Genomic DNA, 60948 nt, shown 5'->3' with positions numbered 1-60948 from the left:
TACTATGGGGCTCATTTTCAAAGCACAGACTTACATAGTTCCATAGGTTACTGTGGAACTTTGTAAGTCTGAGGGGGTCTTTTACTAAGGCGTGGTAGCGTTTTTAGCGCACACTATTTAGGGTTCACTATAGTCATCCATATATTCCTATGGACGTCACTAACATTTAGCGCTCCCTAAATATTAGGATGTGCTAAAAACACTAGCGTGTCTTAGTAAATGAGGCCCTTTGAAATTATGCCTCCATATAACTTTGTAAGTCTAAGTGCTATGAAAATACACCTCTACGTAATCTTTGGATGCATGACTAGGAACACAAACATGCACTTACTTTTTCAATATCACAATTCCTCATGTACAACCACATAACAATCTTTTAGGGTAAATAGTGTTCACAATGAGCTCCTTTTATTTTCAACCAGATAGCAGAGATAAAAGTTTTCAGTTTTGGCAGTACAAGAACAAAATATAAGAAAAACAATGGACTGCATTAGGGGCTTATAGATCTGCATGAAACAAAATATTTATTATTTTTTATTTTGTCCTCGACCTTTAAGGCACTGCCTATCCATCTGGAACAGGTTTAGAGTTTTTACAGATGGGCCATGTATAGGCAGTCCCTTATTTCTAATAATCTTTGGCTATTGTTTCCAATAGCCTTGGCTATTGTTTTGGGTGAACTAAAATGGTGTTGAGCTGCCTACTGATTGGAAGCTCCGCCTACTGGCATCAGCTCATATAATGGACTATGGGTTCACTTCATCTCCTGTTCATTGAACCTCCTTGGGCTAGATAGCCTTTATACTGTCTCCTGTTTTCAATCTAACCTCCTTGTCCTGTCTCAATCTAACTTAGTTGGTTTCTCCTCAGCTACTGCGCCCTCCTTCTCCTGCAGCTTATTGGCTGGCTAAAGAATATCTGACCAATGTGTTAACAGCAGGGAGCAGAGAAAAGCAGCTGTCGGTGTAGGACAGAGAGACAGGCTTCCTGCCTTTGGTTGGTCTGTCATAGAGAGGAGGAGAAGTGCTGTGACAGGGGCCCAAGGGCAAAGAAAGGTATTGAGAGAGAGGTTCAGAGGGCCTATGAGGAGTTTGAGAGAGCTGCTGGGTGAAGAACTGCTAGAGGGGAGGCTAACTGTAAAAGAAGATACTGGCTAGAAGATATACTGCTTTGAGGGCCTGGGGAGTAACCAAAAGGAGGAAAAGAACTGAGAATTGGATGGAGAAGACTCAGAGTCCGATAGTGGTGCTGAGGGATGGGGAGGGTAGACATAGGCTCTGATTGCTAGAAAACAGTTTGTGAAGGGAAGAAAGGCTAAGAGAAGAGACTTGGGCTATGAAAGGGAGAATTGAGCTGAAATGAAAGCAAACTGGGAGAGTGATGCCATGAGATGTGATATAAAGAAGTGGGTGAGGGGTTGGCTGGAGAAAAAGAAGCAGAAAGATGAAGAGGAGTGTGACAGAGACTTTGCTGGATTAGTGAGGATGGGGATGGCAGGGGAGAGAAGCTGAGAAAAGAGAATCAGGTTGGAGGGAAGAAGCACTAACTAGTGAAGAGAGAGGAATGGAAGTGGCAGAAGGGGTGATACGCGGAAAAGAAAATCAAGAAAAAGTAGTGAAAGAGGATAGCCATAAATTTGAAAATTATCAGCTACTCCCCACAACTGATCAAGGCCAAGTATTACTGGGTGGCAGCTATGATACATGATTGGGCTGATTTGCATATAATGAAGGCAGTGTATGCATATACTGCCTCCATTATATGCGAATCTCTTTCACGCATATTTATTGTGGATATCCTGAAAACCTGACTGGCAAGGGGTACTCCAGGACCGGAGTTGGGAAACACTGTTCTAAAAGATCTAATGTGGACTCTGCAGGTGGGATGGCCATTGCCCTGTAATCTGTGAGTACCAAGAGAAGTACTGTAGTGCAGGGAATGGGGAAGCAGGGCCAGTCTCAGAAAACAGGGATGTGCCTGAGGTCAGGGAGAGCAGAGCAGGGAATTGATCCTACCCTGTGGGGGAGGGAGAGTCACAAATTGAAGATGAGTTAAACCTACCAATGAAAGCAAGTTTCACCTGTAGAGAGTGAGATATGGGAAGTACTGAAGGGATGGCTGAGCCAAACGTACATGGAATGGCAACTTCCTAGGGAGAAGTACATTGGAGCTTGCTGGGGATGGGGAAGCGGAAGGAAGTAGAAGACTGGGCCAAAGGGAAATGAGAAGCAGAGCAGGCTAAAAAGATGTAGGGAATTAGGCAGGCAGAGAGCTATTAATCTCTCTGTTCCCAAATATAGAAAATCAGATTATACCTGTGGAGGATGAGAAAAATTAAAAAGTGCAGGGGGAGTGGGGGGGGGGGGGGGAGAGGAGGAAGAAGAAATTAGGGGAAAGTTTAAAAAAAAGGTGAAAAAGAGAATGTGGTTGTAGATGGGTTGAGAAGAGAGAGGGACTAGTTGGGGCAAAAAGTGCCTTGGATGGCTTGAATGGTGGGGGGAGGATTGAAGGAGAAAGAGAGAGAGATTGAGAGTATGCACAAGATGGGAATGAGGAGAGACTCATAAGACTACTTCTACTACTACTATTTATCTTAGCTTTTGATTTGGCCACATGAATCTTCCCCATGTTCACATTACCTGCCCTGCTCTTGACACAGGCTGGTCACTCACTAGTAGATGTACCTTGTTTTTCCTTCCCCCCCCCCCCCCCCCCCTTTGCTGGTTGAGAGGAAATTTGTTGTGAGTCATGAGTTCATCACCCCCAGTCATTTTCAAAAGTTGGTTAGTGCAGTGGGCTGAGAACCTGGGGAACTGGGTTTGATTCCCACTGCAGCTGCTTGTGACCCTGGGCAAGTCACTTAAGGCCCCTTTTACTAAATGGCAGTAAGCCCAACGTGGGCTTACCACTCACTAAACAGGAAGTACCACCATGCTACCTCAGCAGCCCAGCAGTACTTCTCACCCCTAGTGCGCCATCATATCTGGTGGTTCAAAAATATGTGTATTTTTGTAGCACCGGAGTGTACCCGGCAGTAATTGGGCAGTGCTGTGCGATGCCCGGTTACTACCGGGTTAGGACAGGAGCCCTCAATGGGTGGCAGTAAGGGCTCCCCCCCCCCCCCCCCCCCGAAATGGCCACGCAGCAAGTGTTCTACTTGTCGCATGGCCATTTCCTGTAGGAAAGATAGACTTCCCTTTGACCTACTGCAGTAAAAGGGGGCCTCGGCACGTGCCAGTGCAGGCCCCCTTTTGCCGCAGCTTGGTAAAAGGGGCCCTTAACCCTCCATTGTCCCAGGTACAAACATAGATTGTGAGACCACTAGGGGCAGAAAAAGTACCTGCATATAATATATGTAAACCACTTTGATTGTACCATTTACCCTCCCGTAAAATATTTAGCAGAGTGGGGAAAGAATGTAGGGAAATGTTTTGATCCAAAAACTTGGGATATGACCTTCTCTGTTTTAAAAGTTTCCATCACTAGTAATCCGGTGCAGAATGGTTATAAGAGGTTGTACAATGGGTATCTCACTCCTGCACGTCTGGCCCATATGTTTTGGGAGTATCACCAGCATACGCTGGCGAAACTGGGGGGAATGCAGCACATTCTACCATATCTGGTGGACTTGTCCCCAGGCGCAAATATTTTGGAAATGGTTTTTGGCCTTGCTACTGATATTACAGGGATCTATTATCCAAAACAACTAGAGTACTCTGCAGGATATGGGATCTCCAGTGGTGCCAGCCAGAACAAGACAGTTAATAGCCCATATGGTCATTTGGTTCTAGCTGAGGCTTGGAAGCAGTCAGCTGTACTGAACAGGGCAATGGGAATAGATAAATTGTAATTTGTTTATTTAAGGTCAAAGTAAACAGCCCTCTGCTGAAATTGGCTGGGAGCTTTCAAAAAAGTGTGGGAACCCTTTCGGCAGTGGAGACATGCTGTATTAGGGGTGATAGAATAGTCATTGAATGTGTTTTTGGCAAGCTTGGTGTCGTCTCTGATTATATTTTTTCATTTTACATCTAATCTGTTTCGATTCTCTTGGAGGGGGTAAGGGGGGAGTTGCTCTTGTGTTGGAATTGTTGGAGATCTAAGATCTTAGTAGTTGTACTGAAGAGTTACAGTATATCATGTGTTATGTTTCCTATCTGATTATGTATATATACAAACTCAATAAAATATTTTACAAAAATCTTGCAGGAATAAGCAGAATCTGAAGCTTGACCTCAAGGCAATTGTTGCTGTTTGGTACCAGAAAAAAGGGCTTCTGCCATTAATCAGTCGGTCGCATATGGAAGAGGAAGGAACCAGCAGAAGCTTTATTCCATTTGCTAAGTAAGCTAAGTGTGTGATTATGTTTTTGTCTCTCTTGCGCTCTTCCTGACTGTAGTATGAACCGGAACTGTGACACTTGCAGACACGTGCTCCAGTATCACTGTTACCATCAATTTAATTGAATAACTCGGCGCTGAGAGCACAGAGTTGTGACGCTGGAATCCACAGAATTTCATGACTAGAAATATGCAAGGATCTAGAATTGGGGAATAGTTTTCATTTGAGTCCATTACATGGATCCATATCTCTAGCTGAAATCAAATCATGAAATTGCTGAAAATATATAGTAGCCCTCGGGGAAATTTCTGAAGCTCCAAGGATACTTTCTTAAGAGATATTTCAATCTTGTTTTTAAACGAGGACGTGTCCAAAAAGACATATGAAATGATTTGTAGTTTATAACATTTATTTTGCTCCTGGTTCAACATATTCCTAATTCTGCGGATGCTTTGATAAAGTAGCCAGAAAATTAATAACTAGGTGCCTTCATGAATGAGGGAAAAATTGTATTTAAGGAAGCAATGTAATAAAGAGTGCTATCAGTAACTCACATGTTCACACCACCTTTTTGCATACTAATTTTAGATTTAGTGTACTAAAAACTGTTCCAAAACTAGTATACTGATAACGTAAATAAGATGGGATAAAAGTTCAGTTTAACTATGTTTTTAATGCTGAATTTACCTACACAGTTGGAGGGAAAGAAATTTAAACTACATCTCTAACCACAGAAGTTGAATGTTCAGTGTCTAGAAATCTCTGTTCTGGGAATTTGAATTCAGGACTCAGGACATGAGAGATTCACACCCTGGACTCCCTAGGTCAGCGACCTTTCAGACCCCAGACTCTAGGGCCAAATATTCTGGTCCAAAGGTCTCCGATCATCTCTGAACTAGGATTCCTGGATCTGTCAATCTCTAGTCTTGGATTCTCTAAAACCAAGTTACTTACCCTTAGCAGGTGTTTTCTGTGGACAGAAAGATACAAGTTCGCACAGCATTGATGGTGTCACCAACTGATTCCACATGGGAGAGCTTCTCCAGATTAGTAACTACTTACTGTCAGATCCGGTTTTTTTTATTTATCATTTTACTTAATTACATTCACATTTATCACGTTAATGTAAGGAAAACAGAAATTAATATAAGGAAAAAGAAAAAACATTTTCTCTCAACAATATATACAATTGTCCACAATTGGGGGATCCAAGATCAGGAAAACAATCTCAAAGAAAATAAGAAAAACACCAAGTGGTTAATCTTACAAATTCATATTTTCTGAGGGAGGAAGGTTAATCAGTAATTGCAGCCAGTACGGTGGTAACTAAAGGAAATTGCTGCAGAGGGTTCTTCATCTGTTCTTTTAACTCCACAAACTCTTGTAATTTATTGGGTTCAACAAATAAGTAATAAGGAAATAAAACACTTACAAGGGAATCGCTCTAGGAAGGTCCCACCTAGGACAATGATTCTTGGCTTAAAAGCCAAGAGTTCACACCTCCTAGTCTGCGATTCCCTTGATATATCAGGAAATATATTTATCTTTGAACCCAAAAAACTATCCGCCATGTAGCGGAAATACAATTTCAAAACATTGTTCCTATCTAAATCAAAGGCAAAAGTCACTAGTAATATAACTCTATATATAGGGTATTTTAGGAAGATTTATCAGTCAGATCTGTTTTTACCAAGTAAAAGAAGAATATATAAATAAAAGCCCTTCCTCAGGATTTCAAATTAATTAATTTTGTGCGGGAAATAGTTGAGGCTGTTTCTTTAAGTTAGAGACAGAGGAGAAATCCAGGGCAGAAATACTGGTGGACATCTTCCAGTTCCCCCTCTCCAAGGAAACTTGACAGTGCCTGTTCACAGAATCCAAGGGCGTACAGATGAGAATATAGTTGATCCGCCCCCCCCCCCCACCACCTTTGTTGCGCCTATAAATAAGAAGATTGATTATGTATAGAGTGTAGAAGGCTCCTGAATTCAAGAAGCAAGAGCTTCCTTACCATTTCATAGTGGTCAAATTCACTCTTAACAGGGCCAAAAGTTCCAAGACTCACTCCTCAGTTGCTTCAGGGAGAGAAGCTCAGACATTGGAATCTTTTGAGAGGATATTTTTTTGCAGAATGTTGTGCTCATATTTTTTTTTTATTTAAAATTTTTTATTGTACAGTCAAAATAACAATCACAGGGAGACTTAGGGGCTCATTTTCAAAGCACTTAGACTTACAAAGTTCCATAGTAACCTATGGAACTTTGTAAGTCTAAGTGCTTTGAAAATACACCTCATAGTCTCTTGAACATTTTCAAAATCATCAACATACAAACTATGTCAACATCTATTTTTATATCCATTTTTCCCCCTCACCCTCCTCCCCCCCTCTCCTCCCTTCTCCCCTCTCTCTTTGCACCTTCCACAGTCCAACTTCCCTTCCCTACCCACCTATAAGCGGCTATATCTATTCCCCTTCATCTCCTCCCAGAATTTTCCCCAGCTGTATCCATTCTTCTGTTGTGCCCATTTTTTGCATAGTTTCATACAAGCTCTCTTACATACTTATGAAACATTGTGTGCAGTATTCAGGAGTTTGCAGACACTCTCCCACAAGAGAAGACCGAGCAGCTTCATTATTCACTGGTGGGCAAAGGAAAGGAGAGCATAAAACTTACAGTCCAAGTGACTTCTGATATTTTCAAAACAGCAGAGAACTTCTAATATGAGTATTGGTGCCAGGAGACTCACATGGTTCTGGGGCTTCATACCTAAGTTGTATTGCGTAGGAAAAGCTTGCTGATAGGCTATACCATGGAGAAAATCTCTTCAGAAATAGGGTTCAGGAGGCTGCTACCCCCATCAAGCAGCACAGTGACATCCTTAAGACCCTCTCCTGACCCATTTGTGACACGACCTTCTCTTCCAGGCGGTAGCAGAGTGGAGGATAAAGGAGGTTCTATTACTTGCAAAAGCATATGTATTCTCCTCCCTCTGTCCCCAGCATAGACAGGGTCTTCTCTCATCCCAGACAGCAGAGGCCCAGAAGACCCAATCAGCTCTGCAGCTACAGCCAGGATTGGATTTTTGACTGCCTCCAGGAGAACATAGCCAATATTTGAGTATGTGTACCAACCAACCTTCCAGTAGGAGGGAAACAATGCATTTTTGCAAATCACTGGGGTTCTAAAGATTGTCTAGCTAAGGTACCATCTGCATCTATTCGAAACACTACCAAATTGCCCACTGAGAGTATTGTGGTCAACCTGTCAGCATCAGGAATGATGTTTATTTGGATTTGCTATACTGCCTTTCTTTACATAATGCCAAAGGAGTTTACAAGTAAACTCATTGGAAAAGGAAAGGAACTCTAGATATCTTGACAGGAAAGCACAGGCAGTGATAGGGAAGAAAATCACATGCACACAAGAATAATCCTACAGGAAAGAGACCAGGGTGGCAGGTAAGTCCTGAAAGAGGAAATCAAAGTGGAACCGCAGGGTAAGAAAAAGGGATAACAGAGTGACTAACCCAGCAGACTGGCACCACATCCCCCTTAGGTGGGGTTGAATGCAAGTGTAAAGAGCCAGGTCTTCAAGGCAATTTTGAATTGCTTCAATGATTGTTCAGTGTGGATAGCTAAAGGTAATGAATTCAGCACTCAAAGTGGGTGAGTTCCAAGTTCTAGTAACTAGTCCACCTTATACTAATTTCTTCAACAGTAAGGTGGTTCTGCACACATTTAGAATTTAAAACAAACTTTATTAACTAGTCTCCCTACCCTTTTCCTCATAGTTTCTAAAACTTGAGCCACAGCATTGTGACACTTGTGAGGGGTTAAGCAGATCCAGGAACTGGAACTCCGGACCGGGGCACTGGAGAGGCAGCCGGGGGTGGGAACAATGGAGGGACTACCGATCCCAGCATCCTCGGGAAGGATCACCTGAACCCTCTAGAAAGGCTAACCAGCACTGCAATGCTTCTGATTCCCAGAGGAGGCCACTAGACTCCTTTAGAGAAGATGAACCAGACTACAACTCCCAGGGGGAAGGAGGAGGAGGCTTTTGAGCAGGCTTATAATAAAGATGGGAGCAGCTGGGGAGAGACAGACTTAGCCTATGGAATTAATGCCTAAGGAGGTGATTACCGAGGCCAAAGAGGTTGGTGAAGGAATGCAGGTAGAGGCCATGAATATTTCTGCCTTAGCCCGGGTGGGAAAGGGGTAATCTCAGGGCCTGTTAGCAACCTTAATGAACTGGTTAATTCAATTAATTGAGAGAAAAGCCCAGAGAAGTGTCTGAGTGGGTTCCCTGTGGAAGTAGCTTCCACCTGGCCCTGGGCTCAAACATGACCCTTGGGGAAGATACCAGGAGTTAGTGGATGGTATGAATGGGAGGGGGTCCCCTTTCCTCAGGTTGCTGTGAGGTGAGGGTTTGCAAGGGGGTGTGTGAAGTACGCAGCAGAACATTTTTGACTGAATTAACTTTGGGGAACTTTTGGGTGAAAGAATTTTGGAGCTTTTTGCTGAATGGACTTTGGAAACCTTTTTGCCGGGGAAAGTGCTGGAACTTTTGCCCAAGGATTAGTGGACTTGGTGAACTCGGGGAGGAAAGGATTTCGACTGTGGGATTCAGGGCTGGGTTAATACCTGTTGGAAAAGAGCTTGTTTTTTTGTTTTCCTTTTTTGTTGCTGAGTTGAAGCTATAAGAGTGCTGGAACTCTGTACTAAGGCCGGGGAGGCATGTAGCCACAGGGAACAGACTATTCCTAATGAAATACAGGAAATTTCCGACTGGTTTGATATTGTTTGAACTGCCAAGTATCCAGAGTTACCTAGTAAACCTGGTGTGGAGTTGGGCCCAGGTCTGGGAAAGATGAAGCACAGCCAAGCGGCGTGGGAAGTGTTTACAGCATACAGCATTAACAGCCTCTAGAAGGCACAGCAGGGCCTAGTTCAGTTACTAATTGGGTTTCTGCCAGATACTTGTGACCTGGATTGTCTACTGTTGGAAGCAGGATACCGAGCTAGATGGACCATTGGTCTGACCCAGTATGACTATTCTTATGTTCTTGGCTTTTTACTTGGAGCAGATTAAAGCCCTTAAAGTCTGCATAACATTTTGTTTCCTTTAAGAACATGAGAACATAAGAAAAGCCATACTGGGTCAGATCAATGTCCATCTAGCCAATATCTTGTTTCCAATAGTGGCCAAGCCAGGTCACAAATACCTGGCAGAAACCCAAACAGTGGCAACATTCCATGCTACCGAGCCTAGGGCAAGCAGTAGCTTCCCCATGTCTATCTCAATAGGTTATGGACTTTGCCTCCAGGAACTTTTCCAAACCTTTTTAAACCCAGATACGCGAACTGCTATTACCGCATCCACTGCAAAGAGTTCCAAAGCTTACCTATTCATTGAGTGAAAAAATATTTCCACCTATTTGTTTTAAATTATTTCCATGTAATTTCATTGAGTGTCCCCCTACTCATTCTACACCACTCAGGGTTTTGTAGATCTCAATCATGTCTCCCTTCATCCGTCTCTCTTCCAAGCTGAAGAGCCCTAACCTCTTTAGCCTTTCCATCCCCGTTATCATTTTGGTCACTCTTCTTTGAACCTTTACTAATTTCACTATCAGGCTCATTTTCGAAAGAGAAGGACGCCCATCTTTTGACACAAATCGGAAGATGGGCGTCCTTCTCCCAGGGTCGTCCAAATCGGTATAATGGAAAGCTGATTTTGGACATCCCCAACTGCTTTCCGTCGCAGGGATGGCCAAAGTTCAAGGGGGGTGTATTGGAGGCGTAGCGAAGGCGGGACTTGGGCATGCCTAACACATGGACGTCCTCGACCCGTAATGGAATAAAAAAGGGCGTCTCTGACGAGCACTTGGACGACTTTACCTGGTCCTGTTTTTCTTATGACCAAGGCACAAAAAGGTGGCCGAAATGACCAGATGACCACCGGAGAGAATCGGGGATGACCTCCCCTTACTCCCCCAGTGGTCACTAATCCCCTCCCACCCTCAAAAAAACATCTTTCAAAATATTTTTTTGCCAGCCTCTAAGCCAGCCTCAGATGTCATACTCAAGTCCATGACAGCAGTATGCAGGTCCCTGGAGCAGTTTTAGTGGGTGCAGTGCACTTCAGACAGGCGGATCCAGGCCCATCCCCCCCTACCTGTTACGTTTGTGGAGGAAACAGTGAGCCCTCCAAAACCCACTGTACCCACATCTAGGTGCCCCCTTCACTTATAAGGGCTATGGTAGTGGTGTACAGTAGTGGGTATTGGGGGAGGGGGGGTTGGGGGGCTCAGCAGACAAGGTAAGGGAGCTATATTCCTGGGAGCATTTTATGAAGTCCACTGCAGTGCCCCCTAGTGTGCCCAGTTGGTGTCCTGGCATGTGAGGGGAACCAGTGCACTACAAATGCTGGCTCCTCCCACGACCAAAGGGCTTGCATTTGGTCATTTCTGAGATGGGCGTCCTTGGTTTCCATTATCGCCAAAAATCAGAAACGACTAAGTCTAGGGACGACCGTCTCTAAGGACAACCAAAATTTCAAGATTTGGGCTGTTCCCGACCGTATTATCGAAACGAAAGATGGACGTCCATCTTGTTTCGATAATACGGGTTTCCCCACCCCTCCATCGGGACGTTTTGCGAGGACGTCCTGAACAAAACTTGGGCATCCCTTTTGATTATGCCCCTCCACATCTTTTGTGAGATACAGTGACCAGAACTGAACGCAGTACTCAAGGTGAGGTTGCACCACGGAGTGACACAAAGGCATTATAGTATTTTTGGTCTTATTTACCATCCCTTTCCTAATAATTTCTAGCATCTTGTTTGCTTTTTTGGCCACCGCTGCACACAGAGTAGATTTCAGTGTATTATCTACGACAACACCTAGATCTTTTTCTTGAGTTCTGACCCCCAAGGTGGATCCTAGCATCAAGTAACTATGATTTAGATCATTCTTTCCAATGTGCATCACTTTGCATTTGTCCACATTAAATGTCACCTGCCATTTGGATGCCCAGTCTTCCAGTTTCCTTTGACCCTAACAGGATGGGGCTGACATCAACAACTAGAACCAGCTGTGATTGATTTGATTTTTTGGGGCTTGATATATGTGGTTTACAAGTAACACTAAAAGTAAAAGAGAAATGGGGGGTAGAAGCAGAGGTAGGGGAGATAGAAGGAGAGAGAAAGAGGAAACCTACGGTAGCGAGGTGCCAAAAACCTTTGAGAAAAGATGGGTTTTGAGGAGCTTCTTGAATAGATGAATGGAGGGTTGAAATTTGACATGTGAGGGAAGTGTGTTTCAAAGTTTAGGTCCTATATAAAAATAAATGCAGTTTCTTGAGAAATACTCATTTAGAGCTGAGAGTGAAGGGAGGGTGAGTAAATTTCTGGAGGCTGACTGGAGAGAACGGGAGTTGATGTAGGGAATGAGCAGGTTGTTAATGTAGGATGGCGCAGAGGGAGAGCGGCACTTGTGGACCATGAGAAGAACCTTAAATTTTAATGTGGATGGAGACTGGAAGCTAGTGTTCTGAGTGGAGCAGATGTACATGGTCAAAATGTCAGGAGTTGTGAAAGAGTTTGATGGTGGTTGATTGAACAAGTTGTAGACGTTTTTAAGGGAATGCATAGAGTAAAGATAAGTGCTAGGAGAAAAGTATTGAATCATTGAAGGGAAGATTTCTGTTGAGATTTAGACAGCTGGACAGGGAGTTGCACGGATTAGGGAAGAGAATATATTTGTATTTAGAAGAATTGAGAAAGAGAAGATTGTCCTTCAGCCATTGGGAGACTTGTGCAAGGCACTTGTTCAGAGATGTTAGTGACTTTTTTGTTTTGTTTTATGGCATTTGATGTACCACACATAGGCACTTCAGCGGTCTGCAAATAAAGGAAACTTTAAGACAATCCAGGAACGTAAGACCTTTGAAGTCAGAATGATTAAATATTTTGATACCCACCAGACAGGACTTAACAAAGATCTGGGTTTTCTAGCCCATTATAACCCATAAAATTCTGCTTTGTCACCCTCTTATCACCATGCATATCTCCCTGTCCCTCATCCACCCAGCTCTCCTTGTCTCTCACCTAACCCACCTCACCCTTATCCTGTGAGACTGCAATGTTTTTTTATCAACATTTATCAACTGTTATTTATCAACATTTGCTTATTTCCGATCTGATGAAGAAGGATTACCTTTGAAAGCTAATCAAAAAATGTATTAAGTTAGTCCAATAAAAAAATGGTATTGTCTTATTTTCCTTTCTATGTTTTATTTTCTTTTATTTATAATGATTACAAATAAAAAAAAGAAGGAAAATATACGAGGAGAAACGGAAGAGAAGCATAGAACTAGGTAATAATGAAGGGAAAAGATTCTGAGAAAGGGTGAGTCTTGATCAGTTTCTTTAATGAAATAATGGTTGGTTGGTTTCTGATGTGGGGGCAGATCGTTCCAGAGTTAGGGTCCAATATATCTAAAGGCAGAGTTCTTTGAAATTTTAAGATGAAAAGCAGAGTGTAGGGGGAATGTATGTAGGTTCCGGTAAGCAGAGCAAAGACAGCGGAGGAGGGTGTAGGGAATGATAAGGGAGTTAAGGTAGGAGGGGATGATGGTGGGATTTGTGGACAAGTAAAAGAATTTTGTATTTGACACGAGCATTGACAGGAAACCAGTGTTCAGAACTGAGGAGGGGGTTGGCATGATCTAAACAGCTGGCATTGTGTAATAACAGCGGTTGACTGAATGAGATGGAGGCATTTAATGGTGTAAAAGGGGAGACCAGAGTAGAGTGAGTTGCAGTAGTCAAGGCAGGACATGACAAGTGCCAGAATAAGAGGGTGCTAATGTGAGGAAGAAATGAATGAGTGGATGGATGGATGACATGGAGACGATGGAGGGCAAAGAAGGAGGAACAAATAACTAAATCTATTTGTAGTTTGAAGGTGAGCTATGAATGAAAGATGATGCCTAGAAATTTCATGGAATCTTTGTAGTGTACATGTGACCGTCAACAGAAGGAGAGGGGGGAGAACAGAATGGATTCACATTTAGTTGAGTTAAGAAAGAGAAGATTGCTGTTCAGACAGCAAGAAACGTGGGACAGACAATTGTTAAGACGGGAAATGGCAGAAGGATCAGAGACATGACACAGAACTGAATATCATTTGTGTAGCAGAACGGTATGCAGGAGTAGTCTTGAATAATCGTGAGAAGAGGGGCAAAGTAGGTATTGAAGAGGGTAGGGGCAAGGATAGAACTTTCAGGGACCCCAGAGTGAAGAGGAAGGGGAGGAACTGAGGTGCGATTGAAGGTGAGCTGTTAAGTGCAGTCAGTGAGGTAGCTGGAAACCACTAAAGAACTGTGCCAGCAATACCGAAAGATTGGAGACAATGAACTAGGACAGAGTGGCCCACTAGACTAAAGGCAGAAGAGAGGTCAAGGGAGACAATAATGACTGAGGAATGGCGATCCAAGGCAGTACAGATAGAATCATACATAATGAGGAGGATGGTTTCAGTGCTGTGATTTGGCCTAAAGCCAGATTGATATGGATGAAAAATGTTACTCTGTTCAATATGTTGAGAAAGCTAAAATAGTACCAGTTTTTCAAGGATCTTGGCGAAAAAAAAAAGGGAGATTAGAAAGCAGGCAAAAGCTGGACGAGAGAGCAGGATCAAGGTGTGGTTTCTTAAGTTGGAAGGGTCAGTGATATGGTAGAGGATCTGGATATTGTTGGCTTTACTCAGCTTATGGACTTTTTTTTCCAAGGAATTTGTCTAAACCTTTTTTTTTAATCAGCTATGCTAACTGCTTTTCAGTGTTCCTGGGCAATGAATTCAAGAGCTTAATTATTTGTTTTGTGTTAAATATACTACTTACTAACTCCATGGCATGTCCCCTAGTCTTTGTATTTTTTTTTTAAATAAACAATGGATTTGTTTTGACCTGTTCCACTCAGAATTGTATAGACATTTCCTCTCAGCAATCTCTGCTCTGAACTGAAGTGCCCCAACCTCCCTAGCCTTTCCTCATAGGAGTCACATTCCAGCCGTTTAATCATTTTGGTTGCCCTTCTCTGTACCATGTCTAATTCTGCAATATCTTTTTTTTTGAGATGTGGCAACCAGAATTGCACATGATACTCAAGGTGCAATCAAACGATGAAGTGATACAGAGGTATTATGATATTTGTTTTATTCTCCATTCCTTGTCTAATAATTCCTAACATTCTGTTTGCTTTTTTGGCCACCACCTGACGTTGAGCAGAAGTTTTCAGTGTGTTGTCCATAATGACACCTAGATCCTTTTCCTGGGTGATGACTCTCCAAATGTGGAACCTAGCTTCATTTAGCTATACTTTGGATTCTTTCTCCTTCTGTGCATCACTTTGGGGCTCATTTTCAAAAGAGAAAAATGTCCAAAAAGTGTCATAAAGCACCATTTGGACAGATTTCTTCTCAAAATATCCAAATTGATATTTTAAAAACCTATTTTGCAAACATTTATCTATGCATGTCATCTGCAATGCATCCAAATCAGAAGAGGGCATGTCAGGAGAGTTTCAAAGTACTACTACTACTAATCATTTCTATAACACTACTAGACATACACAACGCTGTACATATTATATGCAAGTACTTTCGCTGTCCCTAGAGGACTCACAGTCTAAATTTTTGTACCTGAGACAATGGACTTGCCCAGAGTCACAAGGAGCTTAAATGGGCTTAGGGTGTGCCTAACATGTGGACGTTTTACAGCCATAATAAAACAAAAACGTCTAGGGCAAAAACTTCAACATTTTGGTCTGGACCTGTTTTTGTAACGAATAAGGCATAAAAAGGTGCCCTAAATGAGCAAATGACCACTGGAGGAATAAGGGATGACCCCCCCACAAAAAAAAGTGAATAAAAATAGTACTCACAAGCCTCTATGACAGCCTCAGATGTTATAGCCAGGTCCATTGGAGCAGCAGGCAGGTCTCCAGAATAGTGTAGTCGTGGGTGCAGTGCACTGTTGACAGGTGGACCCAGGCCCATACCGCCCCCTACCTGTTACATGTGTGGTGGAAACTGTGAGCTTTCCAAAACTCACCAGAAACTTACTGCACCCACATATAGGTGCCCCCTTCACCCATAAGGGCTATTGTAGTGGTGTACATTTGGGGGCAGTGGGTTTCGGATGGGTTTTGGGGGTCTCAGCAAACAAGATAAGGGCGCAGCAGTGAGATGTGTACCTGGGAGCATTTATATGAAGTCCACAGCAGTGCCCCCTAGGGTGCCCCACTGCTCTCCTGGGATGTCTGGGGGACCAGTCTGCCAGGGTGACTGGCCCTTCCTACATCCCATTGGCTTGATTTTCTACATTTTGCATGCGTATGGTGGTTTGTTTGGTTTTTTTTCGAAAATGGTCTGAAAATAAAAATGCCGAAAGCAAAAAAAAAAAAAAAACCTTGTTACAAAAGGTATTTTTGAAAAAAAAAAAAAGACAGACATTTTGCAGTTTAAAAAATGGCCATATTTCCTATTCGGATTTTGGACATTTAGCACAAAACGTCCAAAATCTGACTTAGACATCATATCAAAAATGTCCCTCCACGTATCCTGCTTGTCCTAAGGGTCCCTGGTTCATTCCAGATCCCTCAATGTTTTTAGATCTGAGGAAGGGAGTTTTAGCTCCCAAAAGCTAGCTAAAAATGCATTAAATTAGTAAAAAAAAATAAAAAAATAGAGATCACCTTATGTTTTCTGTTTGTAGATTTTTCTTGCTGCACAGAATGTACAAGAAATCTGACATAAGCATTTTACACTTCTTTTTACTCAAGGTTTGTCTGTAAATTAAGTATTATCCTGCGATGATTTCAAAACTAAATCTTGCTTTCATGTAACTGCCACTGGTCATGATTCAAATGCTGTTTCATTTTTTTTGTGCTGAGTATGAATTTTTGCTTCTTCTTGCTCTACCAGGCAATCAAGGATGGTCAGCAGATACCACTCAGTGACTGGGGATATGGATGCTACTTTTCTCAGCAGCCAACATGTGCCAGGCTATAGCCATGAGTTCTGGGACACGCACAGCCAGCAGCCTAGGTAGCTAAGAACCAGGGCAAATAGCATGTCAGCCCGTGGAATAGCATAGCCTTCTCCCATTCTCATCTCTCTCTTGTTACTATTACTTGTTTCTAAAGCAGTACAAGGGATATATATAGCACTGTACAGACACATATAAGAGAAACAGTCCCTGCTCCATAGAGCTTACAGTCTATTCAAGACAAACATACATAAAAAACAAGATTCTCTATGCTGTCTGATGCATGGGTGGCTTTTAACAATAGCTCTGCAGAGAGTGGAAGCAGGGACAGGGAAAGGAGCCTGGTTTTTGATTCCCTTTGATCTTTCATTAAACGTCTTTTAAAAGCATCCACTTGCTCAACTGCAGCCTTACATATCACACCGTTTACTCTGAACACCCAGCATAGACATACTACATCTGAGAGAGGATAGGACTAGGCAGAGAACACAAACCAGGTAAACTTGATCTCAGCATGAGTCTTCCCTGGAGTTGATGCCATGAGAGAGCACTCTTATGTGAATCTGTACTCTGTTCAGAATTGTACATAATATGGATAATACATTTTTAAAAAACGATATCAACTAATAACTGTTGGCAAATCTACTATGGTGACCAGTCTAGTAACTGGTGGGCTATCCCTGGATCTTTGATAGTTGGTGGAGGGGGCGGGACATGCCAGTTTGTTCCTGCTATTTGTGGGCTTTCAGATCAGTCAGAACAGGGATTAGGATTTGACATCATCATCGACAATGGTCTGGAGATTTTTTTGTCCTATTCTGTATCTCGTCCCTAGTCATTGCAGTGACAACCCTCAGCCAAAGAGTACCCTTTCTTAAGCTATTTTCTTATATTTCTTTGGGCTTGCAGCTAAATTAGAACCAGCTTCTAGTGAGATCATACTGGTGTGAGCCTGCACTTGGCAGCTACTCATTCCCTCCCCCCCCCCCCCCCCCCCCCGTTTTTTAACAGGGACAGAGACTGTGCTCTGGCTGAGAGACACAGATCGTAGTTCTGTACTGTCCCTCCATGCTCTTGAGTCAGCTAGTAGGTGTTGCTCTTGGGCAATAGCTTGCATTCCCTCATTCATCCCCAAGGGCTGTGATCTCTGCTTCCACAGCATCCCAACCCTTGCCAGGAGCAGGAACAAGGTGGAGAACACAAACCCAAGACTCCTGCACAGTAGCATGAAGCCCTGCCACTAGGTCATTGAGCAGGCCTGAAAGTGATGGATACACTTTAGATGCAAATCTCAGAGTAGAGAGATGCACAGGCATTACCCACAGTGATCATTTATACACAGGAACCGCCACATTCCACCTTGCATGTGAACGATCACGGCACCAGCTTTGCAATATGTAGGTGGTAGAGTTTCTTGTATTATTTTTTACAAATCAAAAGTTGATGCTTAGAGATCTGGAGAGGTAAAAATCCAGTATTTGTTTTGGCTACATTCGTAGGATAGTTTCCCTTTAAATTGATTTCTTTATTGTACAGGGTGGATGTCTTTCTAACCCATTCTTGAACTCTGTTTTCCAGCACCCACTGGATGCAGGAGTATGGTGAAGCATCGCCCATGCTGGTATGTTTCTATGCTTTAACTTAGTGAATGCTTAACAATTAAAGCAGCAAGGAATAATAGAGCAAATGCCACAGTCCTGTAGCTGCACACCTCAGGTGCTGAAATCAGGCTTCAATCTAAAATGGAGAGGATCAAAGTAGCTTTATTCTACAGCAATATTGCTTTGTCTAAAGAGTCATTTAATAAAAAGATTACACAGGGATATTTACCTGGACGAACAGTGAAATTATGCTTTTTATCTCTGTATTTCTACTAGATCAAGGGGCTCGTTTTTGAGTCCCTTGGTCTCCTCTTTACTTTTTGTGACCTCAAGATGAGTCACTTTATCTTCCCGTGCCTTAGTTCTAATCCACAGCTTTACCACCGATTCTCTACGAGTTTTTTCAAATGAGTTTGTTTTGTACCTACACAAACAAGATACTATTCTGATACTAGTCTTAAACCCTGATAAAACCATTGCAAGCTGGATCTCTGGCCACTCTTAGCATCCAGCTTCAATACTGATGTTTGGTTTGCCAATTCCAGTGGTTGACTCATTTAAGTACCTGGGTATTGTTATTGATTATCAGTTATCTTTTCAAGAACACATCATTTCAGTTATGAGAAAGGGATTTTTCAATCTTCAACAACTTCATACTATTAGACAATTTTTTTGATTAAAAAACTTTGCACACATTAATTCAGGCTTTATCTGAACACTTGACTATTGTAATGCTGCTTATGCAGGCATAAGACCTACAGTTGAAAATGTCTCCAAACACTTCAGAATATGGCCATCAGACTTTTATGTTGAGCCTGAAAATAAGACACCCCTCCCACCCCCCAAAGCTGTTAAACAAAAAACAGTACATACCAGCCTCTATGACAGCTTCAGATGTTCTGGTCAGTCCTATTAAAGCAGCAAGCAGGTCCCTGGAGTAGCCTGCTTGCTGCTACTCCAGGTGGTCAATGCAGTGCACTGTAGAAAAAGATACCCAGGTCCATAACCCACTCTAACTGTTACTCCTGTGGTGGAAAGTGTGAGCCCGCTGTTGCCCTCTGAGCAGGGAGAGGCATCCGAATCTCTCCCAACGGGGGACCGCACGAGGCTCGCGGGACAGCAACCGAGCACCCGACTCTGCCTCCTCACCCACCCGCCCACCCAGAGCAAGGAGAGACGATCGAGCCTCTCCCATGGGGGACTGCCCGTGCTGTGTGTAAGTGGTCATGCGCCTGGCTGTGCCTGCTCGCCCTCCTACTGGTTCCTCAGACGACAGCAGGAAAGGGGGGCACTGTCTGGTGGGGCTGCCCCTGGAGCATGGGAGTTATGGAGGCATGAGGAAACCGCCGAGGGCTCAGTTGACAGCACCGAGACCAGAACGCAGCAGCAGCAACAAGAGGAGAAGGGGCAACGCAGCGGAGGCCCTGGAGACAGTAGCGGCAGCCTGAGGCTGCTGCCCTCCTCTGGTGTCTACCTCCAACATAGACACAGCTCCCAGGGTTGTGGAATCTCTGTGCCCTGGGCAACGCGTCCGATCACCAGACTGTGAGTAAAGTGCCTATTATATTTCAAGATATTGAGACTTTACAAGTTACAACTGACAAGGCCTGAAAGGCCTAATAGTAAAAACCAAAGTAAAAACTGAATAATTGCTAGTGAACTAAAGACACCTTCAGCAGGATGGGCATGCCTGAGAAGGAGCCTTTTGCACTGCATTTGATCAACAGGAGAAGGCAGGCTTGTGAGGAGAGCAGATTGGGGCAACACAGTCTTAATAGAAACCACAGGAAATATATACCATAATGAATACCCTCAAACTACTCCTAATAATCTACTCCCTAACACTGATCCACTTAACACTATTTGTTATCAATCTATGATGATTGTTGATCAATCTATGATGATTGTGTAGTATGGGTATGATGTTGTTTTCTGCAAGTGGGGTGGTTAGTGTTAACCACCCCACTTGCAGAAAACAACATCATACCCATACTGTGTAGTATGGGTATGATGTTGTTTTCTGCAAGTGGGGTGGTTAACACTAACCACCCCACTTGCAGAAAACAACATCATACCCATACTACACAATCATCATAGATTGATCAACAATCATCATAGATTGATAACAAATAGTGTTAAGTGGATCAGTGTTAGGGAGTAGATTATTAGGAGTAGTTTGAGGGTATTCATTATGGTATATATCATAGATTGATCAAATACGCCACACCTCTCCAAACTGTTAACAACCTAAACAAAGGAAGAACACTTACATGCGAACAACCACAACAGAAGGGAAAGAAGGGCCCAAACAAACTCACCTCAACAAAGAAACGACAACTAACAAAAGTCCACTTAACACCAAATACAGAAGACCCATTCCAAACAATCCAAGTGGCCTACGTCAACGCCAGATCTGCTGTAAATAAAACAGCAATACTAACAGACTGAATCATGTCAGAAAATCTCGACCTACTCTTCCTCACTGAAACTTGGATCCAAGACCAAAGGGACCCTATAATCCTAGACCTGTGCCCTCCAGGATACAAAATCACACACTGGACCAGAAAAGATAAGAGAGGCGGAGGCATAGCACTAATCTATCGGTCCCACTTTACCACTGAAACCACTGCCGAGTCCATAACACCTCAACTTGAAATTGCCTCAATCAGAATCCACAACAAAACCCTACGCGATCATTTGAATTGTGTCTTGTTTTACAGGTAATTGGAACGAAGGCCAGACTAACTTCATGGACTTCATTTCAAACACTTGTGTAACCAACTCCAATATACTAGTATTAGGAGACATTCACCTCCACCTAGAAGACCCAAACTCTACCAACGCACAAGAATGCAAGGAATTCCTCCACTCATGGGATCTTAAATGGCCACACATGCAAGCAACCCATGTCAAAGGGCATACACTCAACCTCATCTCACACAATCTGTCCACAAACCAGAACCTAATAATAACAGAAATTAAATGGACCGAAACAACATGGACCGACCACTACAAACTAAACCTATCCCTAAAATGGCGGAAAAAGAGTTCACACCTTATACAAGAACACACAACCTACAGCACAAGAGGCCAAATAGACTCGGAAACATTCTGGCAACAGATATACAAAAACAAATGGATAGCACAAACGGACTCTATATACTACCTCTCAGAATGGGAAAAAAGATGCAGAAGCATGCTGGACGAAATAGCACCCTTACGAACAAGAACCTCACGTAGGCATAACTCCATACCGTAGTTCAACGAAGAACTGACAAAAATAAAAACACAATTCAGGAAACTCGAACGAGCTTGGAAAAAATAAAAGACAAACACACGCTCAACGCATGGAAACAAATACAAAGAAAATACAAATACACAATAATACAGACCAAAAGGTCAACTATAAAACTAAAATAGGGCCAGATTACAAAGACTCAAAGAAATTATACCAACTTGTGAACAAACTACTAGACATCACCTTGGTCACCACAACCAATACAAACATCCCATCTGCAGACAACCTTGCTAAATACTTCAATGAAAGAATTGCAAACCTACGTAACACGCTACCTCAGGACAACACCGATATCAAAAATTTCATCACTGGCTTTGACACAACCCCTGGTGAATACCCAGTGGACCAAACCTGGTCAAACTTCGCTCCCCTCATCGCGGAAACAGTCACCCAGGCAATTAATAGGTTCTCCAACTCTCACTGTAAATTGGATACCTGCCCCAGGTACTTAATAAAATCTGCCCCCCCACTGCTTCATAGCAAACCTTACATCCCACTTAAACTACATGCTTCAACAAGGTCTCTTCCCTAAGGAAAATGGCAACATCCTACTCACCCCAATACCAAAAGATCCCAAGAAAAAATCAAACGAAATCATTAACTACCGCCCAGTAGCATCAATCCCACTGGTGGTCAAACTGATGGAAAGCATGGTAACCAAACAACTTACTGATTATATAAACAAATTCACAATATTACATGAATCACATTCAGGATTTCGCCCCCTCCATAGCACTGAAACAGTACTAATTACCCTCCTAGCCAAATTCAAGCAGGAAATAGCAACAGGCAAAAGCATACTTCTCCTCCATTTCGACATGTCCAGTGCGTTCGACATGGTAAACCACAAAATACTACTAAGACTCCTAGATTACTTCAGGATTGGCGGACACATACTTAGTTGGATCAAGGGTTTCCTAACCTCTAGAACACGTGAAATCAAGCTCAAACATATCACCACCGTGGAAAGCAGAATGCGGAGTACCTCAAGGATCACCACTATCACCGATCCTTTTCAACCTAATGATGACCCCACTAGCCAAATCCTTATCCAACCAAGGCCTTAACCCTTTCATCTATGCAGACTATGTCACAATATACATTCCTTACGAACGTGATCTGACAGAAATCACCAACGAAATCAAGCTCAGCTTGAATATCATGGACTCATGGGCAAACGCATTTCAACTAAAACTCAACACAGAAAAAAACATACTGTCTAATCCTCTCATCCCAATACAATACGAACAAACTTACAAACATAAACACCCCAGATTATACCCTCCCTATCTCAGACAGCTTGAAAATTCTCGGTGTTACAATCGACCGTAACCTCACACTAGAGAACCAAGTGAAATCTACAACAAAGAAAATGTTCCACTCAATGTGGAAACTCAAATGCGTGAAACCATTCTTTCAGAGGGAAACATTTCACAACTTGATACAATCAATGGTACTAAGCCATGTAGACTACTGCAAAGGAATTTATGCAGGATGCAAAGAACAAATTATAAAGAAACTTCAGACAGCTGAAAACACGGCAGCCAGGCTTATATTTGGAAAAATGCGATTCGAAAGCACCAAACTCCTCCGAGAAAAACTGCACTGGTTCCTAATCAAAGAATGTATTGCTTTCAAAATCTGCACCCTGGTTCATAAAATTATCTACAGCAAAGCCCCGGGATACATGACAGACCTCATAGACCTACCAACCAGAAACACAACAGGATCAACACGAACATTATTATTATTATTAACATTTGTATAGCGCTACCAGACGCGTGCAGTGCTGAACACCTGACACAGAGAGACAGTCCCTGCTCGATAGAGCTTACAATCTAAAAAACATACCTAAATCTCCACTACTCAAGCTGCAAAGTACTCAAATACAAATCAACGTATGCATCCAGCTTTTCCTACATAAGCACAAAACTATGGAACGCATTACCAAAAGCCGTGAAAACAACGTATGATCACCTAAACTTCCGGAAATCATTAAAAACTAACTTGCTCAAAAAGGCATATCCTACCGACCCAACTTAAATGCCTGTACCCTGCAACACAATGAAACCAAAGGTCATAATGGACATATAATAACTCTTCCTCTCTACGATTCTCTTCCTCTCTATGATTCCCTAATGTGTCTGTACACACGAACCTTATTCTACCACAACATTACTGTATTTGTTCATAACCGGAATTGGCGAACACCTCTACGGTACTATGTAAGCCACATTGAGCCTGCAAATAAGTGGGAAAATGTGGGATACAAATGTAATAAGTAAATAAACTCACCAAAAACCTACTGTATCTATACATAGGTGACACTTGCAAGCATAAGGGTTATTGTAGTGGTGTACAGTTGGGTACAGTAGGTTTTTGGTGGGTTTTGGAGAGCTCACCATACAATAAAAGGGGATAACGGTGAGAAATGTACCTGGGACCTTTTATATGAAGTCCACTGTAATGCCCACTAGGGTGCCCCACTGCTCTGCTGGGATGTTTGAGTGCCCAGTCTACTAAGAATGCTGGCTCCTCCTACATCCCAATGGTTTGATTTTGTGTGTTTTTCACTTGGATGTTTATTTTTTTTTAATGGTCCAAAAAATATACACACAGAGCATAACAAAATCTTGCAAATGGCCATTTTCAGACTTTTCCAGGTTCGAAAATGGCTATGTTCACTACTGTTTTCCGCAAATCATCCAAAGTCGGATTTAGATGTAATATCAAAAATCTCCCTCCACGTTCATTATATGAACATCGACTGGTAGTTCCACCACCATCAGTGGCTAGATATGCTGATACCAGATCGAGTGCTTTGTTTTTTGTGGCACCTTCCCTGTGGAATGTATTGCCTGAATTTCTCCAGGCAGAGATGAACTATAAGAAGTTCAGAGCTTTGCCAAAGGCTCTTTTGTTTAAGTTAGCATATAGTCTTTAAAACTTCAGTACAGTGGCGGGAGTAATGCTATATAATTTTGTGGGATGATTTTGCTTTATTGAATGTTTGTGTGTTTTTATTGCATAGATTGTTCCATTTCTATATGGATGGGGTTATAACTGATGTTGATATGTTGTTGATTGGTTTTATTTCTTTGCTTTTAATACTGGAGTTCTTTCCCTTTTCCTTTTATTATTATTGTAAACCATTCTGATGTACTGGATTAAGAGCAGTATATTAAGACCCAATAAACCTTAAATTAACAAGATCTACTAATCATTCCATAACTTGACATCTAGCTTTTCATAGCCCCATTAATGGACTTAGGCATCTCACACAGAAACAAGGCCTTAACTCTCACTACTCCACTGCTGAAAATTCTCTAAGTCTGTCCAAGGCTTCAGCCCTCACTCCTTCACTGCTGGTGATCTCTGTCCATCCCAGGCTCTACCACTCCTCATCAAAGAGTATCCTTTTTGCCTTTGTGCTAAATCTCTCACTCTATGCTTCTCCCAAGCTTTCTTGAATTCCAACGTACCCTGAAAAACCCTGAAGAAGAGGCAGGAGTGATGCTTACTTGCTCCTGTCTCTGTGTTGCCATCTTCCACATTGGTACGCCTTACCCCGCAGTGTGCATCCTTGGACACACCATGCAGGGTCATTCTGCCAAATATGGTATGCAGGAGGTGGGATGGGAGGTCCGCTAGACTATCAGGATTTACTTTTGAGAGGTTGGGGTGGATCAAGGAGTCGAGGTGGGGTAGGGAATCAGAAGATAGGGGCTCATCCTGGGGGTGTGAGGCAATCGGGGGATTTTGGGAGGTGGGTAAAGGGGAACAAGCTTTTTTCTTTTCTTTTTTTTTTATGCCTGTCTTCTGGTTAGTTCATGAGGCAATCAGTGCTCATATACTGTGACAGAAAGGGAGACACTTTTTGCTCTTCTATAGCAAATGGCTGTATACTATCACTGGTGTGTGCTGTGTTTTCTGACAGCACCCACTTCTTAACACAGTGGTAATTTGCATGCCATTAATTTATTGCATCAGAGAGCAAAAACCTTTGTTAGGTTCACATTAGAAGCCAGATGCTCAGCTGTTGGTGCACAGCTCTAATGCACATTGGCCCCAAAGTTAGGTGTCACGGGCTATTAAATGGCAGGAAAACAGAAGAACAGTAACCCTCATGGACAAACAGACGAGACAGTCACAACAAGGGTGACAAAGGAAAGGGCAGCAGACGATGTCCAAGATAACACCTTTATTGAAATATCGAAGACGCGACACGAGTCGTGTTTCGGCCTAAAAAGACCTTCAGCAGGAGTCTTAGGTTGGATATGAACTAATATCAAGCTACTCCTAAGATGATGCTGGTGGTGTTCAATATCTTGCTGCTTTCTTCAATAAACACTTGGTAGGACGCTTGTTCTTCTAAGAGTACAAGCGTCCTACCAAGTGTTTTTGAAGAAAGCAGCAAGATATTGAACATACCAGCATCATATTAGGCGTAGCTTGATATTAGTTCATATCTAACCTAAGACTCCTGATGAAGTCTTTTTTAGGCTGAAAAACGACTCGTGTCGAGTCTTGGATATTTCAATAAAGGTGTTATCTTGGACATCTCTGCTGCCCTTTCCTTTATTACCCTTGTTGTTACAGGCTATTAAACAACATTCCTTGTCATCATCAGCATATGAATCCAGGAACTGATGGGTTATGTCCGTCTACTAGCAGGTGGAGATAGAGAGCACAGTTGAACTCTGACTTATAGAATGGTGAGGCTCCTGCTGAGTCAGTATACCTTTATCTCTAGCAGATGGTGAACAGATCTCCCATTGGCTCCTGATTTTCTTCTACATTGCTGGCTTCTGTTCATTTCTTGTTCAGTTGAGTCTAGGTGGTTTCTAGGCTGCTGTTGGTGCCTTACTGGGGTACACCTGGGGGTGCCAGGTCCCCCCCCCCCAACAGCTAATTTCTCCTTCTCAGAGAACAAATAAAGAAGGAAGAAATAGCATCAAAGTTAGAGCTTGTCCCTCCCTTTCACAGTCTTTGACTGTGAGCGGCTGTTAACTGGAGGGGGTTGAGAGTTGTGTATGCAGCAACCAAATCCAGCATTCTTCTGTGAAGAAACTTATGCCTTCTCATTCTTCAGCTGGCGGGGTAAATACCCCTTTACATTTTAATTGCTGTCGGCTCTGGTATTTGCCGCGCCTTACTGTTTGTCCCTGCTGCTTGTGTCTCTCCTTTCCCCTTTGCACTGGCTTCTCTGCGGTGGTTCCCATGGCATTCAGTAGTGTGTAGTGTTGGGGCTCCACATATTTGGCAGTTTCACGGGGACTGTCATGCTGGGCAAGTTGACTTTCCACATGGATCTCTCTCATATCTCTTCGCTCGAGCATACCACATCAGCCATTTTGGAATATGGTGCCTCTGTGGATACAGTCGTTTCTCTGTCTCAAACATCTTATGCTCCTGGATGCTCTCAAGCTCCTCTCTTTCTTCTCATAGAGGATCCCTTCCCCTTTGATCTTACAGTTTGGCTATTGAGAGGTCATGGCTGAGAAAGAGGGGGTGTTCTTAAGATGTCATTACTGCAAGTATGGAAGCATTCTACTTCTTCAATGTAGCTTGCATCTGGAGGTTATTTGAAGCCTGGTGCTCAGGCAGAGCGATATCTCCCTTCTCAGTATCTGTCTCTCACATTCTAGCCTTCTTGCAAGAAAGCCTTAAGAAGGGTCTTGCTCTCAGCTCCCTTAAGGTTCAGGTGGCAGCCTTATCTTGTATAGAGGAGGCTTATCTTGGGCTTCTTTGGGTGCTCATCCGGATGTGGTCCATTTTCTTAAGGGAGTAACTTGCCTCAGGTCTCCTGTACATCCGCCCTGTCCAGCTTGGAATCTGAATTTGGTGCTTAAAGCTCTACAGCAAGCACCTTTTGAGCATATGAAGAGTGTCTCTGTGAAGGATCTGACCTTGAATACTGTATTTATAGTGGCTATAATTTTGGCCCAGAGTGTTTCTGAGCTGCAGGCTTTATCTTATAGAGATGCTTTCCTTTCTGTTCTTTCACTGAGGCTGGAGTCTCCCTCAGGACAGTTCCATCCTTTTTGCCAAAGATAATCTCTGACTTTCACCTTAACCAGCCATTGTTTCTTCCTTCTTTCAGGAAAGAAGATTGTGGAAAGAGTTATGGTCTGCTGCATCTACTTGATGTACACCGTATTTTGATTCATTATTTAGAAATCACATGATTTCTGACATTCGGACCAATTTTTGTTCTCTTTGGAGGCCCTAATAAAGGGAAATGAGGCTTCCAAGGCTACAATTGCTCGATGGATAAGAGAAGCTTATGAGGAAAGGCTAAAATGGCTAGGGCTCTTCAGCTTGGAGAAAAGGCGGCTGAGGGGAGATATGATAGAGGTCTATAAAATAATGAGTGGAGTTGAACGGGTAGATGTGAAGCGTCTGTTCACGCTTTCCAAAAATACTAGGACTAGGGGTCATGTGATGAAGCTACAATGTAGTAAATTTAAAATGAATCTGAGAAAATGTTTCTTCACTCAACATGTAATTAAACTCTGGAATTCATTGCCAGAGAATGTGGTAAAGGCGGTTAGCTTAGCAGAGTTTTAAAAAGGTTTGGACGGCTTCCTAAAGGAAAAGTCCGTAGACCGTTATTAAATGAACTTGGGGAAAATCCACTGTTTCTGGGATAAGCAGTATAAAATGTTTTGTACATTTTGGGGATCTTGTCGGGTATTTGTGACCTGGATTGGCCACTGTTGGAAACAGGATGCTGGGCTCGATGGACCTTTGGTCTTTCCCAGTATGGCAATACTTATGTACTTATAAGCTATATTTTCAGTGTACCTTCTTTCCAGTAGGCCATCTCCTTTGGCGGTGAAAGCCCACTCAACCAGGGGCATTTCCACTTCTTGGGCAGAGTCATGTGCGTTTTTTCTGATGAAAATCTGTAGATCGGCTATCTAGTCTTCTTTGCATTCTTTTTCCAAGCATTACTGGGTGGATGTCATGGCTCAATCGGAAGCGTCCTTTGGGTCATCAGTACACGCGACTGCTGTTTCTGCTTCCCTCCCTACTTAAACTCTGCTCTGATGCATCTCACCAGTTCCTGGTTTCATATGCTACTGATGACAAGGAAGGAATAATTATGTCTTACCTGATAATGTTCTTTCCTTTAGTCACATTATATGAATCCAGAATCCTACCATGTCTTCTTTCATTTTGCTTCTCTGTTCTGGTTTGCTATTTCAGGTTACAGTTTCTGCACTCGTTGAGGTCGTTGTTATTGTTTTTCATTACTTTGCTGTGAGGAAGGAGAGGTTTCTTGTGGCTAATGCGATGTTGTCTTTTGCTTTGTTATGAGAAGATCAGACAGATGATCAAAAGCCCTACACTGTTCCAAACAGCGCTCTAAAATTAGCACCTGAACAGCATGGGGCTATACCACCCCTATGATCAGAGCTAATAGCATACAAATATATGCATGTTATTAGCTCTGATCATAGGGGTACTTCTACAGGAGGATTGTGCTTGAGCATGCGCCCAAGGAACAATCTTACCACAGAAGTTGTTTGATAGGTCCAGGCTGTCAAAAAGAGCCCGGACCTGTCAAACATTCCAAGGGGCTGGAGGTCCTTTGGACCTCCAGACCCCTCCGTCCCCCAACAGAGAAAACCCACCTGGCCAGACCCAATCCAAAAATCCCCCCCACCCCGACAGAAGACAAACTGATGACCCCCTCCCCTGCCCCCATGACAGAAAACACCTCCCTGGTGGTCTAGCGCTCCCTTTACCCTTACCCTGACCTGACCCCCGCCACCGATAGGTTGGAGGTCCAGTGGACCTCCAGCCCAACCTGGTAGTCTAGCAGCCCCCTCACCCCCCTCCCTGTACCTTTGATGATGATGAGGGAGTAGCTCTTCCTCCTCGTTCCAGCACCACCTCCAAAATGGCGCCCTGTCCAGAGCATCCTGGGATGTGCTGGGCAGGGATTCCTTACAATATAAGGGAGAAACTTGTCTTCAAAGCTACAGGGAGGGGGTGAGAGGGCAGCTAAACTATCAGGTTGGGAACCTTCAGGCCTTTTCTTCTATCGGGGGTGGGAAGTCGGGTAAGGGGTTAGGGGTCATCGGTTCATCTTCCGTCAGGGGGGAGTCACAGGATTGGGTCTGTTGGGGCTGGGCGGGTCTGCTCTGTTGGAGTCCGGGGGCACGGAGGTCCACCAGACCTCCAGGCCTTGTGTTTGAGGGTGTGGGCTTTAGGATTGACAGGGCCAGGAGAAAATCCCGGACCTGTCAAATCCTGGTCCCCCCTCATTCCTCCAAACCCTAACGCTAGCTCCAAGCTGGTGTAGGGTTTGCAGTGGTAGCAGCACCCTTGTTTGGAATGCTGCATGCTGATCATGAAGGAGGAATGCGGGAGATTCGTTTGCATGCAGTTGGTGGTCAGAGCTGGCGAGCACATTACATGCACTCGTCGGCTCTGATCATTGGGTGGGAGCAAGCGTGGGTGCTAGTACGGCGCTGTTGTCCCCTAGTGTCCGTGTTTGCTTTTGAACATCTGGGCACAGGAGCCTCACCGTCGTATATATGAGAGGTCAGTTGTGCTCTCTATGTCCACAGGCTGGTAGACGGACATAACCCGTCAGTTCCTGGATTCATATGCTATGACTAAAGAAATAAAATTATCATCAGGTAAGACATAATTTTTCCATTCAAGGATTTTATGCTGAAGGATCACTGTATCCCAAAACCATGATTACTAGCAATTGGCAAGCTCTGACCACGGATACACCATGACACATGCTACTTCCTATTCATGTCCTCTAAAAACCACTTGCTTGCAGCTGTCAAAAGCAGAACACTTGACTAAATGGATCTTTAGTGTGATCCAGTATAGCAATTCTTATGTTCATATCAAGGATTCTACTTCTAGACACAGAATGGAGAAAAAAACCTTAACAATCAGACTACATGTTACTAAAAAATCTGCCCTTCCCTCTCCTCTTCTATCTTAGATGTTCAGCCATGCAGTGCACAGGCCAGATGTAGAGCCGGGCATGACATGTTTACAGGAGCTGTCTGCTTGTGAGAGACTTCCTTCCCCCAGAGAACTGTGTGGAAGGAAGAAGAACCGGCAGAAGAAGCGATGCTTCCAGAATAGCCAGGTGATGGCGGCCTTTTACCACATGGAAGATCTGAAGAGGAGGCAGAGCAGCATCGATCAGTAGGCAGTCAACCTTTTTCCTCCAGCTTTGGGTTCAATTCACATGTCCACAGCTCTTTCCTGCTCCTCCCATGTATTTCCTATTCAGAATGGATGCATGAGTCATGAGGATGGGACTGGTGTATTCAGTCAAGCTTCTCCTGTACTGTTTCCAATACAAGGTTTCCTACTGCAGCTGCCAGACCCTTCCCTTTGTGCTCCTGGAAGCAAATATAAGGAGTGCCTCCTAAAGCCAGGTTTCTTTTGCTGAGCCTGGGAGAGACTATTGGGTAGTCAAGCCTGAGTCTGGATCTTGGCTTCTGGATGGCCTGAATCCAGTGACAGCCACTATAGCTGCCACATCTGTATTTCCCTCACTAGCTGGAGTGCTTTTTGTATAAGGCTTTTCTTACATAATTTTTTTCTGTGGAATTTTTTCAGTCAGAAATCATATGAAATGAAATCCTTGAACAAAAGTTGTGCTATTTTTTTTTTTTTTGTTACATTTGTACCCCGCGCTTTCCCACTCATGGCAGGCTCAATGCGGCTTACATGGGGCAATGGAGGGTTAAGTGACTTGCCCAGAGTCACAAGGAGCTGCCTCTGCCGGGAATTGAACTCAGTTCCTCAGGACCAAAGTCCACCACCCTAACCACTAGGCCACTCCTCCGCATGGAAAAGTGTGGAAGCAAATTGGCATGTAAATGTGTGTATTTTTTGTCATACTTTTGTCTAGACCTTGATCATATTGCAGATTTGGCAAGTTCCAAGTTTGAAATTCAAAATTAAAATTTGCCAGTGAAATGCAACAATTAGAAATGGAGGAATGGACCTTTGGGTCTCTCCTCATGTAACTTTCTTATACTGCAAGAAATTTCCAGCACTATCAGTTTGACTGAGTTTCTTTGCAAATATGAGAAACAGAAAAGTAAAATTTTTGCAAGATGTATTTTGCCTTTTATATTGATCAGAATCTTTGCAGTTTTCTATCATTTTATTATCCCGAGATTATGCTGTACCTGAACTTTCCAGACTACCCAGGTCCCTACAGTAGATGTATGAAGAAGGACTGCAAAAAACTTTTCAAGACGAAAATGTGTGTGAACTTGGAAGCTCAGGTGTAGGATCATCTTTGGATAATTCTGTTGGTCCAATAAAAGGTGTCACAGCCTGCAAATAATCAGATTCTCTATCTACAAGAGTTTTGCACCACATTTGGGGCTCACAATGTGACTGATACATCTGTGTTGTTTGAATAATGCCTTTTTTCTAAATGCTGTGCAGGTTGAAAAGGCTGCATTGGGGAGGTTATGATGCCAAGAATTGTTCAGAAGTTTTTGAGGAGGGTGTTGAGTCTTGTCTGGCCAGCGAGGTCCCTGAAGATGCCTCTTGCCCTAACTTCTTGACAAGCCTGATTCAGCCGAATGCGGCAATGCTGTACCATAAGGGTGACAACTTTCTCAGCAGAACACCTTCTCACAGCACCAGACAGGTACAGTTACAAAGAAACATAGAAAAATGTAGGCAGATAATGCTGCTCACAGCACCAGACAGATACAGTTACATAGAAGCGTAGAAAAATGTAGGCAGAAAAAGACCATATGGTCTATCCAGTCCGCCCATCCATACTATCTGCCAGAGCTGTAGCGAGGGGAGCTGACACCTGGGGCGGGTCGCCGCTGCGCACCCCTTCCCCGGAGCGCATACCTGCAGCGAGGGACGGACGAGAGGGCCGATCCACCCCGACTGCACGTTGGTGGGGTGTGTCGGCTCCGCGCTGGTTCACTGCTCTCTCTGTCCCGGAACAGGAAGATGTCACTGCCCAGTAGTTGCTGTGGCTCCGGCACTGGGCAGCAGATTCTGCGTCTAAGCAGCAGCTCACCAAATTTCCTTTTTGGGGCAAGCTTCTGTTCAGTGAGGACGTCGAAAAGGTGGTGAAGGACTTGGGTGACTCTAAGTCCCAGCACTTGCCAGAGAACAAACTGAAGTAACCCTTGTGCACAGATATGTTACCAGCTGGGATGGGCCTCTTCCTCTTTGTTACATAAGTACATAAATGTTGCCATACTGGAACAGACTGAAGGTCCATCAAGCTCAGCATCTTGTTTCCAACAGTGGCTAATCCAGGTTACAAGTACTACTACTACTTCTACTGCTTCTACCTATTATTTCCATAGCGCTACAAGACATATGCAGCACTGTACACTTGAACATAAAGAGACAGTCCTTGCTCGACAAAGCTTACAATCTAATTAGGACAGACAAACAGGATAAGTGTATTTGATTGGTGGGAGGGTCAAAAATTTACATCAGGCGTGGATGCTGTTCAAAAACACCATCCTGGAAGCCCAGGCCAAATACATTCCACATATTAAAAAAGGATGATGGCTCCTGTTTACTTCAGTTTTGAACTTATGACTAAGTTTGATATTGTAGAAGTGGAATGGGTGGGTGCTGAGGGAAGGAATGGGGGAGGGAAGAGGTTTTTTTTTGTTTGTTTGTTTTTAGATTGTTGTTTGTGGTATTGCTCTGGCAGAATTGAATGTGTAATAAGATTCCCATGCACTCCGCTCCATGGATAAATCCTTCTTATCTGTTCCCTTCTCCACTACTGCCAACTCCAGACTTCGCGCCTTCTGTCTCGCTGCACCCTACGCCTGGAATAAACTTCCTGAGCCCCTACGTCTTGCCCCATCCTTGGCCACCTTTAAATCTAGACTGAAAGCCCACCTCTTTAACATTGCTTTTGACTCGTAACCACTTGTAACCACTCGCCTCCACCTACCCTCCTCTCTTCCTTCCCCTTCACATTAATTGATTTGATTTGTTTACTTTATTTATTTTTTTGTCTATTAGATTGTAAGCTCTTTGAGCAGGGACTGTCTTTCTTCTATGTTTGTGCAGCGCTGCGTATGCCTTGTAGCGCTATAGAAATGCTAAATAGTAGTAGTAGTAAGGTAGTTGGTGGAGTGGCTATGGGAGTTTCTATGTTATTTACAACATTTAATGACTTCTGTGTTCCAGTATTGCCTGTATTATACTTGTTCTTTTTAAGTATGTCATCAATAAAAATGATTGAAACATAAAAAAGGAGGACGGAAGACCAAATGATAGCCGGCATGGTTAAAAAGTGAGGTGAAGGCAGCTATTAGAGCTAAAAGAAAATCCTTCAGAAAATGGAAGAAGGAACCGACTGAAAATAATAAGAAATAGCATAAGGAATGTCAAGTCAAATGCAAAGTGCTGATAAGGAATTCTAAGAGGGACTTTGAAAAAAAGATTGCATTGGAGGCAAAAACACATAGTAAAAACATTTTTAGGTATATTAAAAGCAGGAAGCCGGCAAAAGAGTCAGTTGGACCGCTAGATGACCGAGGGGTAAAAGGGGCAATCAGGGAAGACAGAGCCATAGCGGAGAGATTAAATTAATTCTTTGCTTCAGTCTTCACCGAGGAAGATTTGGGAGATATACCAGTGCCAGAAATGGTATTCGAAGCTGATGAGTCGGAGAAACTGAATGAATTCTCTATAAACCTGGAGGATGTAATGGGGCAGTTCTACAAACTGAAGAGTAGCAAATCTCCTGGACTGCATGGTATTCATCCCAGAGTACTGATAGAACTGAAAAATGAACTTGCGGAGCTATTGTTAGTAATATGTAATTTATCCTTAAAATCGAGCGTGGTACCGGAAGATTGGAGGGTGGCCAATGTAACGCTGATTTTAAGGTTCCAGAGGAGATCTGGGAAATTAGAGACCGGTGAGTCTGACGTCGGTGCCGGGCAAAATGGTAGAGACTATTATAAAGAACAACATTACAGAGCATATTCAAAAGCATGGATTAATGAGACAAAGCCAACATGGATTTAGTGAAGGGAAATCTTGCCTCACCAATCTGTTACATTTCTTTGAAGGGGTGAACAAACATGTGGATAAAGGTGAGCCAGTTGATATTGTGTATCTGGATTTTCAGAAGGCGTTTGACAAAGTACCTCATGAAAGACTCCAGAGGAAATTGGAGAGTCAAGGGATAGGAGGTACTGTCCTATTGTGGATTAAAAACTGGTTAAAAGATAGAAAACAGAGAGTAGGGTTAAATGGTCAGTATTCTCAATGGAGAAGGGTAGTTAATGGGGTTCCCCACGGGTCTGTGCTGGGACCACTATTTTTTAACATATTTATAAATGACCTGGAGATGGGAGTAACTAGTGAGATAATTAAATTTGCTGACGACACAAAGTTATTCAAAGTCGGGGATTGTGAAAAATTACAAGAGGGCCTTATGAGACTGTGAGACTGGGCATCTAAATGGCAGATGACATTTAATGTGAGCAAGTGCAAAGTGATGCATGTGGGAAAGAGGAACCCAAATTATAGTTATGTCATGCAAGGTTCCACGATAGGAGTCACTGGCCAAAAAAGGGCTCTAGGTGTCGTCGTTGATACGTTGAACCCTTCTGCTCAGTGTGCTGCTGCGGCTAAGAAAGCAAATAGAATGTTAGGTATTATTAGAAAAGGAATGGAAAACAAAAATGAGGACGTTATAATGCTTTTGTATCGCTCCATGATGCGACCGCACCTCGAATCTTATGTTCAATTCTGGTCGCCGCATCTCAAAAAAGATATAGTAGAATTAGAAAAGGTGCAGAGAAGGGCGACGAAAATGATAAAGGGAATGGGACGACTTCCCTATGAGGAAAGGCTAAAGCGGCTAGGGCTCTTCAGCTTGGAGAAAAGGTTTATAAAATAATGAGTGGAGTTGAATGGGTAGACGTTAAGCATCTGTTTACGCTTTCCAAAAAGTGTAGGACTAGGGGGCATGCGATGAAGCTACAAAGTAGTAAATTTAAAACAAATCAGAGAAAATGTTTCTTCACTCAACGTGTAATTAACCTCTGTAATTCGTTGTCAAAAAATGTGGTAAGGGCGGTTAGCTTAGCAGATTTTTAAAAAGGTTTGGACGGCTTCCTAAAGTAAAAGTCCATAGACCATTATTAAATTGGACTTGGGGAAAATCCACTATTTCTGGGATAAGCAATATAAAATGTTTTGTACTTTTTTGGGATCTTGCCAGGTATTTGTGACCTGGATTGGCCACTGTTGGAAACAGGATTTTGGGCTTGATGGACCTTTGGTCTGTCCCAGTATGCCAATATTTATGTACTTGGAAACTTGGAATTTTGAAGTCAAATTAACACATCCATACTTATAAATCATCAAAAAACCTGCTTATATAAGGGTTTATATTCAAATCAGAAACAAATAGAAACAAAAGAACAATATCGTTGCATAAGAAAAATATTTGATACCCAGAGATTTCAAAACCTTTCCTATATCATTTAAATAAAAATTAAAAAGAACAGGGGCAAGCATCGATCCCTGGAGGACCCCATGTCTCGTGTTCCAAGGCGATGAGAAACTCCTCTGCCAAAAAACTTGCAAGAAACTACATATCCATATGTGTAGCAAAGCAAAACAGTTAACTCCTTCACATGGATCTAGTCAATTTTTAGATTGACTTGGATGAAGTGACAACCCTAGGCACTTCAGCTATGTGGACAAATAACCAGGAAGACAGGTCAGTGATGCAGTGAGCGAGGCAAGACATGTTTCTGCATGGCTCTGGGCCTCCCAGCCCACAGCATCGGCAAGTTGTATGGACAAATTTCTCACCAAAAATGGTGACTTGATGGGTTCTAAGGCTCCCAGAAAAGATACAGGCAGAGAGAGCGAGGACAGGATGGTGGAAGGCCTTGTGGAAAAGGCCCTTTGCTGTCCTCAGAACATATTTCTACCTTAATTACAGCAGTAGTGCAAGCACTGGAGCGTCATTTCACTCAGCTCTTGGGACAAATGGCCAACCTGGAAGCATTATTGACTGACACATCTTGGAGAACCAGAGAGCTGGAGAACAGTTCTTCAGCGATTGAGGACAGTTCAAATACAATGGCGGTAGACATTACAGCACTGTATAACCAGTTGCTCATGCATGCGGAGAAACTTGAAGACCTAGAAAATTGCTTGCGCCATGGAAAAATGCGCTTTTATGATATACCGGAATCAGTTCTGAAGGTACATCTGCTTTCCATTCTGGAGCAGTGGCTAACTAAGGAGCTCCTGCTATCAGGGACCACAACCACACTACAATTGGAGCAAGCACACAGATTAGGCTGCAGGCCAGATGATATCATCTCGCGTAATCATTGCTAAAGTGTACAATTATGTCCATGAAATTGAGCGTCTTCACCTACATAAAGCTAAATAGGATATCTTACAATTTGAGGGCCACACGGAGCGCATTTTTTAACACTATTCTTTCACTTTAATAGAGATAAGAAAAGGATTTACGCCGCTTTGTGGAAAATTGTGTGAGAAAAACATTAGGTTTATGCTGGTCTATCTTGCAATTTAGAACGTGTTTCTGGCCATTGGACTAGTTTTGATTCTGTTTCAGTAGCCCAAGAGTTTGTTTATACCATGGAAAGTTCTGGAGCAGCTAAGGACACGTGAATTGAAGTATTGTGATAGTAGCATTATCCTCGGGCAATTATAGCTTGTTCTTTGTCTATAGCCACTATCCATGGCCAGTCAGCTTATTTGCCATGCCTTTACCGATATGCATTGCCTGTACAACTTTAGTAATTTGAATAATATGGAGAAGTTGGGTGGGGCTTGGAGGCCTGATGGCATCATAATGTGATCGGTGCTCTCTGTCATTTGGGATGGGGGAAGCAAGGTTGCCTGTAGGCACCATATTGTGGGGGACTGGGGGAAGGTGGGTGGGGGAGGGACGGGCAGGTTGGGGAGAGTGCTTGGGGGTAAATCAGGGTGCTTATAGGACAGGCAGGGGTTTTTGGGAGTAGGCAAGAGTAGAGTCTTCCTTTTTTTTCATAGCCACTAAAATCATCTGTATTTTCTTGCCAGCATTCTATATTTCTTGTAGGAGATGCTGGCTTTGTTGCCAGAAAGGAGCGGACATGAAAAGCGACATGATCGAACTCTGGGGGAGGCTGGGCTCCTGGAGTACAGCAGTGATAGAAATTTCTGTAGAAGCTTGCCTGCAAGGAACAAGGTTGACAGACACTGAGCATTTAAAGTTGCAACGGCATTGGGTTGGGGAGGTATTCTTCTCTTCCTCGAGTGGTAGGCATGGTGGGGTAGCGGTTTTTATCAGAAAATTCTTACAGTGTAAAGTAGCAATGCTAAGTATATCGCCATGGGCGCTATCTGTTACTGCATCTTAATTTACAGGGTAATGACATTTTGTTATTAGTTTTGTACGGACCAAACTCATATAATGCTGAATTTTTAAATAAGTAATTCACCTGTGCTACCCACGTATGGATAAGCCTCTGTTCTTGGTAGGGGATTTCAATGTAGTCACGGACGCATTAGGTAAATCCGTTGCTCCAACAACCTCATTAGGGAATCAGGGATGTTGTCTTTGTAACCTGAACACAGCATGAGACCTGGTGCTTATTACATCCTGAAGTGAGGGACTATACACATCTATCACGGACCCATAGCATTCTGATCTCTACCCAAAGTTTCCCTTCTGTAATAGATGCTGGCAGAGGACCTATAGAAATATCTGATTATGCCCCTATTTGAGTAGATGTAATGAAAGAGCCATATTATGGTTTGTTCTCTTATCAGTCGCCACATTGGTGGAATTCACTGCCACTGAAAATTCGGCAAATTTTTCAGTACTCCACATTTAAGAGAGCTATTAAAACCTATTATTATGACTTTCCTTAAAATATATTTTTGATTGTATTTCTGTCTTCTTTCGACTCTGTACACTGCATAGAACTCTTTGGAGACATTGCGGTATAGAAGTGTAAAATGTAATGTAATGTAATTACCTGCAGAGTAGATCCTGGAGAATCCTCTCTTATCTTTATCAGGATCAGGACTTCCAAAAATATTTACTAGGGAGGTGGGAGGAGGTCTGCTTCCATAATGGTCAACATGCCAATGATCCAATCAACTGCTAAGGCGGTTCTTTGTGTTGACGTACTTACTATCTTATACAAGTGCCCATAAAAAGCGAATTCATTTGAAAATAGTGAACCTAGAACAAGCATTGCGGTGCACTAAACAGAACTACGGTAAAACGCCAAGCTCGTCCACTTGGGAGCAGTATCTTTCTATCCAGGCAGCCTTAAACTCATTCCCCCCGTTATTCAAAATCATTTAACTGGCCAGGAACAGGACCTGGCTGGTTAAATGGTACATAGCCAGCTATCCGGCAATATTCAGCGAGGAATAACCGTCTGTTTCCTACTTAATATTGCCAGTTAGCAGACAGCTGGTTGTATCATCTGATATAATCGGCTATCTGCCGATTTTTAAAGCCAGTTTAGCTGCCATATTTGGCCATGTGAAAACATGTGAGATCTTTGGCCAGTTTAAAGATAATTGGCTAGTGTTGCATATTGGCTTAGCCTGTTATCTTTAAACTGGCCAAAAATAAACCATATATTCAATGCCACCTGAAACGGCCCAGCATTGAATATCTGGGCTTAGCGCCGACTGCAGAAGTTAGCCGGTCTAACTCATGTTGTCTGAATATTGCCCCCATTGTTACATGAACTTAGGGGGAAAAAAGCTTTTCTTTAGGAAATATCGTTTTCACAGATTTAGCAATAAGCCTGGGAAAATGTTAGCCCAGATGAAATTCTGGCAAGGACAGAATTATGTGCCTACCTTGAAGACCCAGGATGGTTCTTTGACTTCCAGAGTGGACGAGATTGCACAGATATTTATTGCTTACTTCAGTACCATGGATAAGGCAGACGTGGAATTTGATTCCGACCAATTTACTGATTATCTTCGCCAATCTGGCATGCAAAAATTTCCCCCAGAGGTTATTGATCAATTAAATAAACACCTACTGGCAAAAGAACTCCAAAAAGTTATAAAGATGACTACAAATCATAAGGCTCCTGGCCCTGATGGGTTCGCCTGTGAATTTTATAAATTATTGAATACCCAGATTTTTGTGGCCCTTTGTTAGATTATTTTAACAAGGCGGTTGCACAAGAAGCCTTGCCATGTTTTGCTAATGAAGCCCTGATTACACGATTGAAGCCAGGGAAACAGGGTGATGTACCTGGTTTCCTATCAGCCAATTTCCCTAATTAATGTAGATTTGAAGTATCTTGGCAGACAAACTCACTGCACCTGCCCACGGTTATAAGGGAACATCAAGTGAGATTCGTTCAGGGGATACAGTCTGTACTTAACGTCCGCAAGGTTTGGTTGGCCCTGGTGCACAGCCAAAAGTTGAATATCCCCACTGTGATGGTAAGCCTAGATGCAGCTAAGTCTTTTGATTAAGTGAGTTAGCCATTTAGGTTTCATACTATCGCTCACATAGGTATTCAAGGGTGGTTTAAGTATGTTGTTACAACTTTATACGCTGGCCCACGAGCATCATTACTGGTTAATGGTATACGCACAGATGCTGTTCCTTTAGAGAAGGGTACACGACAGGGCTATCCCCTCTCGCCTCTACTGTTTAACTTAACATTAGAACCCCTGCTGTGTAAGCTGAAGGGTGAGGGAAGGGTGACTGGACTACAGATGGGCAATATAAGCTTAAAGACCCTGTAATTTGCTGATGATTTGTTACTAATACTGACACAAACCTAGCGCTCTTTACCTTTGGCCATCGAATTAATGGAAGAATATAGGCTTCTCTCGGGTTTTACTTTAAATTTGGGGAAATCTGTGGCCCTCCCTACTATCCCTGAGGTGTGAGAGAAGTGACAGGATGTTTTCCCATTGCAATGGACTACTGGACACTTTAAATATTTGGGGGTCCACGTCCCTGCAGATCTAAATTCACTATACCCACTCAGTGATCTACCCCTATTGCAGTCAACAAGAACTAAATTGCAACTTTGGCAAGCATATCCTTTGTCCTTGATAGGAAGAGTTAGCTTATTTAATATGATGATTGTACCTTGCTGGTTCTATATCTTTCAAATGTTATCCCTGTACTTGAAAGTAAAAGATGAAAAATGTCTGCACAATCCTATACAGATTTACCTGTGGAGGGGGAAACATGCGAGACTGGTTTATAAATTAATTTCCTTCCCAAGGGATAAGGGAGGTGTGGGTCTCTTAAATCTATGTCATATGTTAATTAGCTGTGGAATGCGCCATATAAATTACTGTTTTAGGAGTTCGTCTGATTTTTCTTGTACCTCCTTGGAACTGTCAGTATTTCAGAATGAACACTGCAGCGCATTTTTGCATAATGGGGCATACCATAGGAACTCCAGTATAAAAGGTTGTATTCTATACAAACCTCTATGGGCTGTTTGGCAATGGGTTGGTAACTATCATAAGATTAATACGCATGTCACTCCTCTACTACCAATTAGATACAGTGGTGGAAATAAGTATTTGATCCCTTGCTGATTTTGTAAGTTTGCCCACTGACAAAGACATGAGCAGCCCATAATTGAAGGGTAGGTTATTGGTAACAGTGAGAGATAGCACATCACAAATTAAATCCGGAAAATCACATTGTGGAAAGTATATGAATTTATTTGCATTCTGCAGAGGGAAATAAGTATTTGATCCCCCACCAACCAGTAAGAGATCTGGCCCCTACAGACCAGGTAGATGCTCCAAATCAACTAGTTACCTGCATGACAGACAGCTGTCGGCAATGGTCACCTGTATGAAAGACACCTGTCCACAGACTCAGTGAATCAGTCAGACTCTAACCTCTACAAAATGGCCAAGAGCAAGGAGCTGTCTAAGGATGTCAGGGACAAGATCATACACCTGCACAAGGCTGGAATGGGCTACAAAACCATCAGTAAGACGCTGGGCGAGAAGGAGACAACTGTTGGTGCCATAGTAAGAAAATGGAAGAAGTACAAAATGACTGTCAATTGACAAAGATCTGGGGCTCCACGCAAAATCTCACCTCGTGGGGTATCCTTGATCATGAGGAAGGTTAGAAATCAGCCTACAACTACAAGGGGGGAACTTGTCAATGATCTCAAGGCAGCTGGGACCACTGTCACCACGAAAACCATTGGTAACACATTACGACATAACGGATTGCAATCCTGCAGTGCCCGCAAGGTCCCCCTGCTCCGGAAGGCACATGTGACGGCCCGTCTGAAGTTTGCCAGTGAACACCTGGATGATGCCGAGAGTGATTGGGAGAAGGTGCTGTGGTCAGATGAGACAAAAATTGAGCTCTTTGGCATGAACTCAACTCGCCGTGTTTGGAGGAAGAGAAATGCTGCCTATGACCCAAAGAACACCGTCCCCACTGTCAAGCATGGAGGTGGAAATGTTATGTTTTGGGGGTGTTTCTCTGCTAAGGGCACAGGACTACTTCACCGCATCAATGGGAGAATGGATGGGGCCATGTACCGTACAATTCTGAGTGACAACCTCCTTCCCTCCGCCAGGGCCTTAAAAATGGGTCGTGGCTGGGTCTTCCCGCACGACAATGACCCAAAACATACAGCCAAGGCAACAAAGGAGTGGCTCAGGAAGAAGCACATTAGGGTCATGGAGTGGCCTAGCCAGTCACCAGACCTTAATCCCATTGAAAACTTATGGAGGGAGCTGAAGCTGCGAGTTGCCAAGCGACAGCCCAGAACTCTTAATGATTTAGAGATGATCTGCAAAGAGGAGTGGACCAAAATTCCTCCTGACATGTGTGCAAACCTCATCATCAACTACAGAAGACGTCTGACCGCTGTGCTTGCCAACAAGGGTTTTGCCACCAAGTATTAGGTCTTGTTTGCCAGAGGGATTAAATACTTATTTCCCTCTGCAGAATGCAAATAAATTCATATACTTTCCACAATGTGATTTTCCGGATTTAATTTGTGATGTGCTATCTCTCACTGTTACCAATAACCTACCCTTCAATTATGGGCTGCTCATGTCTTTGTCAGTGGGCAAACTTACAAAATCAGCAAGGGATCAAATACTTATTTCCACCACTGTATAAAGGAGCGTTTCGGGCATGAACAATCAAATTTTTGTCAAAGGGGAGAGGAAAGGCATAAAATAATCTGTCTCAAATTGTGGCCAAAGGTGGCAGAACAAAGCCCTTCCATTCTCTGTAGGAGGAGTTCAGTTTTCTCAGCAGGACATTTTTGCATACAAACAGCTTAGGCATTATGTGGCTAGCTTAAACCCTGCTGACTTACAACTAGAGATTCATAAACTGTTTTCCACAGCATATACTGTGGGATCCCTGTTGAAGGTTCCTTTGAAGTTTCATCATAGACACTTGCAAGATCATGCACCGATGCTAAACCACCTTAAACTACAGGCAGCTTGGGCTGCAGATCTGGGGATACCCTTACCTGAGACATCCTTCTGTTTGATCTGAAGAGCCTGTCCCTAATTGCAGAGTATATGTTCTTTTTGGAGGATGCAATGCAAAATACTCTTGGAGACTGTATGTTTCACCAAAGAAGGCACATCTGCTATGCCTCTGGCCAACTTTGACTTGCCTTAAATGTTGTCATCCTGAGGCCTCCCTGGAATATATGTTTTGGACCTTCCCTATCATCAAAGCATTCTGGCAGCAGATAATTGATTTCATATCTAATGTAAGGGCTACATCCTTGAGGCCAACCCCAACTATGATTTTTTTTACATTTTCCTGTGCCAAGGCCTAAGAAAAAAAGGAGTTCAGGTACTTCTTAAATGGTCCATTTTAGTAGCTTTAAAAGTTATCTTACTTTTGTGGATTAGTCATTAAGTACAACCAGAACAGTTATGGTGCACTCACACGATCCAGCTCCCCATTTTGGAGTATAGAAAGATATCTGACTTCACTTCTACACAGGGGTCCCAATTTCATGCAACCTGAGAACCTTTTTGGAATACTCTCACGGAAACAACAAGTCAAGCGGAAGATATCCAGAAGGACCAGACTGAAGTCACAGATGTTAACAGCCAAAAATAGTTTATTGGGACCCTACACAGTCTGTGTTTCGGCCGAAAGGCCTTCTTCAGGGGTCTAAAACAAAAGTATAAATAAAAATATGAAACATTGTTCCATATGTAGTGCTATGTGTAAAACTACAAAGTGACATAAAAATAACAACAGTTGCATATGATAGCAACCAAATTATGCAACTCAATAATAAACACATATGTGTAACATAAAAAATGGCAAAATGCATAATGAAGGCAAAAAGAACAATTTATTGTAAACATACAAATATGGGCATTAACTAAAATAAAAATTAACTTGTATCGGTTTAAGAAAAATAAATGCATATTGAAAATATATATACTGATACTTCAAGGCAAGATATGATTATAAAAATGATCATAAAAATAAACATTAGAATTTTTAAGGGTAAGGGCAAACATATTGACTTGTTGTTTCCTTGTGTGTTTTTGCGGGAGATTTGGACTCTCTTTGTTGTCTTTCGGAATACTCTCACTGCAGTGGCTCGAAGCCAGGTGTTAAATAGTTAAAGTTATGAGACTTGGTGGTCATTTTACATTGTATTATGAAAAGGAGGGGAGATGGGAGGGGGTTGGGACTATGGGGAAATATAAGTTGTGGGATTGATTTTTGTTACCAAATAAGCAAATGTTTTTTCTAGTAGCTTCTTAAGGTTAACAGTGATGGTTTGAGACTCTTGATGAGTTTCAGTATCATTTTTTACTTGGAATTGCGCAATAGTGCTTTAAACATAAACATGGAACACGAACAGAGCAGATCAGAGATATGTGACCGTCGGATTGACTCGGAGTCAGCAATTTGATTTTCGGCATCCCTGATCAAGCTGTTTTTTTTCATATCAAAGCGAGCTCTCTTATATTTAATACAAGTATATTCAACATATATTCACCACACTCTACAGAAAGAGTGTGTTGTATAGCCCCTGAAGCAGCCCTGTTGGGCGAAACACGGCCTGTGTCGGGCTGTTTGTGTGTATACAATTTGTTTTTCAATTAATAAATCTATTTGTGTTTGTTCAACGATCTGCTCTGTTCGTGTTCCATCTTGGAGTTTGCAGACCGTCTGCCTTTGTGCTTTCTTTAAACATAAACAACCAGGAAAAAGCCCCTCAAAACAATTCAGTAATTCTTTGTAACTTTTGAATCCACAGTGGAGTCTCGGCACTGAAGATCAGTCTCCAACTTCAACAGAGCAGGCCATGATCTCCTACACATTGGCTTCAGTGGACAGACACAACCTGCCTTCAGTGACATGCTCCTCACCAGAGAGCTACTGGGGCTTGCAGTATCAGTCTGAAGAGTAGCACCAGGAAGCAAACACCCAACAACAGTTGGACATCACAGGCAGAGCACATACAGACATCAAGAGGAAAAAAAAAAAATCATCTTTTGCCTACCAGTAGGATTGCTACCTAACTGAACAGGCTGAGCCAATTCTGATTTTTATCCCATTGTATGCATGGAGAAATAGTCCTACTTTTCTTAAATAAAACAAACTACAATGCTATGCATGCAATAGGGAATAACCAGGATGGGATCAGCATGTTTGTGTTCTCCAAGCTTAGGTGGCAGTCCTCCTGACAGGTTCTCAAACACCACAGTGTCTAGAAGAAAACCTTAGGTCCAGAAGTCAGTTTTTTTTTTAACTTTCATTACTTCAGTACAGTGTAGTGGCTGTAGTCCCTGCTTGTGCATGTCTGAAATCATAACTACAGGCACCAGAATCGATCAAAAGAAAACAGCTAGACTATAGCCTTTAGTCGTTCTCCTGGAAATGGGTACTCAAAAACAGGATAAAATATTTGCTTGTTGGTAAGTTGGCCATATTGTTTCATTTCATGAGAGACAGATTGAGTCAATGGTAGTTTTATCTCCCAGTTTGTTTATGTACTTGTAGTTCCAGTTTCTTATAACAGATCTTTTTTTTTTTCCTTCTGTTTGGACCTGCAGCAAATTACAACTACTGGGCAACATAATATTTATTATGACATTAGTCCTAGAAATTTTGTATAAAGATGTCCTTCTTGCAGCTATGTTAATGTACACTAAGACTACTCAGCTAGTTATCTCTACCCCCTGCTCAGTTTACTGGTCTCTGGCCATGTTTTTATGCACTTATTTATTGCAGAGGGCTACTCTGCCTAGGATGGCATGAGTTCAGCATTTCATCTCCCTTCTTTTCCCTACCATATGCTGCTTCCCCTGCCACAACCACCACCGTTCCTCTTTCAAGGCAAACAGGACAAGTGGATTCAACACTGGCACAGAGTCCTTAACCTCCCACCCTTTTCAGACAGAAGTCCTGTGTCAGAGGGGGCCAAACATGGCAGCACTCAAGCGCAGCACTGGGGTTAAATACCCTACACAAGTGTTGAATCCACTTGTCCCTTTAAACGTGATGGTGGGGGGTGCCAGTTGAAATAGCTCAGGCCCAGCAGAAGGAAGGAAAGGGGGGGGGGGGGAGAATGGATAGTGGAAAGGAGGAGAGGGTGGAGTATGGAAGAGAAGATACTGGCTACATTGGGGGAGGGGGAAGTGTTGGGGAGATTCTGGACTATGGGGGAGTTGAAGGGCAAGGGGCCGATAGATGCTGGACTATGAGGGGAAAGGAAAAGGTCTTGAGCTGTCCCTGGGGTGAGGTAGCCTAGGGAGGCAGGGAACATGGCTAAAGGTTCGCCTAGGGTATCAGATACCCTTGGCCCAGCCCTGTTACTGCAAAATGACAATGGAATGCTATATTCAGGTTGTGCACTTTGTTTTAACTGAATAACCTCATATAAGCAGCAGATGTTATGCAGTGACCATTTGATGTTTAAAAAAAAATAGGTACAGAAAGAGCATGAAAGCAGAAGAGACACATTGAGGATAAAAACAAATACATGCTTTACCTTTGAATAGTTTTCTTCCAAATATTATTTGACTTCTCATCTGTTGTACCTTTTAATAGCATAAGAAATCTGCTAGTTCTGTGTATTGTCTCAGCTTTCCTCCTTCTCCCCCCCCCCCCCCCCCCCACCTTAGCAGTTCCTGTACTCCAATTTTATTTACACTGAGTATCACTATACCTAGCCTCCTGTCACTCTAGCAGTGGAGGGGATATAAGGTTGAAGCTTTACTAGAATGAAAAAAAAACCTAAGGGTTCTACCCCCATGAAATTGATAAAAAATTGATTTTGAAAAATTAAACTTTCCTTATTATCCTGCTAGCCCAGTGGGATGAGCCTCCCTACCTGCAGATAGGGTATTGCAGCATCACTGTTATAAGGGCTGGTTCAGCCTGACATTCTCCAGTATGTTTCTACCTTCAGTATATGGTGTACACCTGACCTCTTAAGACATAGTCTATGACCTGAACTTCATGTGGTTGAGTCCTTGGGTTTGGGCCCCAGCCCTTGTCTCTTACCCCTTAACCTCTACAACCCAAGCTGTAGCCCACAAGCTTTAACTTGATGAGGCGTCTGGCTGTAGTCCCCACAGGGCCCTTCGTAGTGGGGAGATCATGGGGCACCAAGCCCCTATGCATGCTCCCCTTCACCAAATTAAGAAAAAAATATATATAATTGGATTGACATAGTTTTAATAAAGTCTCTTTAAAAAGTCAGAAACAAAAAGTAAGCTGGCTACAGAGAAGCACACTGCTGAAGAGCATTGGGGCTAGGATCACATTAAGGAAACAGCTGGGTCTCATGGGAGGAAGGAAGAGGTGGTTTGTGTCTGCACACCTGGTGACTGGTGCTTTGCTGTGGACAGGAGCCAGCTATTGGCTAGTTGTGATAGTTCTGGCTCTAGTTCAGCCCCAGTGGCCTTAGTATTTTTGCCTGGGGGGGGGGGGGGGGGTTGTTGACCCAGCCATGCTGCCCGCAAGCATGCAAAATTTATTGCTGCCATCCCTCGTTCTTTGAGCAGCAAGATGTAAATTGGTCTGTAAGAGCAGGAGAGGAGGAACTCTCATCCGACTAGCTGGGTCTTCTGCTAGAGCTCATGGGGTTTCAGTAGGGGTCCTGTGGGTTGAATGGATGCAGATCATTATGAAACACATTGGATGAGAGGCCTCAACTAGTTCCTAAGCATGGAAGGCCACCTCGCCATCAGTGGATTCCTGCACTTGGAGCCTATGGGGCCTTCCAGGGCCCTAATCTCTAGAGCTAAGAAAATTCATCATCCGAGTGGGGATTTTGAGATAGACCGGGCCTTCCTCCCCCCTATGTCCCCACTTGGGGACCACTGGGGGCTGGCAGGGGATCGCTCATCTATGGAGGGGGATCTCTGGGGCTGAGAGACCATACCCTGAAGAACCATGGACATCTAGGTGTTCAGCACAAATGACTGATGCTCTGCATGTCCCTCAGGCTTCCCAGATGGTCCCTTCGGACAAGGATCCCATCCTCAAGAGTCTTCATAGGCCTCCTAAGGCCTTTCTCCTGCACAGGGCTCTTGCCCAGATGGTGTTAGCAGAATAAGAGGCTCTGGAGGGCATATTCTGGAGCACCAGACTCTTGGGTTGGCTCTGCCCATTGCCTCAGGGAGACCTGGATAGGATGTTCTGGCTTCCTAAGGTGGATGCTTTGGTCACAATGGTGACCAAGAAAATAATTATCCAGTTGAAGAGGTCTCAGTGCTGAAGGATGCCAATGAGAGGAAGGTGCAGTGGCTCCTTAATCAGGCCTTTGCATCCTTGGCTATTAGGGTCAATGTCTTAATATTTGGGAGCTATGTGGCCCATTCACTGCTTTGCTGGATTCAGCAGTTGCCAGTCCCATGAGGTGGTGCACTTGGAATCAAGGGGTCACTTTCCTGGCAGATGTCCTGTACAACCTGGGCTGTATATCCTTCCTATTGATGGCCTCTATGGTGATAGCCCATTGATGGCAGTGGCTGCAGCACTGGGTAGCTTATATAGCCTCCAAGGCTGAGCTCAGTAAGCAGCCCTTTAGGGTCCAGTTGCTGATTGGTGAAGACCTGGAAAAGCTGGTGAAAGGCCAGACTCCAGCAGCACCCTGTGGATCACCCACGTGCATCTCCTCATCCCTCATGGGGTACCTCTAGATTGAAGGATGGAGGCCACTTCCATTTTGGCAGACATTCCTCTGCTCTCCATAAGTCTCTATTGTGTTTCTGGGGCAAGGGCCATGGGTGTTTTGGGCAGCACAGGTGGATATCGTACAGTATTTGTGTGGGGCGAAGCAAATTAGGCCTCCATTTTGGCCTACTTTCTCACAATGGGATCTTAATGTCCTTTCCAGTTCCTCATTCAAACCTCTTTGAGGAGCCTCTGTGAAGGACCTTACCCTGAAGATGGTTTTTGTGGCCATTTGTTCGGCCATGAAGTTGCCAGAATTGCAGGCCTTGTTCTGCAAGGACCCATACCTGTCCTTTTCAGATGAGGCAGTGTCTGTTTGGACAGAACCTTCATTCTTGTCGAATGTGGTTTCACTGTTATATGTGAATCAGACTGTGGTTCTTCCAACGTTTTCAAAATGGAAATAGACGAAGACCTCACGGAAGTTTCATAAACTGGATGTCTGAAGGGTGTTGATGCACTATCTGGAAGTGATTAATACTTTTCACATGTTGGATAAGTTCTTCATGCTATTTCAGGGCCTGCATAAGGGGAATCTGGCTTTTGTAGCACAATGATTCACTACTTTTCACATGTTGGATAAGCTCTTCATGCTATTTCAGGGCCTGCATAAGGGGAATCTGGCTTTTGTAGCACAATGATTCACTACTTTTCACATGTTGGATAAGCTCTTCATGCTATTTCAGGGCCTGCATAAGGGGAATGTGGCTTTTGTAGCACAATCATTCAAGGCTGCCATAGAGTCAACATATATTTTTTAAAGGAAGGTGGTACCGGGAGGTGTGAATGAAAAGCAGCAACGTGGTCTTCACTGCATTCCTTTGTGAATAGCAAGGTTTTATATTCTTACCAAGGGCACTGCAACCTTTGGCAGAGCAGTGATTCAGGGGGCCTTGTCTTCCCTCACCAAGCAAGGTATTGCTTTTGTACATCCTACTGGTCTGGACTGGTCTAGCACGATAATAAGAAGGTGAAATTTATTCATACCTGTTAATTTCCTTTCCTTGAGTCCTGCTACACCAGTCCTGGGCCCACTCTGGAAGGCTACAGCATACAGGATACTTTTCAGGTTTAGCCTACCGTCTTTCTCTCTGGCTTTGTATATTTGACTTGGTGAGTTCACTTTGTAGTGTTTGATAAGGAAAAATGCTACAGTGGTTTTGATGGGATCCTAAATTGGTGTGTGCAAGGTAAACCTATTTCTATTTTGGCAATGGCATATTGTAGAATTCCAGGTTACACCAGCCCTTATAGCAGTGATGTCACTGGAATAGTTCAGTATCTCTACTTTCATCTGCTGGTAGGGGAATTCAAACTATGTTTGGGTAGGACTAGCAGGACTAAAAGAAAGAAAATTAACAGTTATGAATAGAATTTCTTCATAAATAAGGACCAAACTACTAATTGCAGGGATGCTGTATATGTAAATAGTTACTAGATATCTTCAGAAACTTGTTTCAGATGTCATGTTTTCAGATGTTGAATGCAGGTCTTATAAAAATAAAATTAAATTAACATGTTTGGACTAGGATAGTGAAGGATTCAATGAGTGAAAGATAATTAGCCTTTATAGACTGTGCTATTGTATTGTTTCAGAGACAAAGAAGAAGATGGCTGTATTAGTATTGTACTGGTACTAGTGTGGCTTCTTTTGATCACGTAAACCCCTCTGGCACAGCTGTCTTCCATTACCACCACCATCTCTTTGTCACCATCCACCACTTAAGATAGGGACTTCTGGGTCATGAGCTGAGCAGTAAACAGCACTGCAGCTGAGCTCCCTTTGGGCTTATCCTTATCTAATTTCAGATCATCTTAGGTACAGTCACAAGGTCCAAATGTCCAAGGAGTTGTGGCAAAACACTTGGGTAAATATTCAGCTGACAGTGGTCAGTATTTTGTCGGCCACTACCACGCTATTCTTGGATATTCAGTGCCAGACCTTGTTTGGCCACCGGCATTGAATAGTCGGGCATATGTGGCCGGCTAGCACACAGTTAAATGTAATATTCAATACTTAACTGCATAAGGTGAACCGAGTAAAGACAGGACAGTGTTTTATGCAGTACTGTTTAAGCAGGTACCTTATGCAGTTAAGCACTGAATATCAGCACTTAACTGCAGAAGTGCCAACTCTGCACTCAGACTGGCCACAAACTAGCCGGTTTTGGCTTAGGCACTAACCAGTTAAGTGCTGCTGAATATCCCTGGACAAGGGATTTAAACAGTCAGGATCCTGTCACGACTGTGGTCATGATCCCCCTTTCAGACTCATCTTGTCTTCCGGTGGTCAGCTTCAGAAGTGGCTCCAGTCTGTTTTTTCTTTGCGTTGTTACCTCTGCTACAACTTCTGTGTTTCAAGCCTCACTGGTGTTCAGAGTGTTTCAAGCCTCTTTCCTGTAGTCATGACATCATCAGTGAAGGTCTTCATAAGGAAAGTGAGGACATTCATTTGGGGCCTTTGCAGCACCAACGGTCTCCAGGTTTTCCTGTGTGCTTGTAGCACTTCTGCCTTGTTTCCTCGCCTGTGTGCCTATATGGGCACTTCTGCCTTGTCTTCTTGCCTTTGTGGAGACTTCTGCCTTGTCTCCTTGCCTGTGTGGGCACTTCTTCTCTGTATGGCTTCCCTTTTCCCTTTGAGTGTTCGCATGGCCCAGCCTCGAGTTGCTGCCTTGTTTCTTTTGGTTTGCTAGTGTGCCTGTGTAGCACTTCTGCCTTGCTTCTTATTTGTTTGCCTGTGTGCTAGAGTTAGCATTTTTGTCTTGGTTTTTGTCTGTTTGCCTGTGTACTAGGGTTAGCACTTCTGTCTTGATTTTTGCTTGTTGTCTATGTGCCTGGTTGACATTTCTGTTGTGTCCCTTGCTGGTGTGCTGGTTTAGCTCTTCTGCCTTGTCTTGTGTTCCACTTCGTTTGTTCTGCCTAGGTCCTTGTTTATATGCTTGGGCTTACCTTTAGCCCTTGTGTTTCTGTGGGCTCCAGTGCAGCTTTGCTGCTTGTGTGCATGTTCAGCCTTCTTGTGCTTGCTTCTGCCTGTGTGTACGTGCCTTCTCTCTTGCCTTCTGCCTTCGTGCTTGGGTTCCAGTTTCACCTTGCAGCCCGGATGAGAGGGCTCTGGTGTGCACGGGTTCCAGTTCGGCCTTGTGGCCCATTTGAGTGCCTTTCTTCTAACTTTACTTGACTCTGTTCCTGCCTAGTCAAGCTCTGCTCCTGTGTACTCTGTTCCTGCCTAGCCAAGCCCAGTTCCTGTGTACCCCGTTCCTGCCTAGCCAAGTGCTGTTTCTTAGTATTGCTTGAGTGCTTACTGCACTTCTGGTCTGTTCCTGCCTGTGTGCTTTTGCACTTATTATTATTATCATTTGTATAGCGCTACCAGATGCACGCAGCACTGAACACCTGTTCCAGTCCTGGTTGGAAGGTTCTCCTGCTGCTGCCATTCGTTGGCAGCGGCCCAAGAGCTCACATTTTCCTGAGATCGTGACAGAGCCTCTCCTGGCCATTTTAAATCGCTTTGAATATCTACCCCTCCATTTCTGGGATGTGGGCAAAGCACAGTACCAAATAAAAGAAAACTGCAAAAATTAGGTGGGAGGAAATACTGCATGCAAAGATGAGCTCAACTCAGAGGACAAAAGTAAGGAGGAGCACATGGAGACACCAGCCAAATCTAGGGGTCCTTTTACTTAGCTGCAGTAAAAGGGGGCCTGTGCTAGTATCAGCGCATGTTTTTGATACACACTGATGCCTCCTTTTACCGCAGCGGGTAAAAGGCTGGCTGTTGTTCTGGAAAAGAAATGGCCGTGTGGTAAGTGAACTACTTGCTGCGCATCCATGTCGGGGGAGGGGGAGAGCACTTACCGCCACCCATTGAGGTGGCGGTAATGGCTTCTGTGCTAACCTGATTACCGGTGGGTAAGCACTGGCACTACACAAATAGAAACTTTCTTGTAGCTCCGGAAAGGGTGGCGGTACGAGTAGGGAGATTGAAAACTCGCTTACAGTGGCACATTAAAACATTTTTAAAAATCAAGTCATTCAAAAGCAGCTACAACGTGGTAGCAGAAAATGCAGACGATTTGGAAAATCAGTCATGCAAGGACAACCTGTGGCTGTTGGGTGTCCCTGAGCAAGTGGAATGAATGTAGGCAGTATTTGACTCTGTTCAGTTCTTTTCAAAATGTCTGCCTGAGATTCTGCACTTGCGGGGCAAGAATGGCATACTGAAGGTGAACTGGGCCCATAGAGTGGTGGGGCCTATACCAGTCCCTGGTAGAGGACCTGTGCTGCAATTCTCCAGCTACATAATTTTGACAATAAAAAGAAAATCCTGGAGGCAGCTTACAACCTGGGGCAAACTGCATTGTTGTATAGTAAGCTTGCCCACTCCCTAAGATTTTTCCGGTAGTTTGGCTGATTGGACTCTTGGGTCGGGCCACTGTCTTAATGGTGTTCCTAAATAGATCAGATTCACTCTTCACAATCAGTTGTGAAACAAAACATACCATGAATCGAATAACACTGGTAGACCACTTCTAATGTTTGTGTCAAAATGTTGAAAAAAATTTCCTGGCAAAGAAGTATACATTTTGGTTGCTGTTCCATGGTAAAACGGTGAGGACTCTTGAAGAAGCCTAAGCGAAACGGGTCCATTGGGACCTTACTCCGCAAAAGAGCAGCATTGGAGCAGCTTGTATTATATAATCCAGCACTATCTAACACAGCACAGATAAGTGACTTTTTGATTTAATTTGAAACATTGCCGATGACCTTTTTGTCATAGAATAGGATTTCATGAGAGGTTTTTGAGCCTGTGATGACTTTTTCACCGAGGGGCTGTAACGTTTTTTCATTTTTCTTATGCAACAAGTCCGGTCAAAGCACCGAGTTGAGCCATGGTAGTATGAGGCTTTTCCTCTCATTTTGACACAAACATTAGAAGTGGTCTACTAGTGTGTTATTCGATTCATGGTATGTTTTGTTTAATGGTGTTCCTAACAAATGCAAAGAGAGGTCTTCACAGGTCTCACAAAAGAGTCAAGCAACACCAACAAGGGTGAGAGTGAGGCAAGCTCCAAATGATCAAGGCAAACAGCAGTAAAAGCAACAAAATGTTTATTTGCGCTTTGATCATATGGGCGGAATACTGCAGAGCTTATTTAAATATCATTTAAATTAGTTCTGCTGTATTCCCTGGCATGCTCATTGTTTGCCAAACCCCTCTGATCATTCTGCACTAGTAAATACACTAGTCTGGTGCTAGTGGCTTCTAGCACCCACATTTACCTTTGATCATCAGGGTATGAGTCTTCTTGCAACAGCAGGAGTCCGTTTATATCATTTTGTTATCAGCATGTCCAATGATCTGATAACATCACTGAAGGTGATTGGCTTGAGAAAGACAGATATGTCTTTGATGTCACTCTGGATGAATTCTGGGCTCCAGGTCTAGGGGTCATCATGACTGAGATTCCTTTCATATTACCCATATTTCTTTGTTTTGCATTAGCCAGGAGCATGTCTGAGTAAAGGACTTTCCTTATGGTAAGCATAACTCAGCAAGTTTCAGTACTAAAAGCTTTCAAAACATATTTATTCACTGAGTTGTGATTTTAGCCTTCTTATTTTATTGTCAACATTAAGTACAATAATACTTTCCTTCGGAGAGGTTTTCTTAATGTCCATTTAGAATTGTTTTGGAAATAAGTGAAATATAAATCTGTATGCAGTACAGTATATCATAGTATCGTTTATCAAAGCATTGAACACCACATTCTGTGATCATGAGCAGTTCTACAGATGCAATATAATGAAGTGCTGTAATACACTGGTTATATTGTGACCAGGGTTACACCCACAAGGAAAGGTGAGAACCATGACATTGAGGCCATGAGGGTTTGGCAAGAAGAATGAGAGGAGAATGAAAATAGAGCTGGGGAATAGTAAATGGGGGTAGCTGGAGACAAGAGAAAGTGCCTGGGGGTGACCATTAGTGATGGAGCTGTGGATGGAGAAGGGAGTAAGACAGTAGGTGAGGACTGTGTTACAGATAAGTACATAGAGTGGATATGTGGTCATTCAGAAAGGGTGATATATATGAAATGGTACTTGTAGTCTGCCAACTCCCATAACTTAGGTTCAAATCAGTTAACAAAAATAAAGAAAACAAAGTAAAAGTATGATTTCTGAAACAAGTCTTCAAGTTTTTCTGGAAAGCTAAATAGGTAGGCATGGTCCTAACTTCAATGGGCAAAGAACACCAAATATGGACTGCTTGATAAGCAAAAGATGCCTGCAAAGATTTTTTTATATTTAACTCCTGAGAATGATGGAAAATAAGTAAGGCAGAAATCCTCAGCTCAAGAAGAAGTAGGAGACAAAGAAAAAGAAAACAAACTAATCAAATATTCTGGACATGTACCTTCAAACATTTTATAAATTCAGCAGGCTAACTTAAAAGGAAATTCAAGCATTCATAGTGTAATCTGACCAAAGAAGAAGCAGCATGGTCAAACCTGTTTTTTTTTTTTCCCAAACACCATCAAAGCTGTTGTATTTTGCAAAAACCTGTAATCTAGAAGTTAATTGAACAGATGAAAAACAAAGACCATTATAATAGTCCAAATAAGACAGAATCATTGACTGACCCAAGATAGAAAAATGTTTCTCAGTGAAAAGCACATGAATATTTCTAAGTTGACACAGTTAAAAAAAAAAAAAAAAGTCTTAACTACAGTATTAATCTGAGGTTTCAGAGATAAGGAGGTATCCAAGTAAACTCCAAATATCTTAGACATTTTGTATGTTCAGTGTTAAACCATCTGGGAGAGATCATTCTTTATTTTATTTTTGTTACATTTGTATCCCACATTTTCCCACCTATTTGCAGGCTCACTGTGGCTTACATAGTACCGTGAAGGCGTTCGCCAACTCCGGTTGAGAAACAAATACATAGTGATGTTATAGTCTAATAGGTTCATAGTTACAGACGCAATTAGGAATAGTAGAGAAAGAAAGATATATAGTGTTTTTTACAAGGTTTGGTTACGTTGTGTTGCAAGGGTTCAGGCACTTAAGCTGGGTCAGAGGGGTATGCCTTTTCGAACAGGTGGGTCTTTTGTGATTTCCGGAATTTAAGATGGTCATATGTTGTTTTCACAGCTTTTGGTAGTGCATTCCACAATTGTGTACTTATGTAGGAGAAGCTGGATGCATAGCTTGATTTATATTTGAGTCCTTTGCAATTTGGGTAGTGGAGATTTAAGTATTTTCTTGTAGATCTGACTGCGTTTCTGGTTGTGAAGTCTATGAAGTCTGTCATGTTTCCCGGGGCTTCGCCCTAGATAGCTTTCAAAATCTGTGCCTTGGTCCATAAAATTATGTGTTCTTTGACTGGGAGCCAGTGTAGTTTTTCTCGGAGGGGTTTGGCACTTTTGAATCGCGTTTTTCCAAATATGAGTCTGGCTGCTGTGTTTTGAGCAGTCTGAAGTTTCTTTAGTAGTTGCTCTTTGCATCCCGCATAGATTCCGTTGCAGTAGTCAACGTGGCTTAGTACCATTGATTGTATCAGGTTGCGGAAAGTATCCCTTGGGAAGAATTGTTTCAGGCGTTTGAGTTTCCACATTGAGTGGACCATTTTCTTTAGGAATGGAATTCTCAGTATGGTTTAGCCAAAGTAGTTTTGTTTTATCTTTATTGAGTTTGAAACCATGCACTCTGTGCCTCAGTTCTTTTTATACATAAAGAAATCCTACGAAGAAGTCAAGTTCTCCTCAATCGATATTAACAACATATCATCAGCATATGAAAAAAACAAAGCACCAAGGGAAGAAAAGCAATAACAAAATGAAATCATATATAAATTTAAATAACACTGGAGAGAGTGGAGAACCTTAAGGAACTCTGCAAGGTGTTTTCAAATCAGCCGATAAATTATTTATTTTAACCCTATAATATCTGTGAGTCACAATTTTTTTCATCCAATTTAATACTTTATCCGCAATGCCTCAAGAGCTTAGCTTATATAACAGAATATTGTAGTCTATGGTATCAAAAGCAGCTGTGAGATCGAACTGCAAAAGAATTGCTTCCTTTCCACAAGCAAACAATGTCTTAGTGTCACAAACTCAAGAACAGAAGCTTGAAAGCCAGACTGGAGCTTGAAAGTAAGGCTGAAACTCTGGAACTTGAAAGCAGGACTTGGTTAGAGCAGAAATCAGGAACAGAGCAGGGCTTAGCTGGAACAGGAACCAGGAACAAAGCAAGGCTTGACTGGAGCAGGAACCAGGAACAGAGCAAGGCCTGGCTGCAGCAGGAAACAGGAACAGAGCAGGAAAGCTGGAAGCAAGGCTGGAGCTTGAGACCAGGGCTGGAATTTGGAAGCAGGATGGAGCTTGAAAGCAGGACTGAAACTTGAAAGCAGAGCTGAAGCTTGGAAACAGGACTGGAGCTTGAAAGCAAGGCAGGAACTGGAGAGCAGAACTGGAGCTAGAAAGCAAGGCAGGAACTAGAAAGCAAAATCGAGACTAGAAAGCAGGATTGGAGCAACTGGAACAGAGGCAAAGCAGGAGAGAAGGCAGGAACAAACTAAGGCAAGGCTAGAGGCACGGCTGGAGACAAGGCAGGAACAAGCTGAAGTGCAACACACACACAAACACTAGAACTCACTAGAAGACCGTTGCAAAAGCAAAATTTGAATATCCCATCATTCCTTGTGAGAGCCCTCAGGAATGAGGCTTGAAGCACACTGAAACACCAGAGTGAGTCTTGGAAGCAGGAACATCAGAGTGAGGCTTGGATAATGAGGCTTGAGAACCAAGGAAACAGGCAATAATGCAGGGAGAAGGCAGTTTGGAGCCACCACAGAGGCTGACCACCAGAAAGCAAGTTGAGTCTGGACATGGGGGGCACGGCCACAGCTGTGACAGTACCTCCCCCCTCAAGGCTTCTGTGGTCTCTACAGGAAGTCCACATTTCCGAGGATAACTATGGTGGAACCTACTGCTAGACTTCAGAACATGGACTGTAGGACTGTAGGTTGAGAGCAAGTCTGGAACTTGAAGACAGAACTGGATCTTGTGGACAGGACTGGAGCTTGAGAACAGGGCTGGAGTAATACCACAGCCAACGAACTTCCACGGTCTGTCCTCAAGACCATCGGCCCCCCTGGAATCAGAGACATCCTGAACCCCATATCTAGGATCCGTTTCTTCGGGCATGGTACAGGCCATCAGAGCTTGAAGAGGTTTCTTAGGACAACCGCTAGTCAAGATCTGAATTTTGGATGCAACAAAAAAAAAAAGAGGTCTTACTCAGAAGGAACCCTCCTTCCAGAAGGGGATCCCCAACTTCTTTGCTTTCTTTACATGGAGGTTTTGCCACTGCTTGTGGCTCAGGGCAGGTCCTGGCCAGAAATCCACTAGTTCAGGGCGGAACATCAAGAACACTAGCAGTGACTAAGATGACAGCAGATGACTCAGAATCCAAGCGACATTGTTCATAGGCAACAAAGGAAGCAGGAAGCTGCGCTAGAGGAGCCACTGTACTGGAAACAGAAACTAGGCTGGAGCTGGAACCCAGACTGGAAGCGGGAACTGGGCAGGAACTGGTCTGAAGCTGGAACCATGCCTGGAAGCAGGAACTAGGCTGAAGCTGGAACCATGACTGGAAACAGGGATTGTGCTGAAAATTGAAGCAGGGATGGAATTGGAACTAGCACTGGAAACAGAGGCTGGGCTGGAAGCAAAAGATGTGCTAGAAGCTGTAGCTTGTGCTAGGACTGGAACCAGGAGCCGTGCTGAAGCTGGAAACAGGAGTCGTTAGATCTAAATCTGAAGGAATCAAAATTCTGACTTTTATCTGAAAAGTAATGTTCCAAACTATCAGCAGAAGATCAATTAAGCTGCATACCAACATTTTCTGATGCAGTTGATGTTAATTTACAAAAAAAAGTCTGACTAGCTTATTCTGATCTAAAAACTATCTTCTTTTTGGGAAGTGTAGCATGTGCGCTTTGATGATTGAATGGTTACCTTATATTGTTTAAAAGCTTTTTTCCATTTCATGATGGTGTGTTTAGTTTTCCTCCAGGAGTGTTCTAATCATTGGCAGGATTTTTTTTTTATTTAGCTAATTCTTTGGTATACCATGGAACATGATGCCTAACTGCTTTCACTTTGCAAATTAAAAGAGCTAGAGTATCAACTTTTGATGAAAATACATTGTACTATGTTTTAAAATGGTCCGATACATTTTTAAAATGTAATTGAGAGAGGATATTTTTTTTTTTTTACATTTGTACCCCGCACTTTCCCACTCATGGCAGGCTCAATGCGGCAGGCAATGGAGGGTTAAGTGACTTGCCCAGAGTCACAAGGAGCTGCCTGTGCCGGGAATCAAACTCAGTTCCTCAGGACCAAAGTCCACCACCCTAACCACTAGGCCACTCCTCCACTTTCAAAAACTGGTTGGTTATATTCTCTGTCTAGTTGATATAGTAGTTGAGCCAGAGGAAGTAAGAGACATCGAAAGTAAAAGTATACATTCTGGCAAGTAATGATCTGACCAAGGAATTTGTTTCCAACCTATATCTCTAATTTTTAAGTGTTATATCTTAAATTCTAGGCTGTATACACTGAATATGGTCACTCTATATATTGTAATATACAGTGGTGGAAATAAGTATTTGATCCCTTGCTGATTTTGTAAGTTTGCCCACTGACAAAGACATGAGCAGCCCATAATTGAAGGGTAGGTTATTGGTAACAGTGAGAGATAGCACATCACAAATTAAATCCGGAAAATCACATTGTGGAAAGTATATGAATTGATTTGCATTCTGCAGAGGGAAATAAGTATTTGATCCCCCACCAACCAGTAAGAGATCTGGCCCCTACAGACCAGGTAGATGCTCCAAATCAACTCGTTACCTGCATGACAGACAGCTGTCGGCAATGGTCACCTGTATGAAAGACACCTGTCCACAGACTCAGTGAATCAGTCAGACTCTAACCTCTACAAAATGGCCAAGAGCAAGGAGCTGTCTAAGGATGTCAGGGACAAGATCATACACCTGCACAAGGCTGGAATGGGCTACAAAACCATCAGTAAGACGCTGGGCGAGAAGGAGACAACTGTTGGTGCCATAGTAAGAAAATGGAAGAAGTACAAAATGACTGTCAATTGACAAAGATCTGGGGCTCCACGCAAAATCTCACCTCGTGGGGTATCCTTGATCATGAGGAAGGTTAGAAATCAGCCTACAACTACAAGGGGGGAACTTGTCAATGATCTCAAGGCAGCTGGGACCACTGTCACCACGAAAACCATTGGTAACACATTACGACATAACGGATTGCAATCCTGCAGTGCCCGCAAGGTCCCCCTGCTCCGGAAGGCACATGTGACGGCCCGTCTGAAGTTTGCCAGTGAACACCTGGATGATGCCGAGAGTGATTGGGAGAAGGTGCTGTGGTCAGATGAGACAAAAATTGAGCTCTTTGGCATGAACTCAACTCGCCGTGTTTGGAGGAAGAGAAATGCTGCCTATGACCCAAAGAACACCGTCCCCACTGTCAAGCATGGAGGTGGAAATGTTATGTTTTGGGGGTGTTTCTCTGCTAAGGGCACAGGACTACTTCACCGCATCAATGGGAGAATGGATGGGGCCATGTACCGTACAATTCTGAGTGACAACCTCCTTCCCTCCGCCAGGGCCTTAAAAATGGGTCGTGGCTGGGTCTTCCCGCACGACAATGACCCAAAACATACAGCCAAGGCAACAAAGGAGTGGCTCAGGAAGAAGCACATTAGGGTCATGGAGTGGCCTAGCCAGTCACCAGACCTTAATCCCATTGAAAACTTATGGAGGGAGCTGAAGCTGCGAGTTGCCAAGTGACAGCCCAGAACTCTTAATGATTTAGAGATGATCTGCAAAGAGGAGTGGACCAAAATTCCTCCTGACATGTGTGCAAACCTCATCATCAACTACAGAAGACATCTGACCGCTGTGCTTGCCAACAAGGGTTTTGCCACCAAGTATTAGGTCTTGTTTGCCAGAGGGATTAAATACTTATTTCCCTCTGCAGAATGCAAATAAATTCATATACTTTCCACAATGTGATTTTCCGGATTTAATTTGTGATGTGCTATCTCTCACTGTTACCAATAACCTACCCTTCAATTATGGGCTGCTCATGTCTTTGTCAGTGGGCAAACTTACAAAATCAGCAAGGGATCAAATACTTATTTCCCCCACTGTACGTCCCACGTAACCACTGTATGTATATAAATAATCTTTCTTTATTGTCTCAACTATAATTATATATACCTTAAATAAGTGTAATCACCCTATTATCCACCTCTTATTCTATCCTAACCCATTTCCTATCTCATTCATTCTAATTATACACTCTTCTAAACACAAAATAAAATACATAAAC

The 60948-nt window shown here is 43.1% G+C and overlaps 1 protein-coding gene across 1 annotated transcript; it reads left to right on the top strand.

Annotated features, from left to right (window-relative positions):
• The first annotated feature begins 4210 nt into the window (after window positions 1–4210).
• On the top strand, window positions 4211–44741 carry LOC115458352 (protein INCA1-like). Its single transcript, XM_030188251.1, has 6 exons — window positions 4211–4341; window positions 16332–16454; window positions 17974–18016; window positions 30272–30480; window positions 31744–31951; window positions 44586–44741. The coding sequence occupies exons 1-6, from the start codon at window positions 4298–4300 to the stop codon at window positions 44736–44738; spliced, it is 780 nt and encodes a 259-aa protein (XP_030044111.1). The 5' UTR covers window positions 4211–4297; the 3' UTR covers window positions 44739–44741.
• Window positions 44742–60948: the final 16207 nt, after the last annotated feature.

Source organism: Microcaecilia unicolor, chromosome 14, assembly GCF_901765095.1.
Source record: "Microcaecilia unicolor chromosome 14, aMicUni1.1, whole genome shotgun sequence".
In the NCBI taxonomy this organism is placed as follows: Eukaryota; Metazoa; Chordata; class Amphibia; order Gymnophiona; family Siphonopidae; genus Microcaecilia; species Microcaecilia unicolor.
Note: the sequence above shows the minus strand (reverse complement) of the source record. Positions and strands in the feature narration are given on the sequence as shown.

Excerpts from the sequence above, each read along its gene's own strand:
- LOC115458352 (XM_030188251.1), top strand. The coding sequence starts at position 4,298 with ATGGAAGAGGAAGGAACCAGCAGAAGCTTTATTCCATTTGCTAA. Across the intron at positions 16,455-17,973 it reads ACGCACAGCCAGCAGCCTAG|CACCCACTGGATGCAGGAGT; the intron begins GTAGCTAAGAAC and ends TCTGTTTTCCAG. Across the intron at positions 18,017-30,271 it reads GTGAAGCATCGCCCATGCTG|ATGTTCAGCCATGCAGTGCA; the intron begins GTATGTTTCTAT and ends CTTCTATCTTAG.